The sequence below is a fragment of the Rattus norvegicus genome, chromosome 8 (genome assembly GCF_021556685.1).
Source record: "Rattus norvegicus strain SHRSP/BbbUtx chromosome 8, alternate assembly SHRSP_T2T, whole genome shotgun sequence".
Taxonomy (NCBI): Eukaryota; Metazoa; Chordata; class Mammalia; order Rodentia; family Muridae; genus Rattus; species Rattus norvegicus.
The window spans coordinates 20,998,291-21,070,379 of record NC_141541.1 but is presented as its reverse complement, the minus strand read 5'-3'; the positions used below and the strand labels follow the sequence as shown (position 1 = coordinate 21,070,379).

The 72,089-nt window shown below is 39.2% G+C and overlaps 1 long non-coding RNA gene across 1 annotated transcript; it reads right to left on the bottom strand.

The window, feature by feature from the left end:
* Positions 1–32,847: 32,847 nt before the first annotated feature.
* Positions 32,848–39,807, bottom strand: LOC148003966 (uncharacterized). Its single transcript, XR_015627070.1, has 2 exons — positions 39,581–39,807; positions 32,848–34,617 (listed from the first exon to the last, which is right to left on the bottom strand). It is a non-coding gene; the product is annotated as an uncharacterized LOC148003966 (long non-coding RNA).
* Between the last annotated feature and the right edge of the window lie 32,282 nt (positions 39,808–72,089).

Here is a 72,089-nt window from a genome sequence, read left to right as displayed (position 1 = left end):
AGCACTGTTCAACTTCCACGTATATGTGGGCGTTCTTCCCTTATTGTTATTGAAGACCAGGTTTAGGCCATGGTGGTCTGATAGCACACATGGGATTATTTCTATCTTTCTGTACCTGTTGAGGCCCGTTCTTTGACCAATTATATGGTCAGTTTTGGAGAAAGTACCATGAGGAGCTGAGAAGAATGTGTATCCTTTGCTTTAGGATAGAATGTTCTATACATATCTGTTAAGTCCATTTGGTTCATGACTTCTCTTAGTCTGCCTACATCTCTGTTTTATTTCTGTTTCCATGATCTGTCCATTGATGAGAGTGGGGTGTTGAAATCTCCTACTATTATTGTGTGAGGTGCTATGTGTGTTTTAAGCTTTAGTAAGGTTTCTTTTACTTATGTAGGTGCCCTTGTATTTGGGGCATAGATATTTAGGATTGAGAATTCATCTTGGTGGATTTTTTCCTTTGATGAATATGAAGTGTCCTTCCTTATCTTTTTTGATGACTTTTAGTTGAAAATTAATTTTATTTGATATTAGAATGGCTACTTCCACTTGCTTCTTTAGACCATTTGCTTGGAAATATGGTTTCCAGCCTTTCACTATGAGATAGTATCTGTCTTTGTCTCTGAGGTGTGTTTCTGGTAGGCAGCAGAATGCAGGGTCCTCATTGAGTATCCAGTTTGTTAATCTATGTCTTTTTATTGGGGAGTTGAGACCATTGATGTTGAGAGATATTAAGGAATATTGATGATTGCTTCCTGTTATATTCATATTTGGATGTGAGTTTATGTTTGTGTGCTTTTCTTCTCTTTGTTTTGTTGCCAAGACCATTAGTTTCTTGCATTTTCTACGGTGTAGCTTGCCTCCTTATGTTGGGCCTTACCATTTATTATCCTTTGTAGTGCTGGATTTGTCGAAAGATATTGTGTAAATTTCGTTTTGTCATGGTATATCTTGGTTTCTCCATCTATGTTAATTGAGAGGTTTGCAGGATACAGCAACCTGGGCTAGCATTTGTGTTCTCTTAGGGTCTGTATGACATCTGTCCAGCTTCTTCTGGCTTTCATAGTCTCTGGGGAAAAGTCTGGTGTGATACTAATAGGTCTGCCTTTATATGTTACTTTACCTTTTTCCCTTATTGCTTTTAATATTCCTTCTTTATTTTGTGCATTTGGTGTTTTGACTATTATGTGACAGGAGGTGTTTCTTTTCTGGTCCAATCTATTTGGAGTTCTGTAGGCTTCTTGTATGCCTATGGGTATCTCTTTTTTTAGGTTAGGGAAGTTTTCTTCTATGATTTTGTTGAAGATATTTACTGGTCCTTTGAGCTGGGAGTCTTCACTCTCTTCTATACCTATTATCCTTAGGTTTGATCTTCTCATTGTGTCCTGGATTTCCTGTATGTTTTGGACCAGTAGCTTTTTCCGCATTACATTATCTTTGACTGTTGAGTCGATGATTTCTATGGACTCTTCTGCTCTTGAGATTCTCCCTTCTATCTCTTGTATTCTGTTGGTGATGCTTGTATCTATGACTCTGTCTCTTCCTTTGGTTTTCTATATCCAGGGTTGTTTCCATGTGTTCTTTCTTGATTGCTTCTATTTCCATTTTTAATTCCTTCAATTGTTTGTGTTTTCCTGGAATTCTTTCAGGAATTTTTGTGATTCCTCTCTGTAGGCTTCTACTTGTTTATTTATGTTTGCCTGTGTTTCTCTAAGGGAGTTCTTCATGTCTTTCTTGAAGTCCTCCAGCATCGTGATCAGATATGATTTAGAAACTAGATCTTGCTTTTCTGGTGTGTTTGGATATTCTGTGTTTGCTTTGGTGGGAGAATTGGGCTCTGATGATGCCATGTAGTCTTGGATTCTCTTGCTTGGGTTCCTGCGCTTACCTCTCTCCCCATCAGATTATCTCTGGTGTTACTTTGTTCTGCTATTTCTGACAGTGGCTAGACTGTCCTATAAGCCTGTGTATCAGGAGTGCTGTAGACTTGTTTTCCTCTCTTTCAGTCAGTTATGGGGACAGTGTTCTGCTTTCGGGCGTGTAGTTTTTCCTATCTACAGGTCTTCAGCTGTTCCGGTGGGCCTGTGTCTTGAGATCACTAGGCAGGTCACTTGCAGCAGAAAAGTTGTTCTTTCCTGCAGTCCAGAGGCTCAAGTTTGCTCGTGGGGTGTTGCTTATGAGCTCTCCATGGCGGCAGCAACCAGGAAGATCTGTGCCGCCCTTTCCAGGAGCTTCTGTGTACCAGGGTTCCAGATGGTGTTTGGTGTTTTCCTCTGGAGTCAGGGATGTGGGCCGAGTGTAGACTCTTCTGGTTTCCCAGGCCTGTCTGCCTCTCTGAAGGTTTAGCTCTCCCTCCCATGGATTTGGGTGCAGGGAACTGTTTATCTGGTCGGTCTCTTCAGGTTCCGGGGTGTCTCAGACGCAGCAGATTTCCTGCTCCTGTGCCCTTATTCAAGGGAACCCAGAGGCCTTATACAGTTTCCTCTTGAGCCATGGTTGTGGGCATGGGTGGGCAGTGTTGGTGGTCTCTTCCAGTCTGTAGTCTCAGGAGTGCCCACCTGTCTAGGCGGTGAGCTCTCTCTCCCACGGGGTTTGGGGGCAGTGAGTTGGAGGCAGGGAGTGCAAGATTGAGTTATATATTTTTAAATATACAAATTCAGTATATATATGTACTCTTCTGTGTGTATGTTTGTGTGTGTTTGTGTGTGTGCTTGTGTGTGTGTGTGTGTTTATTAGAATACGAAGGAAATAGGGCACTGAGGTCAAAGTATTTGAAGATGAGCTAATCAAAGATTTTAGTATGTATGTGTGCAGAAAGAGTGTGAGAGAGTGAAAGAATTCTGAACAAATCACAGATCAGAGTTGCCAGGACAATGATATCTAGAGGGTCTCAATAGTAAAGTGGCATATGGCTAAAGACCATTGTTTTGGAATAGTGGCTTTCTGCCAGGAGATTGTCAGCATGACTGCTACTGAATAGTTGCAGAGAGAAATGTAATGTCTACTGAGGCCTATTTAAGTCTGTAAGGATATAATAGTTTTGTTTACTTGGTTGCTGGTTTTTGCTTAGGCTACATGGTTCTCAGTTTTTGTAGCTCCAGGTCCACTTTTTTCATTTGCTAAACTCAACTTGGGGGATTATCTTAAAAACTAACTCTCTGAAATGTAAGCCAATGGCCATGCATATCTTATTTTCTTTTTACATTGCACTCTTGGTCTTTCTTGCATGCTGATTGATTTTGTAACATTATTACTTACACAAAATGTATTGTTTGTCACAGTGATATCAAGCACCTGACCATGGCACAATTTATTCTATATCATTGAAAAGATATTATGATTTACTTCATCAAGAAAGTCTTTAGACTTTAGAATATTTACAAGGGATGAAGTTTTTCTAAACTAAGTTGTACTTGAATTTTTAATGCTATCACTGACAATAAGCACATAGAATTTGTTGAATTCTATTTCATTTGGTCTATTTGCAAGGCAGTAAGACTAACTTGAGACTAACTTGAAAATTCAGAACTTGTAAAAATGTTTACTTATTTTAAGTAAAAACATCGTTCTGGGATGAAAACAAATGAACAAGCAAACAAACAAACCAAGACATAGGAGAGGACACTAAGGTGCTTTCACTCAGGTAAACCTCAGTCTTTGGAAAAGAACACAAATATTTTTTTTTACTATCTCATCATATAGATTATTTAATACAGTGTGCTTAGGGGCAGAAATTTAAAATTTGATTAAGTTTATCTCTTCATTGAAAGCTAGTCATGAAAAAAAAAAACAGCACCCTTATGGTTTAGGACAATGTCTTGACTGTTTCAAAATGAGCAGTTGTGTCATTGTGGCTGCTTAATTATCAGAAGACATGTGAACATGATCACAGAAAAATATACCACTACAAAATATTATTGATGTACTAACCAACTTGAAAGGACTTGGGTATATTTTGTTCCCATGTAGCTGTTGTAAAGAAGCAGGGCTCTACATTTCATAAGTGAGAAAAAGGTTAGAGCCCAAAAAAGAAAACAGAAAAGTTTAGTTTGAAGTCAAAATTCCAATATATTATGACACAACCAGATATTGTAAACTAAAATTCCTAAATAGAAATTAGGAGGTTGCTATCATATCCAGGATCAGAGGTAAGGATGTTATATTTGCCCCAACACCCAAAGTAACTGGGATCCCTTGAGATCTGTGGAGCTGTTTACAGGGCTCTTTCCACCGATATCTCTGGTTCAGCTAGGTGTGCTGGTTCAGGAGGAGAGAACTTGGCCTGGGCGGGGCAACAGCTTTCAACGCCATATGGCAGTAACTTTGAGAGAGAGAATCTCTTCCCCAAGCAGCGGTGTTACAGCTCTTATGGCAGAAGCTCTCAGATGATAGAATAATTCCTTCACACATTTAATCCTTCTGAATAGGATTCTTAAATATAGTTTTGGGATGGGTCAGGGTCTGGCAGCAGGTACTTTTTATTGGTTTGGCCTGCGAGCTTGGGAATACTTCATCTACATATTTGGGGGCATGGTCCTGCTACTAAATGACTAATTTGTCTAAGCCTATGTGACTTGTGGTCACATCCTCACCTCTGGAGGGGGAGTTTGGGGTGTTACCCTATGTGACTGATCTGTCTCAAACCTCTCTAAAGGGGGTTATGGAGGGCTGTACCTACATGAGAGGGCTCTGATCTCCAGGGAGCCTGGAAATGCTCCTGCTGTCCGTTTAAGGGTCCCTGGGGATTTGACCAGGAATCAGGAATCATAGCCTTCCACCCGACTGGAATCCAGGGATCCAGGAACCCAAGGCTAGCTGATGGCACAGGTTTCTTCTGGCCTAAAACAGAGCACTGAGCAGACATTAGGGGGTGGCTCTCAGCTACTCCTACAAGACCCAGAGGGATCCTGACTACCAGGTGCTCTGAAATACCCAGGGTCACAGGAGAGGCCACAACATCTGCCCCAACATCAAGGGACTGGATCCACTAGCATCCAGGGAATAAGGAACCCCACCCTGCCAGTGGCTTAGATCCCTTCCAGGCTGAACCTGAACCTGAAGCAGACCTGGGTTGTTGGCTCTTCATCCACTCTTACGAGAATCAGAGGGAACCCTATTCCCAAGTGTTCTGAAATGTCCAGGACCACATGATCACAGAGAAAGCTCTCCTCCCAGTAGATTGGTCACAACCAGGAGCGCTGAAGCTCTGACACATTCAAAAACAGTTGAGGCCAAATCATGTTTCCCAATACACAGCATAAATGGGACTTCCACAATAATCAAGGAAATTCAAACTGGGCCAGCCAGAGGTATGGGTTCCTTCCAGCTTCTACCTGTGCTTGGAGCAAACCCAAGACTATGGCTCCTACCCACTCCTACAATACCCTGAAAAACTTGACTCGAAGGAGTTCTGACACAAAAGGATCTCAGGAGTTAGGTTACACCAGAATTTCAGGATCCCTGAGGCATCATGACTTCCAGGAGCTCAGACACACCCAGGATCTCAGGCTCACAGGATCACAGAATCATAGGATAACAGAGAGAGCTGTATTCTGAGGAGTTCTGACACAACCACGATCACAGGAGGGATAGGCTGCAGTTAGAGACAGCAAGGACAGGTACCACTCTAGAACAACCAGACAGCAAGCGGCAAGCACAAGAACATAAGCAACAGAAACCAAGGCTAATTGGGATCAACAGAACCCAGTTATCCCTCTACAGAAAGTCCTGCCATCACACCAGAAAAGCAAGATCTGGATATAAAATCACATCTTATGATGATGATAGAGGACTTTAGGAAGGACATTAATAACTCCTTTAAAGGAGAACACCAGTAAACAGGTAGAAGCACTTAAGGAGGAAAGACAAAATTCCCTTAAAGAATTACATGAAAATACAAAGAAGCAGATGAAGGAATTGAGCAAAACCATCCAAGACCTAAAAACAGAAATAGAAAAAAATAAAGAAATCACAATGGGAAACATCCTTGGAGATAGAAAACCTAGGAAAGAGATCAGGAGTCATAGATGCAGGCATAACCAACAGAATGCAAGAGATAGAAGAAATAATCTCAGGGACAGAAGGTACCATAGAAAACATTAACACAACAGTCAAAGAAAATTTAATATGAAAAAAAAACTAACCCAAAACCTCCTGGAAATCCAATATATAATGAGAAATACAAACCTAAGGATAATAGGATTACAAGAGAGTGAAGATTCCCAAATCAAAGGGCCAGTAAATCAGTAAATATCTTCAACAAAATTACAGAAGAAAATTTCCCTAAAGCAAATAAAGAGGTGATCTTAAACATGCAAGTAGCCTATAGAACTCAAAATAAACTATCAGAAAAAAACTCCTATCACAATAATCAAATAATAATAATAATAATAATAATAATAATAATAATAACATCCAATGCCAACACAGAGAAAGAAGATATAGTACAACCTGAGGACCCAGCTATACCACTTCTGGGCATATACCAAAAAGATGCTGTAGCATATAACAAGAACACATGCTCTACTATGTTTATAGCAGCCTTACTTATTATACCCAGAAACAGGAAAAAAACCAAGATGTCCTTCAAAAGATGAAAGGATACAGAAAGTATGGCACATTTACAGAATGGAATATTAATCAGCTATTAAAAGGAATGACTTCATGAAATGCTTAGGCAAATATTATCCTAATTGAGGTAACCCAAGCACAAAAGAATATGCATGATAAGTACTCACTGATAAGTGGATATTAGCCTAAAACCTCTGAGTACCCAAGATACAATTTACAGATCACATGATGCTCAAGAAGAAAAACAAAAGTTTGGATGTTTCAGTACTTCTTAGAAGGGGGAACAAAATACTCACAGCAGGAAATACTGAGACAAAGTCTGGAGCATAGACTAAAGGAAAGATCATCGAGAGATTGTCACACATTGGATCCATCCCACATGCAGTCTCCAAAGCCAGTCACTATTGGGGATGCAAAGCAGTGCATGCTGACAGGAGCCTGATATACCTGTCTCCTGAGAGGCACTGCCTGAGCCTGACAAATACAGAGGTGGATGCTTTCAGCAAAACCACTGGAGAGAGGGAAAGGGGTCCCCAATGGAGGAGTTAGAGAAAGGATTGAAGGAGCTGAAGAGTTTTGCAACCCAATAGGAAGAACAGTAATATCAACCAACCAGACACCCCAGAGCTTTTAGGGAGTAAAACACCAACCAGAGAGTATACATGGTGTGACCTTTGGCTTAAACTACATACTTAGCAGAGGCTGGTTCTTGTCCAGCATTAGTGGGAGAAGAGGACCTTGTTCCTGCGAAGGTTCAATGCCCCAGTGTAGAGAAATATCAGGACAGGTGATGGGAGGGGTGGGTGTGGGTCCCCCTTTCTTAAACTCTTAGTGGGAGGAAGGTCTGTCTATATGGTGTGCATCCACAACCAGCACCTGGTTGGTGAAGCCCTGTGTCTTAGGCTACACAGGTTGCCCCATGTCTGGCACCCTCACTTAAGTTCCATTATTTCCACCAGGGTGGAAGTAGTGGTCTGAGATACATCAGACATGCCTTACAGAGTGCCCAGCTCGGCCATGGTGAGCCACTCTTGCAGTTAGGACTGCACCCCAATGGCTAGGAATGATCTTATGCTTTAACACACCGTTCTGGGCTATACGTGTGTGTTTTGTGTAAGTGAGCAACCCAGATCATGGACCTGTGATAATCCCATCGTAGGGTTACTGCACAGTGGTGAGGTGTGCGCCTGGTATGTGGTACCATAATATTCCCGTCATTAATGCTTCCACCAGTGACTGATTTACCAGCCTGAGATATAGGCTGTATTTAGGGTGGAGAAGTCAAGGCCAGCCATGGGCAACCCAAGGGGAGTATCACTCTCCCTGATTGTCTCAGCCTCTTCACAATGGAGGTGGTGGTAATGGACTGAGACCTCTTGGTAGCTAAATCCACTTGGGCCTTGATAAAATCAGTTAAGTTTCTAAGCACCCATGGACGAAAGGAGAGGAGTAGCAGGAGTCCTATAAAGGGACCCAGGATACTGGGTAAAAAAGTGGGGAGCAGGGGAGAGGCAGAAAACCAATTTTTATACCAGGCTTCATTCTTTTCTCTATCTCTTTGTCCCTTTTGTAGACTTTCTCTAACTTTTTGTACGTTGTTTTCTACTAATCCTGCCTTATCAGCATAAGAACAACACTCCTCCTTCAGGGCCACACAGAGTCCTCCCTGTTAGAGAAAGAGAAGATCTAATCCCCTTCTATTTTGTAGAACAACCTCAGCCAAGGAACTGGCTGAATCTTTAAGATAGGTTATTCCTTGTTGAAGCTCACTGATGTCTGTCTATGGCGGCACTGAGCTGATGACAACTCTGTTGGGAGGTGATCAGGGAGGCAACCCCGGTTCCTGTCCCCACAGCTGACAGGCCTGGGAGTACTGCAAGAGTCACTGCAGTGATGGGTTCTCTCTTCGTACGCGTGGAGGTGCCTCTTTCCCAGAACTACAGGAACTCAAGGTTGGGCCAGGGAACTCGTGCAGTGGTGGTGGAGTTGGCAGACACCACATCTCCAGCGCCATTAAGAATCACCCAGGTATAGTTGAAGATCTGGTGAGGCGATGTTGCAAAGGCAGACGTGATGATGCTTCCAGGGATCCAGATGAAGGGGAACATGGTCAGCATGGTCTGTAATTAAGCATAGTTAGACTTTTCCTCAGGGTTGTCCCTGGGTGAGTTAAAGATCTTAACAAGGCACTCAGGTAGCCAACGGGTGCCCCCAGTCTTTGAATCATAAATGCAGGCTGATCCATGTTCCAAAATGAGGACCGGATCAGGGCCATACCATTGGGATGTTAACAGGTCCTTCCATAGGACTCATGCATAATCATAAGAAGTATGGGGGTGCCACAGGCGGTCTGCTGCAGTTTTTCCATCCTTGTCCATGACAAGGGAGTTAAGGACAAAGAGTGCATGATTTATTAAATTTTGTGATTACTGGGGAGGGGGAATAATATTCCCCCATTTCACTGTAATTTATGTATCATACTTTTAAGGGTTTGGTGAGCTCTTACAACTATACCCTGTCCCTGAGGATTATGAGGACTGCCTGTGACATGTTTAATTCTGAGTTGGGAAGAAAAGTCTTTAAAATTAGAACTAGTATATCCAGGTCCCTTATCTGTTTTAACAATCTTGGGTTGAGGTAAAACTGTGAGGCAAGCCAGAACATGAATTATAACATGTTTGGTGGCCTCCCCTGTCTGCAGGGAGGCATAGATAAAGCCGCTAAGGGTATCAATGGTGACATGAACATATTTTAATTTACCAAAGGAGGGAAGATGGGTGACATCCATTTGCCAGAGCTCTCCAGGAACCAGCCCTCATGGGTTGACCCATAGGTGGGGATCAGGCAGTAGGGTCATGCAGCCTTGGTAATTATGGACTATTTGGAGAGCCTGTTCACGGGTGATCTTATATTTAATCCTAAGGGTTTGTGCATTAAGGTGATGTAAGTCATGTGCTTTTTAGGCAAGTTTAAGGGCCAAGGTCACGAGCAGGGTGAGGCGATCAATGGCATCATTACCATCGGCCAAGGGGCCTGGCAATCCGGTATGTGCTTGGATGTGTCCCACAAAGAAGGGGCAAGAACACCTCTGAATATACTTTTGTAAGGTGGCAAACAGGGGGGCAGCATTGGTGGTAGGCTGAATATAGAGCACTGTTTCTAACAGGGGGATAGAAAAGGCAAATATGAGCTATCTGTATATGGGTTAAAGGGTGCATCGGGCAGCGCACAAATTACTGCGAGGATAACTTGAAGCTCTACCAGCTGAATCGAATCTAAAGGGGTAGAGAACTGTTGTATTTGACCATCAATGGAAAATGCGGCTTGTGCATTAGAGGAGTCGTCTGTAAAGACAAGGTGGACTCCTGACATAGGGTGATCACGTGTTACCTTTGGAAAGATCACTGGGACTGTAATTTTATGAGAAAACGGTATCAAGTTATCTGACGGGTAATGATTATCTATCTTACCCTGAAAGGAAATGTAGCTAATTGTCCATTCTTCTACATGTTGACTGAGCCAAGAGACCTGGGAGGGGCTATAGGGTAAGATTACAGCATCGAGGTCCCTTCCAAAGATCTTATTGACTGTTCTCTTTCAAGACGTATGATTTGTGCCACCAGCAAGGGATAGGTGGGAAGGACCCTAGTTGAGGAGGCAAGTAAATGTATCCAGTAAAGAGGATATTGCTGCCAAAAAACTGCTGATGGGGAAAAGGGGTTAAGAAGGACATCACTGGAAAATGTTGAGAATACCAGTGAAAAATCACAAGGAGGAGCTTCCTCTTTCTCAAGATTGTTTAACTTTATGGTCCACTAGTTCCTGGGAGAAGCTACCTGCTTCTCAAGATTGTTTAATTTATGGTCCACTTGTTCCTGGGAGAAGCGTCCTGCTTCTCAAGATTGTTTAACATTATGGTCTGCTAGTTCCTGGGAGAAACTTCCTGCTTCTCAAGATTGTTCTCTAAGATTTTAATCTAAATTTATGGTCAGCTAGTTCCAGGGAGAGAGTTGCCAAACCGGCTGATGTAATTATTGATTGTATAGCCCTAGGAGAGGCTTCCTAGAACATACAATTCTGGGGCCTAACCTGTTTTTTCTGCTCTGAACTTTGTGTCTAGGGGGGCAACTTTAAAACATTTACCTTTCATTCCCCACTTCTTCTAGTGACTAGCTCTAATCATAGAACTAAAGTAAAACATGATATTGCTGACATAACCTCAAAATCTGAACAGCACTTACTCTTTCTTTTTTTTTTTTTTTTTTCTTTTTTTTTATCGGACCTGGGGAACGAACCCAGGGCCTTGCGCTTGCTAGGCAAGCGCTCTACCACTGAGCTAAATCCCCAACCCCAGCACTTACTCTTTCTCTAATGAAAATAACTAGCTTATTTAACACACATGGACTTATAATCAGAAACAGAAGCAAAATTAAGAAGAGTTCCATAAGGGAAGATATCAGAGTAGTCATCCAAGGAGATCTACTAAACCAGCTCTCGAACAATCCCTGATGGTCTCTGTCTCTTTGTCTTTTGTCTAACCTTTTTTTTTTTTAAGTTTACTCACGGAATCTTTAGTTACTCCTGAATTGTCTACATAGAAGCAGCATTCTTCTTTTAGTGTAACACACAGACCTCCTTCTTTAAGGAATATCAGGTCTATTCTTCTTTTATTCTGAAGGACTACCTCTGGGAGGGAAGTTATGTATTCTTGGAGGTCAGCTAAAAGTATTTTTTACTCTGTCTATATCTAAGTCAATGGCAGTTCTGAATTCTCCATAAGCCTTGTGCTGCAGGGCAACAGCAGATGTCCTTGTAGCTGCCCATGCAGCACCTAGACTCAGCCTTCAGATAGCCCTAAGTAATTCTTAACTCTCTTTTGTGTCTTACTAAGTCTTTAACATCAGGATTCCAATCTGGACACTATCTTAATCTAAACACAAAGGTCATGACTACCTTCTAGAACTTCTAAACTTATACAGGTTGTGATCCCTGAGGCACAGTCCCAAGAAGTGTTAGGAGTACTAACATATGCAATGTTACATCATTTACAATAGAAATCAAGCCACACCTATCCCGATGGAACCCAGGGCAAACATGAAATTCTTGTTTCTAAAGCACACTCCTCAAGTGAGTATTATAGGTTTCCTGTAACAGCCACTAACAAAGATTCCAAGTGGGATGGTGAGAAAACAAGAATAGAGTCCATAAAATAGAGGTCTGCCAAAGAGGGCAAATAGCATTGATTCACACAGAAAGACAATCAAAAGATTAACAGACAAAAAAAAAAAAATACAAAAGTGCGCACAAAAACAAATAACAAGTGGCCGCCACAAGATTGCCACAAAACCGAACTGATTCAGATAGGAGCTTCCATGAGCTCACCAAAGACTGATGAAGGGGAGCAGATTCCACATCACTCCTCCTTCCCAACCAGAATCTTCCCATTGTCAAAGTCACAAGTAACACAAAACAAAGACCTAAGACACACAGACAAAGACCACTCTGGAAATACAGATGGCTGGGAGGGCGGGTCTTTTCTCCAATCCAGGAGAATCCCCGAATTCTCACTGGCACCCAATCAGGAATCTCCCAGGCGTCCCTGGGTTCCCTCACCTCCTGGGAGGTCTCTTGGGGCAGCGCAATCGGTTAGCCCCTGGCACATCTACCCCTCACACTCGAGTCTCTCCTGAGACAGGAGCCTCCCTCTCAGCCCTCCATGGAAGCAACTGCAAAATCAGAACTCCAGAACTCGAGAGCAAATACAGACTCAGAGTAGCAAATACAGACCCAGAGTTTAGCTGGCACAAAACACAAAGTCACAAAGACACAGACGCTTTCTCCTGAATCAGAACTACCTCAGATCCTTTTTCTTACAATAAGTTCTTTAAACACTTTCCAACCTGGTCCCAACTATAGGAGCTAATTTCTGGTCCTTCAATAATAAACCAAGGACAAGTTTCTGACACAAAGACGAAAAAAAATTTTTTCCCATCTTTATTAACTTCAGTATTTCTTATTTACATTTCGATTGTTATTCCCCGTCCCGGTTTCCGGGCTAACATCTTCCGCCCCCTCCCCCTCCCCTTCTATATGGGCTTCCCCTCACTATGCAGTTGGAGTCCAGGGTCAGTCCATGCATAGTCTTTGGGTAGTGGCTTAGTCCCTGGAAGCTCTGGTTGGTTGACATTGCTGTTCATATGGGGTCTCAAGCCCTTTCAAGCTCTTCTAGTCCTTTCTCTGATTCCTTCAATGGGGGTCCAGTTCTCAGTTCAGTGGTTTGCTGCTGGCATTCGCATATGTATTTGCTATATTCTGACTGTGTCTCTCAGGAGAAATCCCAAGGGTATTCTTGTTCTCCTTTTAAAGAGGGTGAAGCGATCGCAGTTTGGTCATCCTTCTTGAGTTTCATGTGTTCTGTGCATCTAGGGTAATTCAAGCATTTGGGCTAATAGCCACTTATCAATGAGTGCGTACCATGTGTGTTTTTCTGTGATTGGGTTACCTTACTCAGGATGATATTTTCCATTTCCAACCTTTTGCCTATGAATTTCATAAAGTCATTGTTTTTGATAGCTGAGTAATATTCCATTGTGTAGATGTATCACATTTTCTGTATCCATTCCTCTGTTGAAGAGCATCTGGGTCCTTTCCAGCTTCTGGCTATTATAAATAAGGCTGCAATGACCATAGTGGAGCACGTGTCTTTGTTATATGTTGGGGCATCTTTTGGGTATATGGCCAAGAAAGGTATAGCTGGGTCCTCAGGTAGGTCAATGTCCAATTTTCTGAGGAATCTCCAGACTGATTTCCAGAATGGTTGTACCAGTCTGGAATCCCACCAACAGTGGAGGAGTGTTCCTCTTTCTCCACATCCTCGCCACCATTTGCTGTCACCTGAGTTTTTGATCTCAGCCATTCTCACTGGTGTGAGGTGAAATCTCAGGGTTGTTTTGATTTGCATTTCCCTTATGACTAAAGATGTTGAACATTTCTTTAGGTGTTTCTCAGCCCTTCGACATTCCTCAGCTGTGAATTCTTTGTTTAGCTCTGAACCCCATTTTTAATAGGATTATTTGTCTCCCTGTGGTCTAACTTCTTGAGTTCTTTGCATATTTTGGATATAAGCCCTCTATCTGTTGTAGGATTTGTAAAGATCTTTTCACAATCTGTTGGTTGCTGTTTTAAGACAAAAAAATTTAACGAGATCCTTTTTCTTAACTCTTACTCCCCTTTCCCTGAGAGAAGCCTTAAGGTCTTTGACAAAGATTGCTTCCTTAGACATTTTTTGCCCATTCTAAATTAGACAGGAAACTCTTACCTACTACATCTTTCTCTCATGAGAAGTGAGAGCACACAGCCATGAACATCAGATCGGTGCAGCAACTTTTACTTTATTTGTGTCAGTTTCTGTACAAATACCTGGGGTCCTCAACTTCTTTTTCTGTCCGGTGAGTGTCCGTACCTCAAGCCCCACCGTGGGTGACACTTGCCCCCACCAGCGGGGACTCAGTTATTTGTGGGGGTTGAGGGGGACCCATACCTGTGGGAGAACGGGTGAGAAAGAGGAGTGAGACCAAGCAGTGTCCTTGTCAAGGTCTATTTATTGAGAAGAGTGTATAGCATTTAAAGCTCTGAAGCAGGAATTGAAGCAGGAACTTAAGCTTAAGATGGGGGGGGGGGTTGGGGGAGTACTGGGGAGTATCCAAGGACATAAGGTGAATCATTAAACCGCAAGATTTTCTCCTTAGACAATTAGGCAACAGTCTTCCAGGGACATGTTCTTTCTTTGAAAAGGTCAAGCCCTTCTCAGGAATCTGCTCAGGGCAGGGTTCTAGCTTTGCCCAGTCCAGTAGTCTTGTCCTGGTCCCCGACATGTGGGAGTGGAGGAACATCTTCATGGATGCAGGGGTGAGGGAGATTGGATGGGCTATTTCTGGAGTGGAAACCAGGAAAATGTAAATAAATTATCCGATAAAGTGAAAGAAAAAAGAAAAGCAGTAAGGGTAAAAGGCCAAGTAACATATAAACGCAGACCTATCAAAATTACATAAGACTTCTCATCAGAGATTATGAAAGCCAAAAGATCCTGGGAAGATGTCATAGAGACCCTAATAGAACAAAAATGCCAATCCAGGATACTATATCCAGCCAAAGTCTCAATTAACATACATGGAGAAACCAAGATATTCCATGAGAAGACCAAATTTACATAATATCTTCACACAAACTAATAGATGGAAAACACCAACATGAGGAGGGAAACCACACCCTAGAAAGAGCAAGAAATTAATCTTCTTTCAACTAGCCCAGAAGAAGATAGCCACACAAACATAATTCAACCTCTAACAACAAAAAAATAAGAGGAAGGAACAATCACTTTTACTTAATATATCTTAAAATCAATGGACCTAATTCACACAGTAAAATGACACAGTCTAGCTGACTAAATATGAAAACAGGAATAGCATTGTGCTGCACAACAAAAACACACCTCAGTGAGAACAACAGATACTACCTCAGAATAAAAGGCTGGAAAACAATTCTCCAAGCAAATGGTCCCAAGAAACAGGCTAGAGTAGCCATTCAAATATAGAATAAAATTGACTTTCACACAAAAATTATCAAACTCAAACACACACACACACACACACACACACACACACACACACACACACACACACACACAAACACCCCTGAAGGACACTTCATACACATCAAAGGAAAAACCTTACAAAGATGAACTCTCAATTCTGAACATCTATGCTCTAAATGCAAGGACACACATTCAGAAAAAAATTTACAAATCTCAAAACATACATTGCACCTCACATAATAATAGTGGCAAGCTTCAACACCCCACTCTCATCAATGGACAGAACATTGAAATAGAAACTAAACAGATACACAGTGAAACTAATAGAAGTTATGACTAAATGTATTTAAGAGATATCTACAAAACATTTCATCCCAAAACAAAAGAATATACCATCTTCTCGGCACCTCAAGGAACCTTCTTCAGAATTGACCTTTTAAACATGCCTTACAACATGGTCACAAAACATGCCTTAACAGATACAAGAAGATTGAAATAATCCCTTGTATCCTATCAAATCACCACGGAAAAAGGCTGGTGATCAACAAACTCAATAGAAAGCCCACATGGAAGTTGAACAATGTTCTCCTCAATGATAACACATGGAAGAAAAAAAGAAATTCAAGACTTTTTAGAATTTAAGAAAAATGAAGGCATAACATACCAAACCTTATGGGACACAATGAAAGCACTGTTAAAAGGAAAACTCATAGTTCTGAGTGCCTCCAAAATGAAACAGGAAAGAGAATACACTAGTAACTTAACAGCACACTGGAAAGCTCCTGAACAAAAGGAAGCATATACACCCAAGAGGAGTAGACAACAGGAAGTAATGGAACTCAGAATTGAAATCACTCAAGTGGAAACAAAAAGAACTATACAAATAATCAACAAGACAAAGAACTTGTTCTTTGAGAAAATCAAAAATATAGATAAACCTTTAGCCAGACTAACTAGGGGAAACAGGGTCAGTATCCAAATTAAAAAAATAATAATAATACATGAAAAATGAGACCTAACAACAGAAACTGAAAAAATTCAAAAAATATTTCAGATCCTACTGCAAAAGTCTATACTCAGTAAAACTGGAAAATCTGAATAAAATAAAATTTCTTTCTAGGAAGATACCAGGTACCAAAGTTAAATCCCAGTCAGATAAAATACCTACATAGTCCCATAACACCTAAGGATACAGAAGCAGTCATTAAAATTCCCCAAACCTTAAAAAAGTCTGGGACCAGATGGGATAAGTTCAGAATTCTATCAGACATTCATAGAGGACTTAATACTAATACTCTTCAAAATATTCCACAAAATAGAAAAAGAAGAAACACTACCCAGTTCATTCGATCAAGCCATAATTACACTTATTTCTAAACCACAAAAAGATCCAACAAAGAAAGAGAACTTCAGACCAATTTGCCTTATAAATATCAATTCAAAAATACTCAACAGAATTCTCACAAACTTGATCCAAGACTACATCAAAAGGATCATCCATCATAGTTAAATAGGCTTTATACCAGGGATGCAGAGATGGTTCCATAAGTGGAAATCCATTAACGTAATCCATTATATAAACACACTCAAACATAAAAACCACATGGTCCTCTTATTAGACGTTGAGAAATCATTTCACAAAATTCAACACACCTTCATGCTAAAGGTCCTAGAAAGATCAGGAATTCAAGGCCCATTCCTGAACATAATAAACACAATATAGAGGAAACTAGTATACAACATCAAACTAAATAGAGAGAAACTTGAAGCAATCCCACTAAAATCAGAGACTAGACAAGGCTACCCACTCTCTCCCAACCTATTCAATATTGTTCTTCAAGTCCTAGCCAGAGCATATATACAACAAATGTATGTCACAGGAATAAAAATTGGAAAGAAGTCAAAATATCACTATTTGCAGATGATATGATAGTATACATAAGTGACCCCAAAAATTTCACCAGAGAACTCCTAAACTGATAAAAAACTTCAGTAAAGAGGCTGGATATAAAATTAATTCAAACAAATCAGCAGCCTTCCTATATTGAAATGATAAATGGATGAGAAAAAAATTAGTGAAATGACACTCTTCACAAATAATATCAAATAACTTGTTGTGAATGTAGCCAAGGAAGTTAAAGATCTTTAAGACAAAAGCTTCAAGTCTCTAAAGAAAGAAATCAAAAAAGATCTCAGAAAATGAAACTATCTCCCATGCTCATGGTGTGGCAGGACTAATATAGTAAAAAGTCCATTTTGTGAAAAGCAATCTACAGATTCAATGCAACCCAACCAATATTCCAACTGACTATTTCATAGAGTTAGAAAGATCAATTTGCAAATTTATTTGGAATAACAAAAAACCCAGGATAACAAAAACTATTCTTAACAATGAAAGAACTTCTGGGGAATCACCATCCCTAATCTCAAGCTGTAGTACAGAACAATAGTGATAAAAACTGTATGATATTGGTACAAAGACAGGCAGGTGTATCAGTGGACTAGAATTACAGACCCTGAAATGAACCAACACACCTATGGTCACTTGATCTTTGACAAAGGCTCTAAAACCATTCAGTGGAAAATAGAGAGCATTTGCCAAAAATGGTGCTGGTTCAACTGGAAGTCAGCATGTAGAAAAATGCAAATCAATCAATTTTTATCACCTTGTACAAAGCTCAAATCCAAGTGGATTGAGGACTTCCACATAAAGCCACATATACTCAAACTAATAGAAGAGAACGTGTGTAAGAGTCTTGAACACATGGGCACGTGGGAAAATTTCTTGAATAGAACATTAATGGCTTATGCTCTAAGATCAAGAGTCAACAAATGGGAACTCCTTAAATTACACAGCTTGTGTAAGGCAAAAGACAGTATCAATAGGACAAAATGGCAACCAACAAATTAGAAAAAAGATCTTTTCCAATCTTATATTTGATAGAGGGCTAATATCCATCATATACAAAGAAATCTAGAAATTTGACTGCAAAATCAAATAACCCTTTTAAAATGGAGTACAGAACTAAACCAAGAATTCTCAACTGTGGAATATTGAATGTCTGAGAAGCAAGGAATTTTCAGTATCCTTAGTTTTCAGACAAATACAAATCAAAACAATCCTGAGTTTCCCCCTCACACCAGTCAGAATGGCTAACATCAAAAACTCAGGTGACAGCAGATTCTGTCATGAATGTGGAGAAAGAGAAACACTCTGCCAGTATTCGAGGGATTGCAAGCTTGTACCTTGGAAATCTGTCTGGTGGTCCCTCAAAAATTGGACATAGTACTACCTGAGGACCCAGCTATATCACTCCTGGGCATCTACTGAAAAGATGCTCCAACATATAACAATGGCACATGTTCCACTATTTCATTGCAGCTTTATTTGTAACTACCAGAAGCAGGAAAAAAACAAGATGCCTTTCTGACTCATCCAACGGGTCCAATTATTTAGGGTTCTGAAGGGGCGCTACCCTTGGGCCAATGGGGGGCGAGTGAAGGAGACCAAGCAAGATTCTATTGTCAAGGTCTCGTTTATTGGGATGAACGTTACACCTTTTAAGGCTTTCAGGTAGGGGGAGTGACCTTTGTGAAACACAAAGGACGGGGAGATGAGGGTATATGCAGTGATAGCAGGAGGCAAAGAGGTCAGGAGTTAGACAATGAGGTTAGGCAATGGAGACACCGGGTGTTGACTCAGGAGATAACTGATATTTGCTTAGGCTGAAGCATCCCATGAATGTTATCTTCCTGTGCCGTAAATTCATGGGAGAGGCTTTTGTCCCACAATCTGGAGGCTTTATGGCAGTCATCTTAGAGGAGTATGTGTGGCCATGCTGCCAACAGTCACGTAGCCACTTTGAGCTATACAGTCACAAAATGGCCAGGCCCAAATCCAATACGGCTCCCTACACCCTTCAACAGAGGAATGGACACAGACATTGTGGTACATTTATACAATGGAGTACTAATAAGCTATTAAAAACAATGACTTTGACATTTTTAGGCTAATAGATGGAACTAGAATAACATTCTAAGTGAGGTACCCCAATCACAAAAGAACACAAATGATACACACTCACTGATAAGTAGATATTTGCCCAAAAGTTCATAATATCCAAGATACAATTTTCAGACCACATGAAGCTCAAGAAGAAGAAAGACCAAAGTGTGAATAGTTCAGTCCTTCTTGAAGGGAGAACAAATACTCACAGGAAGATATGTGGAGATAATAGTTGGAGCAGAATCTGAAGGAAAGACCATCCAGAGACTGCTACACATGGAAATCCATCTCATATACAGTCACAAAACCCAGACACTATTGTAGATACCTCTAAGTGCATGTTGATAGGAGCCTGATAGAGCTTTCTCCTGAGAAACGTTGCCAGCGACTGACATGTATATTGGTGGATGCTCCCAGTCAACCACTGGACTGAGAATAGCATTCCCAATAGAAGGGTTTGAGAAAGAACTAAAGTAACTGACTGGGTTTACAAACCTATGAGAAGAACAAGAATATCAACTAACCAGATACTCCAGAGCTCCCAGGAACTAAACCACCAACCAAACAGTACACATGAAGCAATACATGGCTTCTGTTGCACATGTAGCTGAGGATGGCTTTGTTGAGTATCCATAAGCAGAAAAGTCATTGGTACTGTGAAGGCTCAACTCCCCAGTATATGGAAATGCCATACAGGGAGGTGGGAAGACATAGGTGTATGGGTTGGGAATACCATCATAGAAATAGGTGGAGGGAGGACTGAATCAGGGGTTCCTAGAGGGGAAACCAGAAAACGGAATATCTCTTGAAATGTAAATGAATAAAATATCTAATAAAAATGAAAAAAATTAAAAAGAAAATATCAGTCCTCCCACTCCCTTGGAATTCACTTATTGAGCCAAATGTGAAGTATTTTATTAAAAATAATAGAAATGGAGTTTTATCCAAGCAAACATGCTATGTCCTTCATATATTAAGAGGTTTTGTAAATGTTAATGATGACCTTGTACAATTATAGTGAGGGTAAGGAGAGGGAAAGGGACTTTGCAATCTAAAGTTGTGCTCACTTTCTGTGCTCTTGTACAAGCACTTCCTGCTTTAATCTCCTGTGGAACACTGGTTTTCCCCTCTTAGATCAGGGGTGTTTTTTGTTTGTTTGTTTGTTTGTTTGTTTAATCAATTTGGCTCTAGAAGGACAAACAATAAAGTGACTCACTTAACATAGAAAGGCAGAGCAACTGCTTGATGCCACTGTTGCTGTATATTTGTCTATCTATCTATCTATCTATCTATCTATCTATCTATCTATCTATCATCTATCATTATCTATCTATATCTATCTATCTGTTTGTCTAAGATTTGAGATAAGATCTCTTCTGCAGTCCACTCTGGCTTTGAACTTGCCTTGTAATACAGGATTTCCTTGAAATCAGACTATATTTATTATTATTGTAAAATATGTGCATGTGTGTGTTAGACAGAGACAGAGACAGAGAGAGAGAGAGAGAGAGAGAGAGAGAGGTGCCTGTATGCATGTATGTATGTATGTATGTATGTATGTATGTATGTATGTATGTGTGGCGGATACCAGAATTGGTCTGTGGGGGTTGGAGCATAATTTTTTGAGTCAATTCTTTGCTTCTATACATGGTTTTTAGGAATCATTAGGGCTGCAAGGAAAGAGGCAAGTGTTTATGTCTTCTCTGCCATTTCACAAACACAGCAATCCTCTTCTACATAGTGTTTTATGTATTCATGATATTGACATTGTTATTTTTACCTTTATACAAATAGTAATTTTAAATTACTATATGATATAATAGATTTTATTATGATGTTTATACATGTAGATCATTGTATTTTGCTCCTAGTAAACCCTCATCACTATGTCTCATTTATCCTACAAGCCTTTTTGGCCCTTTGATGCTCTTATATTAATACGTTTTCTTCTTATAGATGCATATTCATATAACTACATGTACATATGTAAATATATGACTAAATTATCATTACACAAATAAAATATATTTCTTCTTCCTGCTTATCATTTTCTGCCCACTGTACCCTCAGGTCTCTTCCTCTTCTCACATATCACCCACATGTACCTTTATCGACACTATTGTTTCAATTGCCAACATATTAAACACTTTCACAAGTTTCAGTTTTCCTTCAAAATGTATTTAAAAGTTTAAAAAAGTTTTCGACTAAAAAATAGCAATTCATTAAACATGTAGTCTCCAAAATAGATTCTAGATTGTCAACAAAATCAACCACATTTCATACTTAGAATAAACTGAATAGCTCAAAAGATTTATATTTAGCAAATTGAATTTTTAATATGATACTTAAGGTGTTAATAATTATATGCATGAAAAAAATAATGTTAGCTTTTCTATCTATAATGTTAAATATGATTGTAAAAGCATTTTTATGACTTAACAGGCACATGTATCATAATTTATTTTTGTTTTAAAAGGTAATTTTATCACCACATTTACTAGAATCTAGTCCAGGGTTTGCAGAGATGAATAAATCCTATTTGTGAACTATGCAACAATTGGATTAATACAACAAGGTTGTTTTCATTATGTCCCTGAATTTAATAAATGAATAATGTTCAACTGGTAATCTGAGCTGATAACAGAATGATTTGCATTTCCTACCAGAATTCATTAATCAAGACATGTATTTGTTCAAATATTGTGGGAATCCATTAGAATTTATCAGTAATTAAGTGTGCTTTTAAGATTTTTAAGAACATTTTCTTCTTTTTTTTAATTCTTCTAAAATCAGTCTGACTAGATTACAGTAGTTACAAAATGAAAGTGGTAAGTCTTGAAATAAGACTATAATATATCAATAGTAATAAAAATTGCATGGTGTTGGCATAAAGGCATCCAGATTTATCAACCAAATCTGGAATTGAATCAAAGACCTAGAAATAAATCAGCACACTTAATTTTTTTGATTTTTGAGAAAGTAGTCAACACCATACAATGGAAAAAGGAAAGAATCTTTAACAAACCATGCTGATCTAACTTGCTTTCTGCTCATAGAAAAATGCAGAAACCCATATTTTTTCCTCCATCTTTATTAAATTGGGTATTTCTTACATTTCAATTGTTATTCCCTTTCCCAGTTTCCAGGTCAACATCTCCCTAACCACTACCCCTCCCCTTCTATATGGGTATTTCCCTCCCCATCCTTCCCCCATTACCGTCCTCCCACCAACAATCACGTTCACTGGGGGTTCAGTCTTGGCAGGACCAAGGGCTTCCCCTTCCACTGGTGCTCTTACTAGGCTATTCATTGCTACCTATGCAGTTGGAACCCAGGGTCAGTCCATGCATAGTCTTTGGGTAGTGGCTTAGTCCCTGGAAGCTCTGGTTGGTTGGCATTGTTGTTCATATGGGGTCTCAAGCCCCTTCAAGCTCTTCTAGTCCTTTCTCTGATTCCTTCAACTGGGGTCCCGTTCTCAGTTCAGTGGTTTGCTGCTGGCATTCGCTTATGTATTTGCTATATTCTGGCTGTGTCTCTCAGGAGAAATCTACATCCGGTTCCTATCAGCCTGCACTTCTTTGCTTCATCCATGTTATCTAGTTTGGTGGCTGTATATGTATGGGCCAAGCGTGGGGCAGGCTCTGAATGGGTGTTCCTTCAGCCTCTGTTCTAAGCTTTGCCTCCCTCTTCCCTCCAAAGGGTATTCTTTTTCCCATTTTAAAGAAGGAATGAAGCATTCGCATTTTGGACATCCTTCTTGAGTTTCATGTGTTCTGTGAATTTAGGGTAATTCAAGCATTTGGGTTAATATCCACTTATCAATGCATGCATACCATGTGTGTTTTTCTGTGATTGGGTTACCTCACTCAGGATGACATTTTCCAGTCAGAGACCCATGTTTATCCTGCTGCACCAAAACTCAACCCCAAGTACATCAAAGACCTCAACATAAAACTGGACACAGTAACTTAATAAAAGAACTGCCTTGAACATATTGGCACAGGAGAAAAAAGTTCTGAACACATCATTAATAGTTCAGGCACTATGATCAACAAATAATAAATGAGACTTCATTAAATAAAAAAAAATGGCAAGGCTAAAAACACCATTAATGTAACAAAACAGCAACCTTCAGAATACAAAAAGATCTTTACCAAACCTACATCTGACAGAGAATTATATCCAAAATATATAAAGAACTTAAGGAGTCAAACACGAAAGAACTCAAATATCCTAATTAAAAATGGAGTACAGAGCTAGTTAGAGTTCTCAACAGAGGAATCTTGAATGTCCAAGAAAAACTTAAAGAAATGTTCCAAGTTCTTAGTCATCAGGAAAAAGCAAATAACAAGGAAATCAAAACGACTCAGAGATTTCAGATTACACTGTTCAGAATAGCTAAAATGAAAAACTCAGGTGATCACACATGCCAGCAAGGATATGAAGCAAGAAAAATACTTCTCTATCAACAGTGGGAGGGTTCTACTACTCCTAGGCATATACCCAATGAGGCTATAAAACCCCACAAAGACACTTGCTCAATTATGTTCATAGCATCATTATTTATAAAAGCCAGAAACTGGAATCAACTTAGATGTCCCTCAACTGAAGAATAGATAAAGAAAATGTGGTACATCTACACTGTGAAATACTACTCAACTATTAAAAACAAAAATATCATCAATTTTGTAGGCAAATTTTGCATGTTGGAACTTAAGAATATCATCCTGTGTGAGGTTAACCCAGATCCCAAAGGACATTCATGGTACATACTCACTTATAAGTGTATTCTAGCCATAAAATTAAGGATACTCATGTTAGACTTCAGACACCCAAAGAAATTAACAAGAAGGAAGGCACAAGTGAAGATGCTTGAATCTCACTTAGAATGAGGAATAAAATAGTCATAAAAGGCAGAGGGAGGGAGGGAACTGGGTAAGAGATGGGATATGGAGGGGAATAGAAGAGTGAAGGGTCAGATGTAATGCAGGACAAGAGAATTGGCCAGATGGCCATGAGAATAAATGGAAACTGCAATTTCCATTTAGGGATGGGAAAGTAGGGTGAATCTCCAAGAAGAGACCAAGACCTGAGAGATAAGAGAGGTGATCAAAAACCAATGAGGGCAGCCTTAGCTGTCATTCACAGCATTGGGGTTATGAAACCTGAACAGGTTACCTCCTTACACATGCATGAACCCCAGTGGAGTTATAGGGATACCAATCCATCCACAAAACTTTCTATCCAAAATTTATCCTGTTCATAACAAATGCAGGGATTGGGGAGTAACAGAAAATGAAGAAACGGCCAATCAATAATGGGTTCAACTTGAGACCCATCCCATGGACAAGCACTAATTTCTAACACTGTCAATGATATGCTGCTATGCTTGTAAACAGGAGTCTAACATGGCTGTCTTTGAGAGGCTCCATCCAGCAGCTAACTTAGCCAGATGCAGGCATCCACAGCCAAATTGTGGATGGAACTTAGGGACTCTTATGGTAGAAAAGGAGGAAAGACTGTGGCCTCTAAGGGGATAGGAACTCCACAGGAAGACCAACAGAGTTAACTAGCAAGGACCTTTGGGAATCTAAGAGTCTGTACCACCAACTACAGAACATACACAGTGTGGGATTGTAAGCTGGTACAACCAATCTGGAAGCAAGTCTTGAGATTCCTCAGAAAATTGAACATTATACTACCTGAGGACCCAGTTATAACACTCCTGGGCATATACCCAAATGATGCTCCAACATAAAACAAAAAGAAACTTGCTCCACTATGTTTATAGCAGCCTTATTTATAATAGTCAGAAGCCTGGAAAGGAACCAGGTGCTCTTCAACAGATGAATGGATACAGGAAATGTGGTATATCTATACACTACTCAGCTATCAAAAACAGTGGCATTATAAAATTCATAGGCAAATGGATGGAACTAGAAAATATCATCCTGAGTGAGGTAACCCAACAACAGAAACCACACATGGTAAGACTCACTGATAAGTGGATATTAGCCTAAAACCTCAAATTTACCACGATACAATCCACAGACCTCATGAAGCTACAGAAGGGCAACCCAAGTCTTTAAAGGGGCAACAAAAGTATTCATAGGAGGAGATATAGAGGCAAAGTTTGGAGTAGAGACTAAAGGAATGGCTATTCAGAGCCTGCTCCACCTGGGGGATTCAGTGCATATATATATATATATATATATATATATATATATATATATATATATATATATATATATATACAGCCTCCAAAACTAGAGAATATTGATGAAGTCAAGAATTGCATGCTGACAGGAGTCTGATATAGCTGTCTCCTGAGAGGCTCTGCCAGAGAGTGATCAATACAGAGATGAATGCTAGAAGCAAACCATTGAACTGAGAACAGGTTCCTTGTTGGAGGAGTTAGAGAAAATATTGAATGAACTGAAGGAGTTTGCAACCCCAACGAACAATACCAACCAACCAGAACTCTTAGGGACAAACCCATAGCTTCAGCTGCATATGTAGCAGAGGTTGGCCTTTTGGGGCAACAATGGGAGGAGAAGCCTTTGGTCTTGCCAAGGCTGGACCCTCCAGTGTAGGGGAATGTCAGGGAGGGAAGGTGGGATGGGGGTTTGGGGAGGGGGAACACCCTTATAGAAGAAGGAGAGAGAGAGAGAGGATGGGGGCCTGTGGATGGGAAACCAGGAAAGGGAATAACATTTCAAATGTAAATAAAAATATCCAATAAAAATTAAAAAGAAAAAAGAACATACATAGACTGGACCTTGGCCTTCATGCACATAAGTATCAGATATACACCTTGGTCTTCATGTGAGTCCTAAGCAAATAGAGTGGGGGCTATCTCAAAAGCTTTGGCCTGTGTGTATGATATATTCTTCTAGGTGGGTTGCTTTGTTTGCTTTCAGTGAAAGAGGATGTACCTACCCTAGCAGAATCTTGCAGCACCAGGGTGGGGAACTCCCAGAATATCAGTATACCACACCTGCTCTGAGAAGAAGAGGGTTATGGGGAGGGCTTGTGGGAGTAGTTTAATGTGAGTAAGGTAATGAGTGTGATGTAAAATGACTAAGTAAAAACATAAATAAATAAATAAATAAATAAATAAATAAATAAATAAATAAATAAACAAACAAACAAACAAACAATAGAAGATAAAAATTAAATACAAAAATTAATGGACGTCCCAACAGTTAGTAGGGGCAACCTCTAAAAGAAAGACAGGGTATCAAATGAAGGAAGAGGGTTGCCATCCCACAGTCAAAAACTTGACATGGAATTGTTCCTATCTAAAAGAACTACAGGGATAAAACAGAGAAGAAACTGAGGAAAAGGAGTTCCAGTGAACAGAGCACTGCTTTGTCTGGCCTCAGTGGGAGAAGGCTCATACACCCAAGAGACTTAAGGCCCCAGGGAGTGGGAGTGGGGAGGTCTAGTGGGGCTAGGGTAACATCCTCTTGGAGATGGTGGTGGTGTATGTGGGACTGTTGGAAGGCAGACCAGGAGTGAAGTAAAAACTGAACTATAAAAGTATAAAAATAATTTTAAAAATTGTAAGAGAAGAAGGGATAAATTAATGGAAAATAGTCTCATATGTTGTAAATATTACTGATGCTTTTCTCTGAAAAATAACATCCTTATCCAAAGTTGCTACTTGCAACCTGGGGTACTTACAAAGCTCATATAAGAAAAGTTGGCAGTCAGTAAAATCATGAAAATTTTCTCATAGTTGGTGCTGCATATTTTTGGGAGGTACACATTCTTTGTTACATGAGGCCTCTCTGGATTTTGTTTGTGTCTTGTTTGAACACTGTAGTATATTTCACAGAAGCTAATATTGGCTCCTTAGTACCATGTAAACTACCCTTAAAATAAGTAAAAGTACCACTTCTTATGATCTCCTTTAAATCTTAACAGCAGCAATTCTTTCTTCACATTTACTGCCAGCAACACACTACTTACATGACCTAGTGGCACTATTATGGGATGGTAAGCTGAAGACATTACAAAATAGGCCAGAAGACATTGGCTACTTTGAAGATTTAAAAATTCTATCATATATCCAGCATTTGGATGGGCTAACTGACTCGTCTGATGCATTTTTATTTGACTTAGTCAAAGTGGCTTTGCATTATAAGAAATTAAGAAGTAAGGCACACCCAGGAGAATGAATTCATAAGTCAGGGCTGAATAGTATTTTATGAATATTGTAATGGCCACTCTGTTGGAGGGACAAATAGACTGCATTGACATGAAGAATTACTGGTTCAGCAATGGTAGGGCAATTTTCTTTGCACTTTCTTTAGGGACTTATCGGTGCTTAACTTCAAAGAGTGAGGTGCCAGACCCTGAGAGATATCTAAATTCTGAAACAAAGATGGAAATTTATTAATTTGGATGCATTTAACATTTATACTGACGCTTATACTACCCACAGTCTGCTATAATGAGTCATGCTCACATTAGATTCTGTGACTTCTAAATATAAATATTACAGTTTACTGTTGAGGTTTTTTTTTTTTTTTCAAAAAAGAGAAAGAGGGGGAAATCACTTTCACAGTTTGTTGCTAAGGAAACTAACAGTCTCTTTTTCCATGTTCTGCCTATAACACTTTGCATTTTCCACACATATCCCACATCTTGTTCTCAGGATAAAGTATGAGATAATGATAGAGGTTTTAAATGTGGTTAAGAAAAAAAATTAAGTAATTTTATTAAATTTTTTCATTAAAATATTTTCTAGTCTTTTGCCCCAGTCTTTCTGCTGGGACAGAATGCTAGCTGGTCTGCTCTTTGGAAGACAACATATCCTGAGGCATCGCAAAAGATACTCTGCACACAGAGCATTTGATACCACATCCTGAGGCATCGCAGGAGATACACTGCATTCAGGACACTACAGCACGAAGGCATCCCAGGAGTTCTGTATACAGGGCAACTGGACAAGAGACTGAACCTCTAGGGGGGCTCTGTGACATACAGGGCAATTGACACAAAAGACTGAAATCTTCCCTGGAGTTCTGCTACAGACAGGGAAACAAAAACCACAGTCCATAGCGATCCCTGGAAACAGCTTCACACAAGACAACAGCTTGCCTGATCCTCTGAAGACCCAAGAGTCTGAAGACCTCCCAGGAGATCTAATACAGCCAGGGCAACAGATCAGCAGCTTCTCTGCCTTTCTGGAGATGTTCCACTTGGAAAGTCTCACAGGGAGTCTGCTACAGCCAGGGCCACAAGCCTACCAGGAGACTTGAAACAACCCAGGAACAAAAGAGGCAGACTCTAGACAGAATCACTTAGACCAGCAAACACCAGGGACAGCCAGATGGGTAGAGGCAAGCAAAAGACTATAAGCAACAGAAGCTAATATATGTGGGTATCAACACAACCCAGTTCTCCCACCACAGCAAGCCCTGAATATAACAACATACCTGAAAATCAGAAAGTTGACCTAAAATTCTATCTCCTTTAAGGAAGATATAAATAACACACTGAAAGAAACACATGAAAACACAGGTTAACATAAGCTATTAGTGACAAAACAACTAAATCCCTTAAACGGTAAAGGAAAACAAAATTAAACAGATGAAGGATTCCATAAAGCTGTCCAACACCTAAAAGTAGAATTAGAAACAATACAGAAAACACAAATGGAGGCAAACCTAGAAAGGAAAACCTAGGAAAGAGGTCAGGAATTAATGGATGTAAGTATCACCAACAGAAAATAAGAGATCAAAGAGAGAATCTCAGGTGTAGAAGACACTGTAGAAGTGATTGACACAACTGGCAAAATAAATCCAAAACTTAAAATACCCCTAAACCAAAATATACAGGAAATTCGGGATACATGAAAAGAGCAAATCTAAGAATAATTGGCATCGAAGAAAATTAAGATTCACAGCTTAATGGATCTGAAAATATATTCAACAAAATTATCGAAGAAAAATTCCCCAACCTAAAGAAAGAGATCACCAAAAAGGTAAAAGAAGCCTAGAGAACAGAACACAGATGGGACCAGAAAGGAAAATCATCTTGTCACATAACAATGAAAACACTAAACAGACAGAAAAAAAGAAAGAATGTTAAAAGCTGTAAGAGAAAGAGCCAAGTAACATACAAAGTTAGGCCTATAATAATTACAAAAGACCCTCCAATTTCTGCCTGTGTGCAGAGTTGACCTAGTAGTCCCACAGTACTCTGTACCCAGATTCTGCTGGGAGAAAACAGGTCTACAGGAGTGCTGATACACAGGCTCACAGGAGGGTCAAACCACTATCAGAGACAGTAAGACCAGGTAACAACAGAGCTAGTCAGATGGAAAGAGGCAAGCATAGAAATATAAGCAACAGAAACCAAGACTACTTGGCACCATCAGAGTCCAGTTCTCCAACCAAAGCAAATACTGGATATCCAAAAACACCAGAAAACCAAGATTTTGATTTAAAATCCTATCTCATGATAAAGGACTTTAAAAAGGACATAAATAACTCCCTTAAAGAAATACAGGACAACACAGGTAAACAAGTAGAAACCCTTAAAGAGGAACACAAAAATCCCTTAAAGAATTACAGGAAAAACACAACAAAACAGCTGAAGGAATTGAACAAAAGTATCCAGGATCTAAAAAGAGAAATAGAAACAATAAAGAAATCACAAAGGGAGACAACCCTGGAGATTGAAATCCTAGAAAAGAGATCAGGAGTTATAGATGCAAGCACTTGCAACAGAATACAAGGGATAGAAGAGAGAATCTCAGAGGCAGAAAAAGAAATTTGTCACATCACATAATAATCAAAACACCAAATACTGAAAACAATGAAAGAATGTTAAAAACAGTAAAAGAAAAAAGGTCAAGTAACATATAAAGGCAAACGTATCAGAATTACACCAGACTTTTCACCAGAGATTATGAAAGCCAGAATATTTATAGAACATTTCATCTTAAAGCAAAAGAAGATACTTCTTCAAAACATCTCATGGTACAATCTCCAAAATTGACCATATAATTGATCAAAAAACTGGCCTCAAAAGATACAAGATGATTGAAATAATCCCATGTATCCTATCAGATCACCACTGACTAAGGCTAGTCTTCAATAACATAAAAAATGACAGAAAGCCCACATATACATGGAAGTTGAACAACACTCTACTCAAAGATAACTTGGCCAAGAAAGAAATAAAGAAAAAAAATTAATGACTTTTAAAAATTTAATTAAAATGAAGGCACAACATACTCAAACTTATGGGACACAATGAAAACAGTGTTAATAGGAAAAGTAATACTCTGAGTGCCTCCATAAAGAAACAGGAGAGAGCATACATTAGCAGCTTTACAGCAGCACCTTAAAGTTCTAGAACAAAAAAGAAGCAAATACACCCAAGATGAGCAGATAGCAGGAAATAAGTAAACACATGGCTGAAATCAACCAAGTAGAAACAGAAAGAAGTATACAAAAAAAAAAAAAATCAACATGACCAGGAGCTGGTACAGAGGGAGTATCTCAATTAACAAAATCAGAAATGAAAAGGGAAATATAACAACAGAATCTGAGGAAATTTAAAAAGTATCATCATATCCTACCACAGCAGCATATACTCAACAAAACAGCAAAATGTGGATGAAATGGACAATTTTCTAGATACCAGGTACCTAATTTAAATCAGAATCAGATAAACCACCCTATACTTTTTTTTTCTAAAAAAAAGTAGAAGCAGTTATTAAATGTCTCACAAACAAACAAACAAACAAATAGAAAAAAAAAGCCCAGAATCTATCAGACCTTCACAGAAGATCTAACACCAATATTGTCCAAACTAGTCCACAAAATAGAAACATCAGGAACACTATCTTATTAGTTCTATGAAGCTACAGTTATGCTTATACCTAAACCATACAAAGACCCAATAAAGAAAGAGAACTTTAGACCAATTTCCCTCATGAATATCGACACAAAAATACTCAATAAAATTCTCACATACTGAATCCAAGAACACCTCAAAATGATCATCCATCATAATCAAGTGGGCTTCATTCCACGGATGCACGTATGGTTCAATATATGGAAACCCAACAACATAATCCACTATATAAACAAACAAAAAATAAATAAATAAAACACATGATGATCTCATTAGATACTGAGAAAGCATTTGAAAAAATTCAACACAGTTTCATGTTAAAAAGCCTATACCTAAACATAATAAAAGAAATATAGAGCAAACCAGTAGCCAACATCAAACTAAATGGAGAGAACCTTGAAACAATCCCACTAAAATCAGCGACTACACAAAGTTGCCTACTCTCTTTCTATGTATTAAGTATAGTACTTGAAGTCCTAGCCAGAGCAATCAGACAACAAAAGGATGACAAAGGATACAAATTTGAATGGAAGAAGTCAAAATATCACTTTTTGCAAATGATATGATAGTATACTGAAGTGAAGTCAAAAGTTCCACCAGAGAACTACGAAGCCTGGTAAACAACTTCAGTGAAGTGGCTGGGTATAAAATTAACAGATCAGCAGTCTTTCTCTACTCAAAGGATAAACAGGCTGGGAAAGAAATTGGTGAAATGACAGCCTTCAAAATAGTCACAGGTAACATAAAATACCTCCATGTAACTAACCAAGCAAGTGAAAGATCTGTATGACAAGAACTTCAAGTATCTGAAGAAAGAAATTGAAGATCTTGGAAGCTGGAAAGGTCTTCCATGCCCAGGAATTGGCAGGACTGATACAGTAAATACGGCCATTTTGTCAAAAGTAACTACAGATTCAGTGCAATCCCCAGCAAAATCTCAATTCAATTCTTCAAAGAGGTAGAAAAAGCAATTTGGAAATTTATTTGGAATAACAGAAAACCCAGGATAGTGAAAACTATCCTCAACAAAAAGAGAACTTCTAAGGGAATCACCATTCCTGAGCTGAAGCTGTACTACAGAACAATAGTGATAAAAACTGTATGGTATTGGTACAGATACAGGCAGGTAGATCAATGGAATAGAGTTGAAGATCCAGAAATGAACCCACACACCCATGGTAACCTGACCTTTGACCAGGAGCTAAAACCATCCAGTGGAACAAAGACAGCATTTTCAACAGATCGTGTTGGTTCAACTAGAGGTCAGCATGTAGATGAATGTAAATCTGCCCATTCTTATCTCCCTGTACAAAGGTCAAGTCCAAGTATATCAAGGACCTCCACATAAGACCATATACACTCAATCTCACAGAATAGAAAATGGGAAAGAGCCTTGAACTAATTGGCACAGGGGGAAACTTCCTAAACTGAACTCCAATGGCTCACGCTGTGAGATCAAGATTTGATAAATAGAATCTTGTGAAACTGGAAAGCACCTGTAAGGCAAAGGACATAGTCAATAGGACAAATGGGCAACTTACTGACTGGGGAAAAAAATCTTCACTAGCCACACATTTGACAGAGGGAAAATATCCAAAATATATAAAGAAATGAAGAAGCTAGGCACCCAAAAACCAAAAACACAATCAAAAAAATGGGGTATAGAACTAAACTGACAATTCACAATAGAGGAATATCAAATGGTTGAGAAGCACCTAAAGAAGTGATCATGAAAGATCCCACGCAGAGAGACCCTTACTCAAGTCTTGGGAAATCGCGGACCCCAGACACAGAGAGACCATTTTGGATGTAATAAGCAAAGGCGAGGTTTATTACGGAGACCTATTACAGAGATCTCCGGGCCGACACATATCCCGCGCAGGAGACAGAGGTGTCGGCCCCGAGAGGCTGGGAAAAAGAGTATTTAAAGGCAGAGGCTGTGAGCACCAGGGGATGGGGGATGTCAAAGGGGAATGCACCACAAGTTACAGGATTGTTTTATGGCTCTAGGAGATAAGGGGACGCCAGAAGGTTTTATGGCCCCCTGGTTCCTGGAACAGAGCTACTAAATCAGGAGAAGGGTAGGGTCTTCAGGTCCTCATTATTTTTAAACGTTTGTCAAAACTGATGGAGCATTTGTATTTGAAACACCTCTGGTTAGGCTTGGGCTGTCCGGTTTCCTGGAATGCTCTCTGTAGGACACAATGGCTGAAAAGCACAAGTAGGGGCTTATCAGGGTCTGGAGGACATCTGGTTAAAGTATGACTCTGAGTAAGCTGGGGGGATGTCTTTGGATGGTTTATGGCTCAGTCCTCGATAGCCTGAGCTGGTTCTTGCATTCTTTTTCTTTATCTTTATGGCCTGCTATTCCTGGCGGCAGGGCTTAGCCCTGAGTTTGTGGCTTTTGGGGCTAACTCTTTTAATTTTATATTTTTAAACCTAGAATTCGTATAATTTTCTTTTCATTCCCGTCTTCTCCTACTAAATAATTCTAATCTTAGAATTTTGATATCAAGTCTCGTATTTGGTCTCACCAGTTGTCTTAACTGACTGGTACTGTTGTCTCACAACATCAACCGCACAGCACCCACTCGATTTTTAACAAAAGTAATTAACCTGTTTGTCACGCAGGAGCCAAAAACTAAAACCAAGAAAATTATTAATAATGGCCCACCTGTAGCAGAGAGTAGGGTAGTCATCCAGGGAGATCTACTAAACTAGCTCTCGAACTATCTCTGATGTGTTTTTCTGTCTGTCTTTTGTCTAACCTTTTTCTAAGTTTATTTATGGAGTCTTTAATTACTCCTGAATGGTCTGTATAGAAGCAACATTTTTCTTTTAGTATAGCACACAGACTCCTTCTTTAAGGAATATCAGGTCTAATCTTTTTCTATTTTGAAGGACTACCTCTGAGAGGGAGGTTAGGTATTCTTGGAGGTCAGCTAAAAAGTCTTTTACTCTTTTTATATCTGAGTCAATGGCAGTTCTGAATTCTCTATAAGCCTTGTATTGTAGGGCAACAGCAGATGTCCTTGTGCTGCCCTTGTAGCACCTAGATAGCCCTAGCCCTAAGTAATTCTCAACTCCTTTTTTTTGTCTCTTACTAAGTCTTTAGCATCAGGATTCCAATCTGGACACTATCTGAACCTATACACCAAGGTCATGACTGTCTTTCAGAACTTCTAAACTTATATAGGTTGTGATCCCTGAGGCACAGTCCCAAGAAGTGTTAGGAGTACTAACATATGTAATGTTACATTATTTGTAATAGAAATCAAGCCTATCCCCACACCTATCTCGATGGAACCCAGGACAAACATGACTGAATTTCCCTCTAGGTCCCAGCTCTCAGCCCTAACAGCTAGTACACGGCTGGTGAGGGCTGAGAATTGACGGCTGTCAGGGTGGTCAGCAGCACCAGGTACGGTCCTTTCTAGCGAGGCTCGAGTGTCTGGGCTCAGTGTAGCTGCTTCCGACCTGGAACTGATGAGATGTCTCAGAGGTCCCCGAGGCATAGGCTGCTGTCAGCTGTGAGCAGATTTTTTTCTGTATCACCTGTAGGTCTTTTAGCCTGGCACACAAATCATTATTACTATGGCACTATGACATGTTGGTTCAGTAACATCATCTAATACAGTCAGGGGAGCTGAGGCCCCATATAAGATCTCAAAGGGGGTAAAGCTGAGTCTGGAAGGGGTATTTCTTGCTCTGAAGAGAGCAAGAGGGAAGGAGTGCCACCCAGTCTGTGCCAGTCTCCATGGTTAATTTGGTCAGGGTCTCTTTTAGAGTTTTATTTATTTACTCTACCTGTCCTGAACTTTGAGGTCTGTAAATATAATGTAATTTCTAATCGACCTCTAAATACTTGGCCACACCCTGGCTTACCTTGGCAACGAAAGTAGGGCCGCTGTCAGACCAGATTACCTTGGGCATTCCAGACCTGGGGAAGATTTCTTCTAGTATCTTTTTGATGATTGTAGAGGCCGTCTCTCGTTTGGTGAGGAAAGCTTCTATCTATTCCTGAAAAAGTATCTACAAGCACTAGGAGATACTTGTGATCATAATTTTCTGGTTTTATCTCAGTGAAGTTCACTTCGACTTTTCGTTAAACTCTCTAGGTCTCTTTGTCCTGTTTGTTTGTTAAGCATTTATTTATTGACGTATTTTATACTTTTTTATTGTCTCTCTTGGCTAAAATCTTAAAGTCTATTATATATATTTTAACTATTTGGACAAACTTCTTATCTCTTAAATGAGTCTATTTTTTTTTTTTTTTTGGTTCTTTTTTTCGGAGCTGGGGACCGAACCCAGGGCCTTGCGCTTCCTAGGTAAGCGCTCTACCACTGAGCTAAATCCCCAGCCCAAGTCTATTTTTTTATTTGGCAAAGTGAGTCTTTTCTTTGTTCTCTGGGGAGTATAGCTTCCCCTCAAGTGTGCCATTGTCCTTTATCTTTTAAGCAATTTGGGCCTTTTCTAAGTGAGGCCATCCCTTAGTCTAATCCTAGTTCTCAGTGGCTGTCTCTTGCAGGCCTGTAACCAGGATAGGCTCCTGTATAGCCATTTCCCGAGCCACTTTATCTGTTTTGTCACTGCCCCATGTCACTGAATCTCTTCCCTCCTGTTTTCCTGGGCAATGAATAGTACTCACAGTTGTTGGCTTCATCCGGGCATCCAAGAGATGGCAAAGGCATCTGTGGCGCTGATGTGCTGGGGGGGGTAGAGGTTCAGCCATTCTAGATGACATTGTGTTGTCCACCATGGCAGCACCCACTTGTCTCTGACCTTCATTCATGAAGAGAACTGTTCCCATCTGTGGACAAGGTCCTCGGCTTTCAGCAGGGGTCAATCAGCCAGTCGCAGAGGTCTTTCCTCCACCCATGTGCTTCTGTCAGTGTTTGACACTCGTGCTGTGGTGGCTCCAGGTCCGGATTGGGCAGCAAGGTGACCAGATTGTCCCCAACCGGTGGAGAATCTAGTCCATGGCAGCTGACCAGTGGTCCCATCTTTGGACACTCTATCAGCCACTCTATCACAGTTTAAGTCCTGGATTGGGTGATAATTGTTAGTGCCCGGCTGGCAGGAACGGTGTGTTTCAGGCAGAAAAGCACTAAGCCATTCATCTCCCAGCATCAGTTACTGGTGTACTGAGACAGGTCTTAAGCTCTACATACACAGTCTATAGATATGTATACACATGGCCTCATCTAGCCATTTCAGCCCACGCAAGCCAATTTGGAGAGCAGTTTTCTCATGAGCAAGGGATAGGGGCAGTCAGGGATGACCATGAATTAGTGGGTGGGTTACCCGGCCCACGCCAAGGTCCACTGTTCTTCGGGCAGTCCATAAGTATTGTTCGTTGCCAGTAGCTCCTTGCACTCAAGGTCTTTGGATATTGGCCCACTGGGGGGCATAGGAGCACAGAGCATTGGGTCCCTGTCCAGCACTCTAGGACCAAGAAGCTCTCCAGTGGCCCCTCTTGTTCTTTCTTGGGCAGTCCCTGACCCAGTGTCCTTTTTCTTTGTATTAGGCACACTGATCTTTAGCCAGGAATTCTCTTCTGTTGTCAGGTACTATCTTCCTAGGTTCCCTAACTACTGTGGCCAGTATATGTTCCTCTCTCGTCTTTTATCTCTCTTTAGCTCTCTAACTTTCTCTTCTTTTTGTCTCTTTTCTTCTCTAGTTTTCTGTTTTTTTTAATCTCTTTTTTTAACCTTATTTTTTTGTAACTTATACTAACTCTCAGCAACTTAACCCTTTAAATTTTTGTAACTTTTTCTTTATATCCTTTTTTTATCTTAGCCAGATTGGTGGGGCATTTTCTAGCCCCTCAGAGACCCACCCTTGGAGCCTGGCAGCAGACCTGGCACTCCCTACCTTTAGGTGTCTGAAGAGAGCAGGCAGAAGTGAGGGCCTTCTATCCATCTCTGGAACACTTTTTCTGGCCTCTAGTAGGATTTTGTCTTTCCTCGGTGGTAAAGAAGACCTGTAACAGTTACTAACAAGCATCTCAAATGGGATGGTGAGAAAACAAGAGAATCTTGAGAATAGAGGTCCACTGAAGAGGGCAAATAGCATTTAGTCACACAGCTAAGCCAGGAGGCTTTCTTGGGACAAAAAGACCTTGTGTCTGTGAAACAGAAAAGTGAGCAGAGGGGCAGCCTATCTGCTACCGGCTGTCTCTCTGGACTTAGATTTTCCCTTAAGGAGTACTTTCCTTTAGTGTCAGCTCAGTGGCTTTATCGCTCAAGAGACTCATCCTCTAAATGGCACTAGGCTTCCAGTAAGAACTAATAACAAAAGGATGGAGAGACGTTAGAACCTGGGTGTTCGATACTAAACAGCTGACAAAAGAATTGTAACCAGTTTACCTGGGGCTTCTTGTCTCTTACATCTAATAAGGAGATTGTTAATACTATAGTAGTACCAACCTTTAATAATAAAAAAAAACTATAGCTCTCTCCATGTCTCTGAATATCAGGACTGTAGTAGTAGTCCTTCACCAAACTTTTTCAGTGGGCTAAAGGCCCATGGAAAAGAAAACATTAATCCTGACCTTAGCCACAGCCAAAGCCTGAATTTTAAATTTTGACTGGCAAAACAAAACAAAGTTCTTTACAGTTTGTTGAAGATTTTTTGAAATTATTTTAGGGGCTTCTCTGCCCCCCAACCTGGGACATTTCTACCACAGGGGCAGGAACTGGCTGCTGTGGGGATAGGATCAAAGGCATTCTCCATGCTAATGATGACCAGTGAGAAAAGTAATTTAATGCTGGAGACTGGCTCCTCTCTTGGAATAGGGCCAGCAGATAAGGCAGGCTCTTTAAAGAACTTTTTTTAATGAGCACTCTCTTTCTGTGAGCAAGAGTTGAAGGTCTGGCCACTAAAAGCAGAAATTCTTTTCTTGTTCTTGTTTTCCTTAGAGTCCTCCCCCACCTCACTCTCAGCCTTTTTAGATCATTTTTCCTGTAGCATTTCTAACACAGCCTGTCCCTTTTTCATATCCTGTTGACAGCATTTCTGATCTTTTAGGCAGCTACGCACTAAGTGTCATACCGGCTGAAACTCCGCCTTTAAGATTCTTTGTTTCTAAGCAAAATTTAAATCCTTTTCCAGCTTATCTCAGCTGTCCACCATGAGATTCCCAGAGATCGCAAACCAAGGTGTAGTAATTCACTAAGAAATCTTTTTATAGTGTTTCTTTTTACCTTAAGCCTTTTTCTTTTAAACAGCTCCTGAAGAGCCAGAAAAATTGGGAGAGACTTGAGAAGTCCCCATGCTCGCTGCAGCAGCTCCGCAGCTAATTTCGCTCCCCCCTACTGTGTGTTTCAAGCACAAGCACAGATAAAACACTATGTTTTAAAAAATTAACGTTGGCTATCAACCAAAACACCGACACTAGAGCGGGGTCCATAAAATTAAGTTTCTTACTCACTATACTTGTTTCATACCGGAGGCCTAATCTGGGGAACTTTTTTATTTACGAGCAGTTTTGTCCTCAAGGTTTTTGTTAATGTCTGTTTACACAACTGTTAACAGCAGCTAGGCTGATCAAGGGGAGTAAAGGGAGGGGCCTCTCTCCTTGGGGAGGAGGCTCAGGAGAGAAAGACAAAACTCCTTGGCAGAAAACAATTTTTCTCAAGCAAATTATTTTTAATCTTAACTTAAGCACCAAGAGGACCAAGTAAAACTCTATGACGAACAAAGCAAACAGTTTCATGATTTCAAACACAATCATCAGTCCAAGATTTTAAACACAGTCGTCAGTCCAAATTCAAACACAGTCGTCAGTCCAAAATTCAAAAACGAAACAAAAGCCAAAAAGACACTCGACAATACCACAGAAAACAAGCCAGACAAACAATATCAAGACAAAGCATCTTATAACCAACTTTCACAGATGCCTGGTACCTTCAGTACGTGGCCCAAACTGCAGCTTAACCTTAGCTGCTTTTGGGATGAGATGGACCATCTGATTCCACCTCCCAACAGGATTCCAGAGTGTCCTCTTGTCCTAACGACTAAGCACACTTGTCCGTGCCTATATTTAAATAGGCAGCCGAACTCGACCTCTGACGGAGTGGGATTCCTCGTCCACTCCCGCCTAGGTAAAAGGAGCATTCCATCTCCTTTGTTCCAGAAAACCAGAGTCAGGTCCTCCTGACTGTCCATAGCCGGGCTCTCCCGACTGTTCTCCGCCCGTGGAACGTCTTCCAGGGGCTGCAGCCTTGCGGGCCCGGGGCGTCCCCCCTTCCGCAGCCAGGGGGTCCTCACGGACCACAAAGGCAGCTGCACTGAGTGGGGATACACATCCACTCTCCTACAGGGCAGGAATACACATCCACCCTCTTACCACAGGGCAGGAATACCCATCTGCCCTCTTACCACAGGGCAGGAATACCCATCTGTCCTCTTAACACTGACCAGTACTAAGACACACATATATACACACACGGTGGAACCAAAACAGAGACAGACACAGACTGACAAATGCGGCGCCGCTCACACAGAAACACTCAGACAAACATCTAACTCACCTCCAAGGGGTCTTCGGAGTCTGGGGTGGTCGCGAAGATCCCGGACGAGCCCCCATAAATATGAAAGATCCCACGCAGAGAGACCCTTACTCAAGTCTTGGGAAATCGCGGACCCCAGACACAGAGAGACCATTTTGGATGTAATAAGCAAAGGCGAGGTTTATTACGGAGACCTATTACAGAGATCTCCGGGCCGACACATATCCCGCGCAGGAGACAGAGGTGTCGGCCCCGAGAGGCTGGGAAAAAGAGTATTTAAAGGCAGAGGCTGTGAGCACCAGGGGATGGGGGATGTCAAAGGGGAATGCACCACAAGTTACAGGATTGTTTTATGGCTCTAGGAGATAAGGGGACGCCAGAAGGTTTTATGGCCCCCTGGTTCCTGGAACAGAGCTACTAAATCAGGAGAAGGGTAGGGTCTTCAGGTCCTCATTATTTTTAAACGTTTGTCAAAACTGATGGAGCATTTGTATTTGAAACACCTCTGGTTAGGCTTGGGCTGTCCGGTTTCCTGGAATGCTCTCTGTAGGACACAATGGCTGAAAAGCACAAGTAGGGGCTTATCAGGGTCTGGAGGACATCTGGTTAAAGTATGACTCTGAGTAAGCTGGGGGGATGTCTTTGGATGGTTTATGGCTCAGTCCTCGATAGCCTGAGCTGGTTCTTGCATTCTTTTTCTTTATCTTTATGGCCTGCTATTCCTGGCGGCAGGGCTTAGCCCTGAGTTTGTGGCTTTTGGGGCTAACTCTTTTAATTTTATATTTTTAAACCTAGAATTCGTATAATTTTCTTTTCAATCAAAGTCCTTATTGATCAGAGAAATGGGAATCAAAACAACCCTAAGATTCCACCTTACATCAATTAAAATAGCTAAGATCAAAAATCTCAATTCATAACGCAGTTTGGCAAGAATGTGGAAAAAGAGGAACACTCCTCCATTGCTGGTGAGATTGCAAACAGGTATGACTCTAAATCAATTTGGAGGCTCCTCAGAAAATTCAAGTAGATCTACCTAAAGACCAAGAAATACCACTTTTGGGAATATACCCAAAAGATGCCCCACCATGCCACAGGGGCATGTTTTCTGCTATGTTCATAGTGGCTTTATTTGTGATAGCCAGAAGCTGGAATCAACCCAGATGTTCCATTACAGAAGAATGGATAGGAGGAAAGTGGTTAATTTACAAAATGGAACACTACTCATCTATTAAGAATGCAGATATACTAAGTTTTGCAGGTAAATGTATGGAACTAGAAAATATCATCCTGATTGAGCTAACTCAGACTCAGAAAGAAATGCATGGTACATTTTCACTAATAAGTGGATATTAGCCAAAAAAATGTACAGAATATCCAAGATAGATATGTTCCACAAAACTCAAAATTCAACAAACTGTAGGGTCTATGTGAGGTAGCCTCAGTCCCACTTGGGAGGGAGAAGAAAGCAATGCAAGATGGGAAGGAGGGAGAGACCTGGAAGGGGGAGGACAGGTGGTAGAGGAAGAGAGGAACATGATCTGGTATTGAGTGGGAGAAAAGGACTGAAGCCCTGAGGGCCAGCAGAAAGAATTGAAACAGGCCACCTCAGGATATAGGAGTACTGGGAGCTTGTCAGGAACCAGACTGCCGGACTAAGCAAAGCTAGTGCCCTGCCCTGAGCAGATTCCTGAGAAGGGCTTGACCTTTTCAAAGAAAGAACATGTCCCTGGAAGACTGTTGCCTCTTTGTCTAAGGAGGATATCTGGCAGTTTAATGATTCACCTTATGTCCTTAGGCACTTCCCAGTACTCCCTCTACCCTCAGCTTCAATTCCTGCTTCAGAGCTTTAAATGCTGTACATTCCTCTCAATAAACAGACCTTGACAAGGACACTGCTTGGTCTTGCTCCTCTTTCTCGCCCATTCTCCCTCAGGTTTGGGTCCCCCTGGACCCCCACAAATAACTGAGGCCCCACTGGCAGGGGCAGGAGCTCCCTCCAGAATATCCAGGGACCTGGAAAGGGAAAATCAAAGCAAAATATACAGTCCATGGGGCCTCATATTGTAATGAAAGACCTCCGGAGAGGATCTTTCCCTCAGGAGGAGACCCCAAGCGCCCAATGACCGAGCCGAGGCCACTCGGATGCAATCAGCAAGAGGGTTTATTGGAAAACACAGGTACCTGCGGGCACACAGTCTCTTCGGAGGACTTGCGCGCCCAGCAGCTCCAGCATGGGGCTTTTATAGGGTTTGGGGAAGCAGAAGCGGGCGTACAGAAGCAGATGCATAGTTACGGGGATTGGTGGATTTAAACGAGGCATATAGACATGTTCACATATGATTGGTTATTTCACATGGTGAGGTAATAAGGTATAGCTACACACATTGTCAGGTTTGAATCATATTCGAACGAGGTTGTAACATGGTAAAAGAGTACGTGTGGGCGGGGACGTCCTGAATGTCGGGGGCTAGGGGCTTATCCCTTCCTGCCAGATCCGGTACTCCTAGTCTGTTCTGTATTCCTTTCCTTTTATGGTCTGTTAGTTTTAACGGTGACTCGGCCCTAGGTATCTGGGCATGCCTGGGGTCGTTCAAGCCTGTTGCAGCTCTGAGTTAAGACTCATGGGATGGGTCTTTCAGTAAATGTGATTCAAGTCCTTATTATATAGTTTGGCAAATTTAATTTAGGCAGTTTATAAATTTATAAATGAATGCACCCAGGCAAATCTCCAGAGAATAGAACATAGTTACCTCAAAACATAATATTTCCCCATGGCATTGTGGTTCATTTGTAAGAGAGCACTCTTCAATGTCACCATCACCTGATTCCTATAGCATTAACTGCCAGTCATAACAGTGGGGCTTAATTTATCCAGTCTTCTACCATGCCTGCCCTATTTTCTAGAATTAATCTCCATAGACTGTTCTTCTACCACCCTTTCTGTTACTTGGTCCTTGATGTTATTCTGACAATTGCTAATGGAATTTCTGTCCATTAACTATCCTTTATGGTCTTGTGGTACTTTGAACATTTGCCCTCCTTACCCTTATGAAGCCCTGTTATAGAGGAGTGGTTTGTAGCCTTGGGTGTGAGCTCAAGAATTGGTTCTCTTCACCTTCTCATGGAAATCCCCTTAATGTTTGTGTGAGCAATAGAGAGTGTTCTAGAAATTTTGGAGACTATAGATATTTTTGTTTTTGCAGTGTGATCTGTCCTTCTTTGTAAGTTTATGTTCATGTTTTTTGTCTGCCAAAGATTGTTTGCATTGTTTAGTATTTGTTTTCTCAAAACTTGCATGACAATTCCACCTATCGTTTATCATTTCTTATGTCTTTGGTTGTGAGCCTAGCCTTTAATGGCTGAGCCATCTCTCTAGCCCTATTTTATCATTTCTAAAGACCCTTTCCAAACATTTAATTGTATTATAGTCACATAGTTTAATAGTCTTTATATCAGTAAACATCTTTAAAAATCCAATTTTATATTGTTACATATTCTCTCTACACCTTGGGATATTGTCATTTTATCATGAAATTCCATTTGTGTTCAAGACTGTAGAAATATCCTGTCAATGCCTGCACGGAAATGGTACCGAGATCCAGGCATAAACTTGTGGGATTAAAAAACACCCATATGTGGGTCATTTGGGTTAAGAAAGAATGCCAATTCTGTAACTTTATTCACTGAACATATACCCCAGTTGACTGGGTGGAAAATTCTAGGAAGCACAGTGGGAAAACCTGGCTGAAGGCTTCAGTAACAAAAGACTGAATACCTGCCCCAAATTTACTGGGGAGAAATCCAGGAAGACCAGCCTAAATCCCCTGAACAAAGACTTAGAACAAAAGACAGGAACCAAGGGACCATCACCCAGGTGCATGCCCTGGTGTGTTGCTACTGGGCCAGGGCGTTCCTTCCTTAGGAACAAAAGGCTTCTACATGCATCAGCAGGGCTTAGCATGGGTCAAACATTGAGAGGGACTCAGAAGTGCCTGACAAGTAGGGTCAAACACTGCAGGGGACCCAGGAGGGTCTGACAATATTCAAGACAAGCCATATAACTTTCAGGGTAAATTATCTTCCTTCTCAATATCTCTCAGCCAGGTATACATTACATTTTTTAAAAAAAATTATTGCATATTTTTGGTTATCATGAGAAATCTTGACCATTGCTGAACTGCAATGAGTTGGAACCAGTTGCTAGACAACAACTCTCAGGTAAGGATTCAGATGGTAGCCAGCATCCTGCTAATATTTATACTCTATACATTTGGAAATACTACAAGTCAGGGCAATGCTATTTGACTTTTTCCTTAATGCCAATTAAGTGCTTATGAGACCACAATCCAAAATAGCCATTCTAAAACACCCAACAAAAGTGAATACTTTTGATAATCTCAAAGTTGAGAGAATCTGAGGTTTTAAGACTTTTACTTCTCTCACCTAGAAGTCCTTACTCCTTCCTTTGCATTTTGTTAGAACTGTTACACCTGTTCTACTATCCTTGAAATATTTTACAATCTATTTTCCCCTAAATTCCATCTGGATCCCACATGCAACTTTAGAATCTGCTTCCAATGGCCACTTTGAAAACTATATATCATGATTTAGCCTTTTATTAAAGCAGACTCTGAGATCTAAGATCTGCATGTGTCAGGACTCTAGCTGAGTGACTGAAGATTCAGAAAGTGCCATGTTAAATAATGGGAAAAGCCGGACTGGAATGAGGGAAATACTGAACCATAGTTCTCCCTCAGCCCTTTGGGGACCCTTGTGACAGAGGGCACATTACATAACAGGTTTTCATTAAGGCAAAAAGACCACAGTACAAAGACTTTGTACTGTGCGAACCGACATTGCTGAGAAGGGATACCTTTCCTACCAAAGGATTTAAAATTGATGTGTTGTCAGCTAACAAGCTGCAAAATACAGTCCCTTAGTATGTAGGTAATGTTTGGATGACACCACTTAATATTTCCTATGAAACGAATATTCAGAGTGACAATGGAAGAATCAGTTTTCACAAGATTATATCCTTCATGTTTACTTGTAAAAGGTGCTTAATATTTCCTATGAAATGAGTACTCAGAGTGACAATTGAAGAATCAGCTTTCATGTGACCATATCCTTCATGTTTATTTGTAAAAGGTGCTGGTGGACTTTAAACTCAAGGAGCTTTAAAACGTTTCCCTTGAAGAACTCAGAGGATCTTCACCTCATTATTTTGAAAATACAGAGAAAATAGAGGTCATAAAAACCAGCCTCTCTTGAAGCTACCCTAGGGTGTAGGTAATAGAGATCTTACAGCATGTCTGATCTTTAGAATAAAATACAAAGAGCCAGAAGCAGCCTTACAGAAATTGTAACATGGCTTCATAATTTAAAAGGCAGCATTAGGTGTATATTAATGATAGGGAGAAATGAAATCTTAGCAAATAATATAGCATGTATTTTCCTATGTAAATGGGTCAGTGTAGTCCTTGAATTGAGAACTTTGAATAAATTTTAATAGTGTTAGCATAATTCATAGTGTTATAATATTAGTAGTTGTAGATTGTATAGCAGCAGTTTCTTATGGTAGTTTGTTTTGTTCACAAGTTAAAAGTGACTTCTATTAAAATAAAGGATGCCAGAACTTTTGGTTCCTCCTTACACCAAAACTATTAGCATTATCCTGATCTAGACTGTTTTGTAAATTCTAAAGATTTCTGCATTCAATGATACCTTAATTGTCATTTTCTTATGTTTAGATATAATAGATGTTTTTCAATGTGAGGTCAATTACAGCTGTTTGCTATGAGAATAGGCTAGAGCTATAATGAGCTTCTTATAGTATGATTTATGTGTCAATGGGCATCATTCAAGGTTACTATCTTTTAATTTTATATAAAATGTGCTCTGAATGGCTAACTATGTGCAGAAATCGTCCATAATTATGGAATTATTGTAACAATATTAATTACATTTTACCATAATACTAAAAAGTTATGGATTAAATGGTGTTATAAGTAATGATGTAAATATACATGTGGAAGATAGACATATACTTACAAATAATGTAAGTAAAGGTTTTTTCCTCTATTTCTCATACTAATACAGATTTTATATGTGCAATCCTCTTTCATGGACAGAGGATACCTCATCTTACATCATATATATATATATATATATACATATATATATATATGTATATATATATATATACATTTAAGCACTTATCAAAAATTTACTGATAAGGCTAACATTTATATTAATTTATAATATTAATAAAATAGCTTATCTAGTCATAACATTTATTGTCCTCCTTAATTAAGCCATAAACCTGAGTTCTGTCTTTACTTTTCCATCCTTTTTATGTTTTTAAGCCTGCATTTATGGGCTCAGGGGTAGAGCACTTCCCACTCTATTGAGGTGACCTGGCTTCTCTCCTCAGGATAGAAAAATGAAGACAATCATTTTAAATATTGCCTGAGATATTTTGGTTCTGAATTTTTAAACTGCTGATTAGGCTGTCCAAGACTGCCTGCAAGTATGCAGGATTAGGCTTTCAAAAAATGATTTATATAAGTAAACACAAGAGTGGTTAGCACTCCCTCTGAGCCCTTTGAGAAGTGGGTATGTGCCCTAGAGATGGAGGTCACGATGCATGTGAGCCTATTAGGAGTTATATGTGCATATGACACTACCTTTGCCTCTTTCATAAACACAGAAGCAAAATATGAAAGCCACTGAGAGTAATTTCAGGAAGTTAGACAGGACCTAAGGGAAATGGAGAACATCTGAATAATATGTAGATGAGAATAAACAATCCTATGCCCTGCAAAATGATGATAACTCACAGTAAAATGAACCACAAAACAGAACATCATCCAGGATGGTTTCCGGAAGCCTAAAACTACTCAAGATGATCATTTCTAGAGAACCACTGAAGAACCAGGATATAGAAAAGAAGATATGTTTTGGTGCCTTATTACAGTTACAGAGCCTTTTGGAAAACCCCAAGTGGCTAAAACTGCAGGAATGTATAATTAATGCAATGTTAGGTTAGTGAAGGGTGGGACTAATTAGTTTAAAGAAAGAGTGGCATTTAAAAAGAAAATAAAATATGGTAAATATTTAAATTGCATATTATTTAAAAAATATTGATTTTTTTCTTTTAATATGAAGGCTTGAAAATCTGTAATTATTACACACACACACACACACACACACACACACACACACACACACACACGTATTACAATGGTCTATTAATTTGGATATTAAGTCAACCAGAACATGTATTCCCTGACCAGTCTAGATAAACAATTTTCATGCGTGTCTTTATTCAGATACATATTTTAGAAACCATTTACATCTGAATCAATCCAAAATTTCTTTCACTGTAATTCAGGGAAACTCATGAGACTTGTAATACTTTAGACAAGTCATAGGACACGTAGTGAAAAGGTAAACTATTGAAAGATACTACGGCTAAACACCATGCACAGGTACTGCTAATTTCTCTATATTTATCCTGTTAATTGCAAAACCCCTGTGTTCCCTTTTCAAATCTCTAAGTCCTTGTTCTCATAAGAGGGGAGTGAAAAGTGTCTTTTTGAGTTTACAATCCAGTATTCCTTGGAGGGACTGATTGTGGGTTATTCTCTCCTCCTCAATGATGATGGGAATGTCTGTTAAGTGTATCATTTGCCAACATGGAACTCACTGTGTTAGATTATATCTAAATTATAACTTAAGGTTATTATTATTTATTCATTTTAACATGAGACTCAGTTTTGTCCCTGTCTACATAGTTGAAGACAATGGTACCTGCAGTTGGGACAGGGCCTAGAGACTGAGCTTGCCCGTTTACAGAAACCTGAACGTTTTTTGGTTTTTTTGTTTTTGTTTTTATTTCCCCAGAGATCTTTATTCAAGTGAAGCAGGTCTTGAATTTAGCCCCAAAAGATGTGTGTATTCTTGTGTTTTTTCTTTGTGTTTTTCTATTTTGTTTTTCTTTTTATTTGTTGTGTTTGGTGCTCATTTGCTTTCTAAAGAGAATGGGGGCAAGAAATGGTATGGAGTTGGGTGGATGGGAGATGGAAAGGACTTGCAGGAGTTAGGTGAGGGGAGGCTATGACCAGAATATATTCTATGAAGAATTTTTCAATAAAAATATTTAAAATGAGCCATTAGAGTTCATTAGGAACATATTTTGACACAGTTGTAGGTACTGGGGTTATCAGAAGTAATGAGAGGATCAGACACATTTAGGTGCGGGTTTGGCTCTTAAGAGAGTGCAATGCTGAAGTATCTTTGCAATCTTTCTCTGAATGTTTTTGCTGCCTTTCAAGTTATATCTTAAAATGCTGTTAATAATCTCTAACAGCCCTTTTTCTTTCTCTCTTTTTGGCAAATGAGTTGAGAATCTAGCTCTAGAGATATCTTGGAAAGGAATTAGTATCTAATATAATAATGATGTGGTCACCAGTGTTAGATAAGGTTACTAATTTATGTCTGTTACTGTAAATGAATTTTATTAGAGATTCTAAGACAATTCTATAGCTGGGACAAGAGAAACACCAGATTTAGACATGTTTAGACTGTAAGCATGATTCATTGCTATCTTAATCTTATTTTAAGTATTTATATTAAAAATGTAGTTTTTGCATCTTCAAAATCATAGAATATGTTGATTTGCTGGAATTCATGAGTCTGTCCTGGTGGGAAACTGACCAAACTCAGACTTTATGTCCTCCTCCACTTTCTTGTCATTTTATACTACTTCACAACTGTCCCAGGAATAGTTGTGATTCTGTATTGTATGACATAAACATTGAAATTCTGCTGCCTTGTTCCCTGAACACAATTTGTTCATGAGACACCTTATTTTCATGCTACATTAGATTGGAAGTATTCATTTTAGTCATGCATACTACAATGAACTACAGCACTACAGCACGGTGGTCGTTTTCATTGTAAGACATACACAATCTGTTTGGTTGTTGACCTCGGAACCTACTTGCTGCTCATTATTTTCTTATTTCCCTTCTGGATTTGGCGTGTAGAGCCCACGTTCTTTTAAAATACAGTAAGAGTCAATTTAAGTATCTGAGATAGAATATTCTGAGTTTTAAAAGGTATTGAAGTACTTATTAATAAATTTATGTATAGAAGTAAGGTTTTAATGAACACACACATATATTTGGAAAGTTGATATACTATAGTTAGAAAATTTTATATAACAGCTTTAGCCAATCACATACCAGCATTGTTTGAGCATTCCGTTTTCCTGGAACTCAGGAAATTTTCAACTGAAGATATTTTTTCTTCAGATATTTCCTTCAAATGAAATATTGCCTTTCTATACATTCCAATAGATTGATAGGACAAGACAAACTTTAATACATCAGGTAAATTTTAATTCTTATTTGTTTATATTGAAGTTGTTTTGTTAGCTCATGAATTTTCATAATTTCATTCCCCCAACCAGAGTATATTATATTTTTAGATGCCACACGGTAGTTTATATTTATATCTTTTCTCTTCATCTCATTACACTACAGAATACAGATTACACATAAAATCTTAGGAGTTTGGTCAAATTCCTTCATTCATGTTAAATATTTCAAACTATAATTATGAAATTCAAAGGTATATCTTTTCCATATTGTGTGTGTTCACTGTTAAATGATTTTATTTTAAAATTGTTGGAGATTTTTTTGTTACTGGATTTATTGGATACTTTAATATTTCTAACTCATTTTTCTTTTATTTTTGACATTATAATGTAATTGTATTATTTTTTCCTCAAGCCTTCCCCTCCAGTTCTTTTATATACTAATCCTTGTTCTTTTTCAAGTTCCTTTCTCAAGTTTGTGGCCCCTTTTTTATTGATTGCTGTCACATAAACATATGTATATGATGTATTTGCTTATATTCATAAATATGATCTGTTCAGTTTGTATAATGTTATTTATATTGAATGAAGATATCTTCAAAGAGTGTCTCTGTTTGAATTTAGAATCACCAACTCATTGTTGAAAGAGAAAAATGAATTTAATGAACTGATTACATGATTTACTAAAAAGACTTTACCATGAAGACAAGGCAACAGAGACCATATAATATTGATGCTAAAAGAAACATTTAGGTGAATGAGATGAAACATAGAGCCTAGGAAAAAGTTCAAATGTATAAAGTAACTGATATTTGCTCAAGGTCCAAAAATAAAAGGGAAGACATGGCCTTCCCTGTACATGCTGGAACCAGTGAATATTCAAATTAGAAAAACAGAATTTAGATGAACATAAACTCTAGTTAGACACTTGACAAAAATGCATGTAACTCACAATAGAATATAGACATGAACAAAAAAATGAAACTATAAAAATCTAAAATGATGACATTGGAGAGATCTGGAGGGCATCAAGAAAAGGTTTAACCATTTATTTATTTCTAGTTAATTCTTTGATATTTTCATACAATGTATTTTATTGCATTCATTCCCTTCATCCAAGTGTTCCCTGATCTATCACCACTTCTCTCTTTTATGTCTTAATTTCTTCTTAAATCTATTTACTCCAAACTGTATTGACAACATATTTTTGGGAATGTGGATTTCCACTAGAGTGTGATTGTTCTATGATGGGCAACACTTTAAAGAGAATGGACTCTTCCTCTCCTAAAATCTATAGATTGCCAATTTCCTATATGCAAATAGTGGGGCTTAGAGGCCCTTTTTTTTTTTTTTTTTTTTTTTGATAGCTTGAACTTGTGAAGGTCAGAGGAGTGGTGGGAAACTAAGCTGCTGCATTTGGAAATCACTATTTCTTTGTAGTTATTTGCCATGCTGGATCTTAGAATCTTTCTACCCCATCTTCTAGAATGATCTCTAAACATTGGAATGGGTAGGTACGATATAGATGCCCCAATTAGAACTGCCTCATTCCACAGTGTCCGATTCTCTACAACTTTATCAGTTGTGGGACTTTGTGCTAATTGCCATAAACTGAGGATGATGATGGTTAACTAATACACTAATCTACAGTATGATGAGTCAGTTTAATATTATAACCATCTAGTGTAATAACAATACTAGGTTCTTCCCTGTGGACTATGATCCATTTAGTCACAAATTCTTGGGCAGGAAATGTTAGCATAGGTAAAGAACTGGGAGGTACAAATATTCACTGCTGGTGGGAGTAAAAATGCATGCAATCACTATGTAAACCAGAGAGGGGATTTTCAAAATGGTGCAAATAAATCTATCATATGATCTAGCTATATCAGTCTTGGCCATACATATACCCAAAAGACCCATTACCCTACCACGGAGATATATGCTCATACATATGTGTTGATATTTTAATTTTAAATAGCCCAGGAATAGAAACAGCCTTGGTATCTATCAACTGGTAAACAGATAATAAAATATGGTGCATTTATACAGTCGGATACTACCCATCTATTAATAAATGCAAAATTATGAAATTCAGAGATAAGTGGATTGAAGTATAAGCAATCATTCTAAGTGAAATAAGCAAGGCACAGAAAGATAAATTCCCCATGTTTTCTCTTATGGATTGTAGCATCTAATGTTTAGATATGTATACTTCATTTAGAATCCATAGAAGTCAGGAAATCAGTGCTGTAGGGGAAGAGGCATTCAAGAAAGAGAGACAAAACACAGTTATATAAAATATAAAGGGGAGTAATAGAACAGGGAGGGTTAAACAGGGATAGAAATTAGAGAGCAGAATTTCATAGAAGGATAAATGGGAAAAAAAACTTTTGAAAAGGTTATATAGTAATTTAGTATTAAACTTCACACACAGCAGAGAGAGAGAGAAAGAGAGAGAGAAAGAGAGAGAGAGAGAGAGAGAGAGAGAGAGAGAGAGTGAGAGAAGCAGTGAGACTTGAAATACACATGCTTTATAAATGAGCAATAATATCTTTACTAGATCCCAAAAGCTAACAAATGAAAAGTCTGGTATTAAGAATGGGTCACCTCTTTTGGAGTCATTGGCCAGTAAGATCATACATACTCCCAAGAATTATAGGCTATTGTCAATACTTTTGCTTATCTTTCAGAACATGACAATAAAACCCTATTGCTGAAGACACTTGCATCATAGAACATGAAAAAATAAAGCATGTATTCACCTGGAAAACCCATCCTTAATAACTAGATTTAATAGTGATTGAAGGTACTATGCATGTTACTAGGGGAGAAAAGTTATCACTAGTCTTCTCAGCTCTGACTCTAAAATACAAAGGATCAATCATTTTGGAAAAATATGCTCACAGATACGATATTGGAATAAAACAGAGGTAACCAACCACTTTTTAATAAAACTATGACCCATTACATAAGACAAAATCCATACCTAGCACCATTATTCTGAATAATAAAAGAACCGCTGAGGGTCTCACCATTCCAAATTTAAGTTGAACCATAGTTATGGCAATAAAAACTGCATAGTATCAAAATAAAACAGATATTAATCAAGGGACTTCAATTGAAGACCCAAACATAAATCTACAACCTATAGATATCTTGATTTTGAAAATGAAGCTAGAAATACATGCTGAAAAAAGACAGCAACTTCAACAAATTGTACTGGCCAGGCTTGATATCTGTATGTAGCATGATGCACATAAATTCATATTAATCACTAAAATATATAAATAACTAAAACTAGATATCAAAATTCAAGCAGTATAATTTAAACCTGGGCCACAAATTTAAACAGAGAATTCTTAATATTGAAGACTCAAATGGATGAAGAGTATGTGAATAAATCCTTAGCCATCAGGAAAATACAAATTAAAACTGCTTTGAGCTTCTACCTTCCATCTGTTAGAATGGCTAATATCAACAACACAAGTGATAACATATGCTGGTGAGGATGAAGAGCAAGAAGAACATTACTCCACTGATGATAGAGGTGTAAACTTGTAAAACCACTATGGAAATCAATATGATTGGAATGATTGGGAATTGAGCTATCTCAAGATCCAGCTCTACCACTCTTGGGCACATAGGCAAAGCATGCTCTATCCTACCCCAAGGACACTTGCTCAATCATGTTCATTCCTTCATTATTCATAATAATGAATCTGGAGACAACCTAGATATCCTTCAACAGAAAAGAATGGATAAAGAAAATGTGGTAGATTTATACAATGGAATATTACTCAGCTTTTAAAACTATGACATCATGAAATTTGCAAATAGGTGGAATTAGAAAAAAAATCCTGATAACTCAGAGAGAGAAATATGGTACATATTCATTTCTAAGTGGATATTATCCTTTAAGTAAATTATAACTAAACCATGATCCATGGACCCAGAAAGTTTAGTTGTAGAGAAAGGGTCTACACATGGATTGCACATGGATCTCCCAGATATGCAAAATAGACTAGATTTTACAGGCAGACTGAGAGCAAGTGAGGGTAGGAATGGGAGGATCAGGTGGGAAGGGGAAGATGAAATAGAGTAAAGAAAGATTAAAATCTTAAATAGAAATCTTAAAAATGTTGAATATTTTGCATTAAGCAAAGCAATCAGAGTCACCTTGAGGTACAACTTAGTAGTTCAGCAACAAAATTTGATTTCTCTTACATTAACCATAAATAAAGATGTTTTTAAATATTGTGTCTATTTCAGAAGCTGGAATATCTACAATCTGCAGTTCTGAATTGTAGGACTATCAAAGGTGTTTTCTTAATTTAGATTCACAAGTTTCTTAACTTGGTAGGAGTATTATTTTATCATGATTAATATCAAGATTTGTATCCACCAATTTAGAAAAATAGTTAATAATTTTATTAACTAAATTGATAGTAAAAGTACACAAACTGTTTACTATTGATGGTGTTTTAGATAATGTAAGAACCTTTGATTAGGTGTGAAGAATATCTCTTTGTGGGCTGTTTATAGAAATATACTCATGATTACAAATTAGCAAGTGTCAGGATGTTAAATCTTTCAGTGCAACTAATATAAAGTTGTTCAGTTTCATGAATAAGGGAATCCACTGATAAGTTCATGTATTTGTAGTATAGAAGCTCTTGGTGGAAATCATTCTTTCTCTGTAAATTAGAGCAGGTCTCTCACCTGAGGTTAAATTCTATATGAAGGCTATTAAGCACACTGCCATCTATAACAGATTAACATTCCTACCTTTCTTTGGTGATTCGAATACGAATGAATGCTCACATAGACTCATATTCTGATGCTTGGTCATCAGGGAGTAGTGTTATTGGAGATGCATTAAGAGAATTAAGAGGTGTGTCATTGTTGGAGAAAGTGTATTACTGGAGATGATGGACTTCCAGGTTTCAGAAGTATAGGCCAAGCCCAGTGCCTCTGTGTTTCTGCCTGTTCATTCACATGTAGAACTCAACTACTCTCCTGTACCATGTCTTCATTCATACTGCCAGGGTTCCCATCATAATGATAATGGACTAAACCTCTGATGCTGTAAGCAAACCACAATTAAATGATTTTTTTAAAATAAGAACTGCCATGGTCATGGGGGTCGCTTCACCGCAATAGCATAACATCTGAGGCACCCTCTTATTCTCTGGACAGAGCAGGATCACCTTGCCAGAGGGGTACACTGAGCCAATGTTCCTGAAGACAGTAAAGAGAATATCTTTATAATCAATCTTCCTGTCTACCATTCATTAGATCATCATAAATTTTAAAAATTTAAAAGTATCTTATCTTTCATGAAAGCAACATTAAACCCATGGTGCTTTTTGTATGCTTGATTTAGTCACAACATAATGTCATTTGCACAAAGTCCCTTCTGAATCTCTGGCTTATACTTTCAAACTTACATTTGCTGCAATGGTTGATATACATCTCACTTCCATTTTTACAATCTACAAGATTCCATCTCTTATCCTCCCAGGATTACTATTTCTGTCAGACAAGAAAGGCTCATTCATTAAAATAACAAGCCAGAATACCAAAACTGTTGTTTGATTTTTATTTTAAGTCAGTAAACACTACCTCTATTTCCTGTTTTTATTTCTCTGGGTTGTCATGGACTCATCCTGAACCCAATATACCTAAACTTGCCTAGACTTCAGCAAGAAAATATATTTAGTTTTCCTGTACAAATTTACAATTTCGGTTCTCCTTTCCAGTAGGTTTTCCGTAATGCTGTCAGAGCAGATTATCTAAAACACAAAACTACTTATAACATATTCTAGCTTAAAAGGTTTCACTGCTATTTTGGGGAAAATTGCATATGCAACTTGGTCCATAAAATGGAGATGTTTTTCTCAGCACCAACATTTATTATAATGCATCTCGATTTCCTATCCAAATTAGTCATTTCTGACTTTTCTGCCATCTGCCGTGCTTCCTTTTTGTTTTTGGAAATCTACTCAGTGGGCAGTTATGATAACTGAATGGCTTAATTATGGTGGTGAAGACAGAGAGACAGAGAGATACAGAGACATTTGAGTATTCAAGACATTACTTATCTTTTTAATCTTACTTTCATTATCTTTTAAATTGAATTAGAAAGATTTTTTTCTCTTTCCTTTTTTTTTTTTTTCGCGTGGGGTACAGAATAGCTTTTTAATACTGGGTCCCTGTAGGGGGAGCTGATCATGAAATCTGGTCCCCTAATTGTTTCTTGATTTATGTCAATAAAGACAGCAGAAGCTAATCGTTGAGCATATTTTCCAGGTCCCAGCAGGAAGAGAAGGGAAAGAGAAAGAGAAAGGGCTTTTTTGGCTAGGTTTTGGAGAGAGGAGCACGGGACACCATGTAAGGTCTGGGGCTACTAGAACCAGTGTCAATCTATGCCAATGGCGGAATTTTACATTCGTTAGCTGATGAGTTTAGGACTATAGATTCTTCGCCCAGCTACTGAGTTATCTTTTAACTCAATAGTTTATTATTATTTTAAAATAATAAAAACCTCTAGTGTTTTCCCAGGGCTAAAGGGGACAGGAAAAGAGAGCAGGCCGCTGGTGAAAGTAGCTGGTACCATGCTAGCAGGAGTTCTCAGCGTTTTCAGGAAGGGCAGCTGTTGGCAATTTGGCAAAGCCAACTGGAGGAAGAGAGGAATGGGAGTGTTCTTGGGGAAAACACCAGCTAGCAATATGGCTGAGGCTGTTCTCAGATCATAGCTCGGACCTCAGGTAGAGCTCCCAAGAAAGAGCAAGCATGTTTTTAAAATTACACCCAACAGGTCCCACTGTGTAACACTGGTCTTGGGAACTCTGTTGCTGAGGTTAGTCTTAAACTCAATATTTTCATTTCCCATATTTTTTGACATAGAGTTTCTGTGTAGTCTTAGGTGTCCTGGGGCTTACTCTATGACCAGGCTGACCTTGATGTCAGAGACTCATCTGCCTTTGCCTCCCAAGTTCTGGGATTAAAGTCATGTACCACAGTTGCCCTAAGACTGGAAGTGTGAACCACCACACCTGAGTCTATATAGGCTTTAAGAGCTCAAAACATAGTACAAGTCTAAAGTCCAGTAAAAATGTAGATATACATACATAGGTAATAATATAAGATAAAATAATTTACTGCATGTGTTATATAGTAGATGTAAATATGAAATATAGATTACTTACTCATATTAAAAACTAAGAATTTTTACTTTCTAGGTAAGATGTGGGATTGAATTCCTATTGTGGTGTAGTGAAAGCAAAGAGCTGGGATAACACAACAGATAATAAATATCTGTGTTACTGCAACAGAAAATAGCTATAAGCCAACTTATTGAGCTGTGAGAGCTTCACAGAAATGGGGAGGAGAATTAGTAATATAACCACAGCTATTCCATTTGGTTCCAGAGAACTAAATGGAAGGGAACCCTCTTCCCAGCCCTGTGAAAATAGCTAGCTAGAATATTGAGGACTGGATATATAATCAGTGTTAAGGCCACAAACTTACAGGGCTCTATTTTAAGTTAGTGGGAACTGTCAAATACTGACATATAGTTTCTTCTCTAATAAACAGTGCTTCTATTAAGAGTTGGAGAGAATTCCTATGGTGATATAAGAAGTTCAGTGAAGCTATATGGTCAGAGCCAATTGATCAGTCCTAGATATGGAGAATGAGATGCATGTATGGCACTCTGAGGGTAAAGCAAAACCCCTTACATACCTGCTCCTGTAAGCCACGTACTTCCATCTATGGCCTTCTCTTCCATATACAAAAGCAATTCCCAGAAATCTACAGAGAAGAGACAGAGAAGGGGTAGGGAGGGAAGGAGAGAGAAAAATGGAGAATAATAAAAAACATAGTGACTTTAAAACAGACACAGAAGGAACACCCATTCCGAGCCTGCCCCACATGTGGCCCATACATATACAGCCATCCAATTAGACAAGATGGATGAAGCAAAGAAGTGCAGGCCGACAGGAGCCGGATGTAGATCGCTCCTGAGAGACACAGCCAGAATACAGCAAACACAGAGGCGAATGCCAGCAGCAAACCACTGAACTGAGAATAGGTCCCCCGTTGAAGGAATCAGAGAAAGAACTGGAAGAGCTTGAAGGGGCTCGAGACCCCAAAAGTACAACAATGCCAAGCAACCAGAGCTTCCAGGGACTAAGCCACTACCCAAAGACTATACATGGACTGACCCTGGACTCTGACCTCATAGGTAGTAATGAATATCCTAGTAAGAGCACCAGTGGAAGGGGAAGCCCTGGGTCCTGCTAAGACTGAACCCCCAGTGAACTAGATTGTTGGGGGGAGGGCGGCAATGGGGGGAGGATGGGGAGGGGAATACCCATAAAGAAAGGGATGGGAGAGCGGGATGTTTGCCCGGAAACCGGGAAAGGGAATAACACTTGAAATGTATATAAGAAATACTCAAGTTAATAAAAAAAAAAAAACAACAACAACAAAACAAAAAAACCATAGGGACTGAAAAGCTACACTGTTTAACTCAATGTAGTTGTGCCAGAAACTCAATTCAAAGGGTGATTTGTCTAAAGTCCAGTAAGGTAACAGAGGTTCAAAATCTGGGTTTAGACAATTGCATTTGAATTATATGTTGCACACTCTCCATAAGTACAGTTTGATACATTACACATCACAGGCCAGGAAAGAATTCTAAGGTACAATATTGAATGAAGAATAAGTCATCAGAGAAATACAGAATAAAAATAATTCTAAAAGTAGATGACTATACAAAATAACAAAATTTATGAATTATATTGAATTGAATGGATCTTTAAGAATTAAATTCATTGCTACAAATGCCTGTGTTTTAAAAGTAAGGTTGAGACTTACATAAATAACTTAATGGTGTACACGTAGGTCTCAGGGTCAAACCCAAAATCAGTATTTCAAAAGAGATAATAAGATAATAATAAAACTTAATGAAACACAAACAAAGCAAAGAGAATATTGAAAGAGTTGTTTCTTTGGAATGATTAACAATATAAACAAACTCTAGGTCAGACTAGACAAAAGAAAAAGATCTAAACTAACAAAATTTGAGAAGCAACAAAAACATTGTAACAAATAACAATGAAATTCAGAAAAAAAGTACAATATGTTTTGAAATCATACATCTCACTGTAGTTGTAAGATTAAATAAATGAATAAATTACTAGATATAAGCAACTAAAACGAATAGAAATGAGACACATCACTTTAGCAGTGAGATTAAAGCAAAAATACATGTTTCTCCATTAAGAAGATTGCAGGCCCAAATAGAACCACTACTGAATTCTAATAGATGCTTAGTGAATGATTACAAAAATGCTCTTTCCGAAACTATTCTGTAATCAGTCTAGAGGTTCCTCTGAAAATTGGAAATAGTTATACCTGATGACCCAGCTACACTAATACTGGCAATTTATCCAAAAGATGTGCCAACATATAAGAAGGACACATGCTCTACTATATTCATAGCAGCCTTATTTATAATAGCCAGAAGCTGAAGAAAAAAATAAAAAAAAAAAAGTTGTCCCTCAACAGAGGTACGGTTTCAGAAAATGTGGTACACAAAAGAGTACAACTCAACTATTAAATAAAATGACTTCATGAAATTTTTAGGCAAATGGATGGAACTTGAAAATAGTCACCATGAGCGAGGAAACACAATCAAAGAAGAACACACATGGTATGTACTCATTAATAAGTGGATATTAGCCAAAAAGATAGGAATACCCAAGATTTAACTACATTCCCTGACTATATGAAATCCCAGAATAAGGAAGACCTAAGTGTAGATATTTCAGTTGTACTAAGAAGAGGAAAGATATAATGACTGGAGATAGAGGTCAAGAGGGAACAAGAAGGGGGAGGGGAAAGGGGAGCCATGATCAGATGTAGGAGGAGATTGGTGAGAAGATAGGGCATCAAGAAATTGAAAAGAGGCACCCAAATCCCATGGAGAAGAGAGCTGAACACCCAGAAGTGTGGACCATCCTGAGACCTCAGGACAGATGCCACTTCTGTGCACCTCAGCCCAAATCCCTGGTCCAAGAGGAAACTGCATAGTGCCTCTGGACACAGGAATATAGTAACAGTCAGCCGCCAGTACTTACGGATCTGGTCTGTACCCAGAACTGAACTGAACTGAACTGAACTGGCCAAACAGCTCCCTGGACTCAAATCCCATGGGGGAGAGAGCTGGACCCCCAGAAATGTGGGCACCCTTGACAAATCAGAGGAGAATACCCTCTGCCCACATTCCAGACCCAAGGGGAATCACCTCTTACCAGCTATGCCCCCTGGGTGCAAGGATTTAAGAGCAGTCGGAGGCAGGACACATCTGATTTCTGCCCATGCCTAGAGCTGAAAGACAGTCCCCAGGAGTGCATACACACCTGAGATCAGAGCACCTTTTCTGAGAAATGGATGAAAGAAAGCATGAAAACTGTTCTACAGGAGTGCTGACACAGAGGCCTACAGGAAATTCAAGCCACTGTCAGAAACAGCAAGACAAGCAAACACCAGAGACAACCAATGGTGAGAGGCAAGGTCGGGAACCTAAGCAACAGAAACCAAGACTACTTGTCATCATCAGAGCCCAGTTCTCCCACCAAAGAAAATACTGGATATAAAAACACACTGAAAAATAAGATTTAGATATAAAATCACAGTTTATGATAATGACGGATGACTTTAAGAAGGACATAAAAAACTCCCTTAAAGAAATGCAGGACAACACAAGTAAACAAGTATAAACCCTTAAAGAGGAAACACAAAAATCCCTGAAAGAATTACAGGAAAACACAACCAAATAGGTGAACAAAACTTTCAAGGATTTAAAACAGGAAATAGAAACAATAAAGGAAGCACAATGGGAGACAACCCTGGAGATAGAAAACCCAAGGAAGAGACCAGGAGTCATAGATACAAGTATCACCAACAGAATATAAGGGATAAAAGAGAGAACCTCAGGGTCAGAAGATACCATAGAAAACATTGACACAACCATTCAAGATAATGTAAAATGCAAAAGGCTCCTAGCCCAAATTATCCAGAAAAATCCAGGACACAATGAGAAGATCAAACCTAAGGATAATAGGTATAGAAGAGAGTGAAGACTCCCAAATTAAAGGGCCGGTAAATATCTTCAACAAAATTATAGAAGAAAACTTCCCGAACCTAAAAAAAAAAAAAAAAGAGAAGCGTATAAACATACAAAAAGCTACAGAACTCCAAGTAGATTGGACCAGAAGAGAAATTCCTCCCATCACATAATAGTCAAAACACCAAACTCACAAAGGAAAGAAAGATTATAAGCAGTAAGGGAAAAAGGTCAAGTGACATACAAAGGCAGACCTATAAGAACTACACCGGACTTCTCCCCAGAGAATATAAGGCCAGAAGATCAGGGACAGATGTCCTACAGACCCTAAGAGAACACAAATGCCAACCCAGGCTACAATATCCAGCAAAACTCTCAATTACCATAGATAGAGAAACCAAAATATTCCATGACAAAACCAAATTTACACAATATCTTTCTAAAAATCCAGCACTACACAAGATATTAGATGGAAAACTCCAACACAAGGAGAGAAAATATGCAGTACAAAAGCAAGAATATAATCTTCTTGAAATGAAACCAAAAGAGAGACACAAAAACATAATTCCACTTCTAAAAATGAAAATAACAAGAAGCAATAATCACTATTCCTTAATATCTCTCAATATCAACAGACTCAATTCCCCAATAAAAAGACATAGACTAAATGACTGGATACATAAAAGGAACCTAGAATTTTGCTGTAAACAGGAAATACCTCAGAGACAAAGACAGATACTACCTCAGAGTAAAAAGCTGGAAAACAAGCAAGCAAATGGTGTGAAGAAACAAGATGAAGTTGCCATTCTAACAGCGAATAAGATTGACTTTCAACCAAAAGTCATCAGAAATGATAAGGAAGTACCCTTCACATTCATCAAAGTAAAAATCCACCAAGATGAACTCTCAATCCTAAATATCTACGCTCCAAATGCAAGGGCACCCACATTCATAAAAGAAACCTTACTAAAGCTCAAATCACATATTGTACCTCACACAATAATAGTAGGAGATTTCAATACCCCACTCTCATCAATGGACAGATCATGGAAACAGAAATTAAACAGAGATAAAGAGCAACTTACAGAAGTTATGAAACAAATGGATTTAATAGATATTTATAGAACATTCCATCCTAAAACAAAAGGACCTCATGGTACCTTCTCCAAAATTGACCACATAATCAGTCACAAAACAGGCCTCAACAGATACAGGATGATAGAAATAATCCCATGCATCCTATCAGATCACCACAGACAAAGACTGGTCTTCAGCAACAGCAATAAGGACAGAAAGCCCACATATACATGGAAGTTGAACAATGCTCTACTCAAATGAAAACTTGGTCAAGGAAGAAATAAAGAAAGAAATTAAAGACTTCTTAGAATTTAATGAAAATGAATCACAGCATACCCAAACATATGGTCCACAATGAAAGCAGAGCTAAAAGGAAAACTCACAGCTCTGAGTGCCTCCAAAGAAAACTGGAGAGAGCATACACTAACAGCTTGACGGGAGGCCTTCAAGTAGACGGGAACTTCATTGGAAAACCTGCAAAGTCAACAAACTTGAATCCCTGGGAGTTCTCAGAGTCTGAGCCACCAACCAAGAAACACACTCAGACTGGTTTGAGGACCCAGGCATATATGTAGAAAACAGGCAGCTTAGTCTTCATTGCCTAGCTGCCTTGTCTGGCCTCAGTGGAAGAGAATGTGCCTAATCTGGCAGCAAATTGTTCCAGTGTGTGTGTGTGTGTGTGTGTGTGTGTGTGTGTGTGTGTGTGTGTGTGTGTGTGTGTGTGGAGGGGGTATACCCAGGAGACCCCACACTCTCAAAGAAGAAGGGAAGCAGAATTAAGGTGGATGTACTATGTGTGAGAAGGATCAGGAAGGGAGCAGGGCTTGAATATTAATTAATTAATTAATCATTTAAAATATTGGAAAGAAAGGAAAAAACTTGAATGACTTAGGTAGAGAACACTTATATGTAAAAGCACTTTTAGAAAAATACTGTGATGCAAAGTTCACATCAAAAACAGAAGCTCTCTTATATGTTAATAGTAAAGAGCATGAGAAAGAACTTTAGAAGTTCATCTCAGTCGTACTTCTATGAAAAATATTGGACTAAACCTGATGAGTTAAGTTAAAGACTTATACAGTGAAAACTTTTAAAACACTAAAACAGACACCTGCATATTGAAAGCATCCCACATATTTTTAAAATATAGTAGTACTTAAAGTGACTATACTAGCAAAATCAATATCCGGAGGTGATTCCATACCCAGAAAAATTAAAATGTCCTGGTTTACAGACATAATAATGAAAACAAATATAAGCTTTATAGAGATCCATGAAAGACCTTGAACAATAAAGCCACTCCAAGCAAAAACCAATGCTGGAAGAATCCTCACAGTGGATTGGAAGGTACACTACAGAATCATAACCAGAAGCAAGTACCATGTTACTTGGTATGAAAAAGGTTAAGTGAAGTACAACAGAGGACCGTAAAATAAACCAATGCAGCTACAGTACTAGACTGTCAACAGAAGCCAAATATACTCACTGAAGAGAAGATAGCATCTCCAGCAAATGGGGAAATTCCATATTCAGTATGAAAAATGAAGTTAGATTGATCACTAGCTCTCATCTTGGGTGATAGTTAACTTCAAATGTATAAAAGAATCTTAACATAAAATGAAGTTGATCTGGGGAAAAGTAGAGGTGAGAGGCTTGGGAGGGAGGGAGGGAGTGGAGGCTGAAGTTGGTTGGGATGTATTATAAGAGAGGAGGACAAAAGAGAAAAAAAATGAGCCAGGAAAGCAAAACAAACAAAGAAACAACAGATGAGCCATAAAAGAAAGACAGAAAGGCAGAAAGAAAAACCTAAGAAACAAAGAAACAGAAAACCAGGAACAGAGAAAATAAAAGAAGAAAGCAAGTGCTAGCTGAAACTGGAATTCCTAGAGGAATAAAATTTCAAAAAGTAAGAATAAGGAAGGATTTGGGGAATAAAATTTAGTTACAGGGAATGTAATACTAACAGTTGACAAATGAGATTTAATTAAAATAAAAAGCTTCTGAACAGCAAAAGCAGTATCTTTTCAAGTAAGGAGACAGAATAAAAAGTAGAATAAAATATTTGATGCTTATGTATTTGACAAATGATTAGTATATGGGATAAACAAAAAAAAAAAAACTAATCCATAATACAACAGACAACCCCGTTGTTAAATACGTTACTGGAATCAGACATTTTTGTAAGGTGTGGTACAAATAGTTAATAAACAAGAAAGGATGTTTAACCTCCCTATTCAGCTGTTGAATGCAACTTAAGGGAACTTTGGCATTCAATCTCACCTCAGTCACAGTGGTAGTGAGTAACAACAGGCAGCATCCTTAATTGTCCCTTAAGTCTCTGTGCTTCCCTATGAGCCCTGTTTATTTTATCCTGAGGGTTGTAGTGTCCTTGTTCTTTCCAGCTCCTAAAATTCCTTCCTCCCCTTTTCTGTGGCCTTTCCCTGACTTTGCCAAATGTTCTACTGCGGGTCTCTTCATCTGCCCCCATCAATTGTTGGGCAATGACTCCCTCATGCCAACTGGGCTAGATGCTGATCTATGAGTACACCAGAATATCATTGACTGGTCTCTCTCTCTCTCTCTCTCTCTCTCTCTCTCTCTCTCTCTCTCTCTCTCTCTCTCTCCCCCTCCCTCCCTCCCTCCCTCCCCCCTCTCTCCCTCTCCCTCTCTCTCTTTCTTTTTTGCCATATATATTTGAATCTACCCTGAGTCTTTGCTCTGACCAGAATCTTGTTTCTGACCATCCATGCCGTGTTAGAGATCCAGCATTGGGTCCCTCTCCTGTCTAGAACCTCGTGTTTGACTACTCATTAGTTAACTACACCTACAAGTTCTGTGCTACCATTACCTTAGCACATCTTATATGCAGAGCATATTGTAGGTCAGAGGTTGATGTCCCATTCCAACTGCTGAGATCCTTGCCTAATTACAGAAAATGAACATTCAGGCTCCACACCCTATAACTAGGAGACGTCAATAGGGTCACTTTTCTTTCTGCACTCTCTCATCCATACTTCTCTGGTTTTCTGTGTACCAGAGGCTATACATGGAGATCTGTGGCTCTGCATGGTGGGCTGCTGCTGCTGCTGCTGCTGTTGCTGCTGCTGCTGCTGCTGCTGCTGCTGCTGCTGCTGCTGCTGCTGCTGCTGCTGCTGCTTCTACTGCTGCCCTGGCTGAGTAAGCTGAGTGCAGGGGAGCTTCTGGGAGTAAAAGCTTCAGGAGAGCATTCTATTCCCAGGCAGTGTTACAGCTCTTGTGTCAGATATTCTCAGATGACACAGTAATTCTGTCATCTTGAGAATATTCCTTCTGGATAGGATCTTACATAGGTTTTAGGGGATGATTGGAGTCTGACAGCAGGTGCTTACTATTGGCTTGGTCTAACATGTTAGGAAGGCCTCATCTACATGTGGATGGGGTTGGGGTGCTGCTTCTATGTGACTGATGGCCACAATTCTCTCTACGGTAGGCTGTGGCTATTTGATAGGGGCTTGGTGCTGGAAGCAAGTGAAGCTCCTGCAGTCCCTTCCGGGACCCTGTGGCACCAAGCCTTAGCTGGACCTTACAACCCCACACCTCTTCAAGGTTATCTGTCTTCTGTTGTTTGTGTTGTTCGGTGTTCTTGTAGGACACATAACTGTGGGCATGGGAGTATCTCTGACTCTTCTGTCTGTGCTTGGGGCCCTTTTACTCCTACTGAGTAAATAAATCTCATCCAACCTTGATATAAAGGTTTGCACTTAGTCTTGTAGTAATTTGTTAAGATATGCTTGGTTGATATCCATGGTAGGCCTAAATTTTTCCTCTACAATCTCTCTTTTTTTATGGATGTGGAGGAGTAGATCTGGATGAGACAGGACATGCAGGGAACTAGGAGGAGTAGAAGTACAGGAAACAGTGGTTGAGATATAAAAATTGGGGACAAGACAACAAACTCTGGCATTTAGAAGAACAAAAGTGAACCCTTCTATACTGCTGGTATGTTTGTAAACTAATGCAGCTAGTAGGGAATGCAGCACAGAGGTTTGCAAAGCTAAAACTGTAATTACTTTATACCATGACTGCAGGTTCATGTAAAGAACTACAAATACATGTACCAGAGTGGTGCAAGCACAGTGTATGCTGCAACAACACTTGCACTAGCTAAGTTATCGGACCAACCTAGAAGCATGTCAGCAAAAGTATGGATAAAGAAAAATGCAGATTATGTTCATAGATATATTTCAACCATAAAATGAACCAAATTGTATTGTTAGGAAGAAAATGAAGGCTACTAATGATTATCTAATTAGGTAGATTAAGTAACTCTTTTTCTTCCATCTTTATTAAATTGGGTATTTCTTATGTACATTTCAAGTGTTATTCCCTTTCCTGGTTTCCAGGCCAATATTCCCCTAATCCCTCACTCTCCACTTCTATGTGGGTGTTCCCCTCCCCATCCTCCCAACATTACCGCCCTCCCCCTAACAATCCCATTCACTGGGAGTCCATCCAGCCTTGGTAGGATCAAGGGATTCCTCTTCAACTTGTGCCACTACTAGGCTATTTATTGCTACATATGTATTGGGAGCCCAGTGTCAGTCCCTGTATAGTCTTTGGGTAGTGGCTTAGTCCCTGGAAGTTTTGGTTAGTTGGCATTGTTGTTCATATGGGGTCTCAAGCCCCTTCAGCTCTTTCAGTCATTTTACTGATTCCCTCAACTAGGGTCCCGTTCTCAGTTCAGTGGTTCGTTGCTGGCATTCGCCTATGTATTTGCCATATTTTGGCTGTCTCTCTCAGGAGAAATCTACATCCGTTTTCTGTCAGCCTGTACTTCTTTGCTTCATCCATCATATCTAGTTTGGTGGCTGTATATATGTGGGCCACATGTGGGGCAGGCTCTGAATGGGTGTTCCTTCTGCCTCTGTTCTACACTTTGCATCCCTATCCCCTCCTCAGGGTATTCTTGTTCCCCTTTTAAAGGAGTGAAGCATACACATTTAGGTCATTTTTCTTGAGTTTCATGTGTTCTGTGCATCTTGGGTAATTTGAGCATTTGGGCTAATATCCACTAATCAGTGAGTGCATACCATGTGTTTTTCTGTGATTGGGTTACCTCACTCAGGATGATATTTTCTAGTTCCATCCATTTGCCTATGAATTTCATAAAGCCATTGATTTTGATAGCTGAGTAGTATTCAATTGTGTAGATGTACCACATTTCTGTATCCATTCTCTTTTGAAGGGCATCGGGGTTCTTTCCAGCTTCTGGCTATTATAAATAAGGCTGCTATGAACATAGCAGAGCATGTGTCTTTGTTGTACGTTGGAGCATCTTTTGGGTATAAGCACAAGAGAGGTATAGCTGGATCCTCAGAAAGAGAAATGTCCAATTTTCTGAGGAACCTCCAGACAGACTTCCAGAATGGTTGTACCAGTCTGCAATCCCACCAACAATGGAAGAGTGTTCCTCTTTCACCACATCTTTGACAGCATCTGCTGTCTCCAGAGTTTTTGATCTTAGCAATTCAGACTGGTATGAGGTGAAATCTCAGGGTTGTTTTGATTTGCATTTCACTTATGACTAAAGATGTTGAACATCTCTTTAAGTGCTTCTCAGGCATTTGACATTCCTCATCTGTGAATTCTTTGTTTAGCTCTGAACCCCAGTTTTTAATAGGGTTATTTGTTTCCCTGCGGTCTAACTTCGCGATTTCTTTGTATATTTTGGATATAAGCCCTTTATCAGTTGTAGGATTGGTAAAGATCTTTTCCCAATCCGTTGGTTGTCGTTTTGTCCTAAGGACAGGGTCCTTTGCCTTTGAAGCTTTATGAGATACCATTTGTTGATTCTTGATCTTAGAGCATAAGCCATTGGTGTTTTGTTCAGGAAATTTTCTCCAGTGCCCATGTGTTAGAGATTCTTGCCCACTTTTTCTTCTATCAGCATGAGTATATGTGGTTTGATGTTAAAGTCCTTGATGCACTTGGCCTTAAGCTTTGTACAGGGTGATAAGAATGGATCAATTTGCATTCTTTTACATGCTGACATCCTGTAGAACCAGCACCATTTGCTGAAAATGCTATCTTTTTTCCATTGGAGGGTTTTGGTCCCTTTCTCAAAAATCAAGTGACCATATGTGTGTGGGTTCATTTCTGGATCTTCAATTCTATTCCACTGGTCTATCTGCCTGTCCCTGTACCAATATCATACAGTTTTTTTATCACTATTGCTCTGCAATACTGCTTGAGTTCAGGGATTGTGGTTCCCCAGAAGTCCTTTCATTGTCGAGCATAATTTTAGCTATACTGCGAGTTTTATTATTTCAGATGAATTTGCAAATTGTTCTGTCTAACTCTCTGAAGAATTGGATTGGAGTGTTGAGGGTATAGCATTGAATCTATAGATCGCTTTTGGTAAAATGGCCATTTTTACTATATTATTTCTGCCAATCCATGAACATGGGGTATCTTTCCATCTTTTGAGATCTTCTTCAATATATTTCTTCAGAGACTTGAAGTTCTTATCGTGCAGATCTTTCACTTGCTTGGTTATAGTCACACCAAGGTATTTTATATTATTTGGGACTATTAGGAAGGGTGTCATTTCCCTAATTTCTTTCTCAGTTTGTTTCTCTCTTGTGTAGAGGAAGGCTGAGTTATTTGAGTTCATTTTATACCCAGCCACTTTGCTAAAGGTGTTTATCAGGTTTAGTAGTTCTCTGGTGGAACTTGTGGGGTCACTTAAATATACTATATCATCTACAAATAGTGATATTTTGACTTCTTCCTTTCCAATCTATGTCCCTTTGATCTCCTTCTATTATCTGATTGCTTTGGCTAGGACTTCAAGCACTACATTGAATAAGTAGTGAGAGAGTGGACCACTTTGTGTAGTCCCTGATTTTAGTGGCATTGCTTCAAGTTTCTCTCCATATAGTTTAATGTTACCTACTGGTTTCCTGTATATGGCTTTTACTGTGTTTAGTAGGGGTCTTGAATTCCTGTGCTTTCCAGGACTTTTATCATGAAGTGGTGTTGAATTTTGTCAAATGCTTTCTTGGCATCTAATGAAATGATCATGTGGTTCTTATCTTTCAGTTTGTTTATGTAGTGTATTACATTGATGGGTTTCCATATATTAAACCATCCCTCCATACCTAGGATGAAGCCTACTTGTTCAAGATGGATGATTGTTTGATGTGTTCTTGGATTTGGTTTGCAAGATTTTATTGAGTATTTGTGCATCAATATTCATAAGTTAAATCAGTCTGAAGTTCTCTTTCTTTGTTGGGTCTTTATGTGGTTTAGGTGTAAGAGTAATTGTGGCTTCATAGAAGGGATTCAGTAGTGATCTGTGTTTCAATTTTGTGGAATATTTTGGATAGTATTTGTATTAGGTCTTCTATGAAGGTGATAGAATTCTTCACTGAACCCATGTGGACCTGATCTCTTTTTGGTTGGGAGACTTTTAATGACAGCTTCTATTTCTTTAGGAGTTATGGGGTTGTTTAAATGGTTTATCTCTTCCTGATTTAACTTTGGTACCTGGTAACTGTCTAGGAAATTGTCCATTTCTTCCAGATTTTCAAGTTTTTTGAATGTAGGCTTTTATATTAGGATCTGATGATTTTTTAATTCCCTCTGATTTGTTTGTTATGTCTCCCTTTTCATTTCTGATTTTCTTAATTTGGCCACACTCTCCATGTACTCTGGTTAGTCTGGCTAAGGGTTTATCTATCTTGGTGATTTTCTCAAAGAACCAGCTTTTGGTTCTGTTATTCTTTGTATAGTCCTTTTTGTTTTTCCTTGATTGATTTCAGATCTGAGTTTGATTATTTTCTGCCTACTACAACTCTTGGGTGTATGATTATCTTCTGCTTACTACTCCTCCTGGGTGTATTTGCTTCTTTTTGTTCTAGAGCTTTTAGGCGTGCTGTCAAGCTGCTGATACATGCTCTCTCCTGTTTCTTTCTGCAGGCACTCAGAGCTATGAGTTTTCCTCTTAGCACAGCTTTCATTGTGTTCCAGAAGTTTGGGTATGTTGTACCTTCATTTTCCTTAAATTCTAAGAAGTCTTTAATTTCTTTCTTTATTTCTTCTTTGGCCAGGTTATCACTCAGTAAAGCACTGTTCAACTTCCATGTACAAGTGGGCATTCTTTCCTTATTGTTATTGAAGACTTTAGCCCATGGTGGTCTGATAGAACACATGGGATTATTTTTATCTTTCTGTATCTGTTGAGGCCTATTTTGTGCCCAATTATATGGTCAATTATAGAGAAAGTACCATGAGGTGGTAAGAAGAAGGTATATCCTTTTGTTTTAGGATATAGTGTTCTATGAATATCTGTTAAGTCCATTTGGTTCATAACTTCTGTTAGTCTTTCCATATCTCTGTTTAATTTCTCTCTATAATCTGTCCATTGATGAGAGAGTGGTGTTGAAATCTCCTCCTTTTATTGTATGATGTACAATGTATGCTTTAAGCTTCGGTATGGTTTCTTTTATGTATGTATGTAGGTGCCCTTGTATTTGGAGCACAAATATTTAGGATAGATTTCATCTTGGTGGATTTTTCCTTTTTTGAATATGAAGTGTGCTTCCTTATCATTTTTGATGATTTTGGTTGAAAAATTGATTTTATTCAATATCAGAATGGCTACTCCAGCTTACTTCTTCAGACCATTTGCCTGGAAAGTTGTTTTTCAGCCTTTTACTCTGAAATATTATCTGTCTTTGTCTGTGAGATGTGTTTCCTGTAGGCAGCAAAATGCTGTGTCCTCAATACGTATCCAGTTTGTTAATCTGTGTCTTTTTATTAGGGGAATTCAGTCCATTGATATTGAGAGATACTAAGGAATAGTGTCTGTTGCTTCCTGCTATATTTGTATATGGAAGATTATGTTCGTGTGCTTCTCTTCTCTTTGTTTTGTTGCAAAAAAGATTAGTTTCTTGCCTTTTCTAGGGTGTAGCTTGCCTCCTTATGTTGGGCTTCACCATTTATTATCCTTTGGAGGGCTGGATTTGCAGAAAGATACTGTGTAAATTTGGGTTTGTCATTTAATATCTTGGTTTCTCCATCTATGTTAATTGTGAGTTTTGCTTGATACAGTTATCTGGGCTAGCATTTGTGTTCTCTTATAGTCTGTATGACACCTGTCCAGGATCTTTTGGCATTTATGGTCTCTGTAATAAGTCTAGTGCAATTTTGATACGTCTGCCTTTATATGTTACTTGACCTTTTTCCCTTACTGCTTTTAATATTCTTTCTTTGTTTTGTACATTTAGTGTTTTTACTATTATGTGACAGGAGGAGTTTCTTTTCTGGTCCAATCTATTTAGAGTTCTGTAGTCTTCTTGTATGTTCATGGGCATCTCTTTCTGTAGGTTAGGGAAGTTTTCTTCTATGATTTTTTTGAAGATATTTACTAGTCCTTTGAGTTAGGAGACTTTACTCTCTTCTATACCTATTATCCTTAGGTTTGATCTTCTTATTGTGTCCTAGATTTCCTCTATATTTTGGGCTAGTAGCTTTTTTTTGTTTTGTTTTACATTATCTTTTACAGTTGTATCAATGATTTCTTTGGAATCTTCTGTTCCTGAAATTCTCTTCTCTACCTCCTGTATTCTGTTGGTTATGCTTGCATCTGTGACTTCTGATCTCTTCCCTAGGTTTTCTATCTCCAGCGTTGTTTCCATTTGTGCTTTCTTTATTGTTTTTATTTTCATTTCTAACTCTGAATGGGTTTGATCATTTCCTTCTCCTGTTTTGTTGTTTTTCCCAGTATTTCTTTAAGGGATTATTGTGTTTCCTCTTTAAGGGCTTCTAATTGTTTATTTTTGTTGTCCTGTATTTCCTTAAGGTAGTTATTTATGACTTTCTTATAGTCCTCCATCATTATGATAAAATGTGATTTTAAATCTAGATCTTCCTTTTCTGGTGTGTTTTGACATTCAGTGTTTGCTTTGTTTGGAGAATTGGGCTCTGATCATGCCATGTAGTGTTTGTTTCTGTTGCTTGGGCTCCTGCACTTGCCTCTTGCTGTCAGGTTGTCTCTGGTGTTACCTTGATTTCCTATTTCTGACAATGGCTTGACTATCCTATAGACCTGTGTATCATGAGTGCTGTAGACCTGTTTTTCTGTTTTGTTTTTTTTTTTCAGCCAGTTATGGGAACAGAGTGTTCTGCTCTCAGGAGTGTAGTAATTCCTGTCCACTGACTTTCAGCTGTCCTTGTGGGCAGGAACCAGAAGGGCCTGCCCCTACTTTTCCTGTCTCTGTGCGCAGGGGGCCCAGATGGTGCTAGGCATTTTCCTCTTGGGTCAGAAATGTGGGCAGAGAGTAGTCTTCTCTGGATTCCCAGGAGTGTCTGCCTCTCTGAAAGTCTAGTTCTCCCTTCCAGACAATTTTTGTGCAGGGAGCTCTTTGACCCATTCAGTTCAGATCTCGGCACAGTCTGGACCACAGGACTTCTGCAGCTTGACTGCTCCTTTCTTTCTGTGCCCAGAGGCAATATACAGTTTCCTCTTGTGCCAGGGTTGTGGGGAAAGGTGGGCAGAAGTGGCGGTCTCTCCTGCCCTACAGTCTCAGGATTGCCCACACTTCTGGGTGACCAGCTCTCTCTCCTATAGGGTTTGGGAGCAGGGAGCTGTGGGCCTGGATCAATGAGGTTCAGGTGCCAGCTAGAAACCAGAAGTGTCTGGTCCCATAGGAATTTTGCCATTTTGTGTCCTGAGTCCACCAGGCAGGTCACATGGAGCAGAAAAAATTGGTCTTACCTCTGGTCTCGGTCCTGAAGTCGATCCTCAGGACTGGCATTTAGCTCTCTGTGAGGGCAGCAACCAGAAGGACCTGTTCCTACTTCTCTAAATAACGTGCATTAGAAAGACGTACATTATGTTTTGCCTCAATTATGGGTTGTAGGTTTTATATTCATGTATGTACTTACTACAT